Source organism: Balaenoptera musculus, chromosome 10 (assembly GCF_009873245.2).
Source record: "Balaenoptera musculus isolate JJ_BM4_2016_0621 chromosome 10, mBalMus1.pri.v3, whole genome shotgun sequence".
Taxonomy (NCBI): domain Eukaryota; kingdom Metazoa; phylum Chordata; class Mammalia; order Artiodactyla; family Balaenopteridae; genus Balaenoptera; species Balaenoptera musculus.
The window spans coordinates 7,076,886-7,139,445 of record NC_045794.1 but is presented as its reverse complement, the minus strand read 5'-3'; the positions used below and the strand labels follow the sequence as shown (position 1 = coordinate 7,139,445).

Below are 62,560 nucleotides of genomic sequence, written 5' to 3'. Positions count from 1 at the left end.
TCTTTCTTTCAGCACTTTGAATATATCATTCTATTATCTCCTGGCCTGCAAGGTCTCTGCTGACAAATTTGCTTATAGCCTTATGGGGGTTTCTCTGTATGAAAGAAATATTTTTTCTCTTGTTGCTTTTGAAATTCTCTCTTTGTCTTTGATTTTCGGCAGTTTTACTATAATGTGTCTTGGAGAAGATTGTTTTAGATTGAGATTTTGTGGTGACCTTTTGCCTCATGAATTTGGATGTCTAATCTCTTCCCAGGTTTGGGATATCTTTAGCCATTATTTCTTTAAATAGCTTCCTGTCCCTTTCTCTCTTTCTTCTCCTTCTGGTACTCTAATAATAGGTAGAATGTTTGTCTTAATGGTTTCCCATAAGTACTGCAGGCTTCTTTTCTTCCTTTTCATTCTTTTTTTTTTTCTTTTTGCTCCTCTGATTGGATACTTTCAATTGATCTGTTGTCTACATCACTGATTCTTTATTCTGCTTGGTTAAGTCTGAAGCTGAAGCTCTCCATTGAATTCTCCAGTTCAGTCATTATATTCTTCATCTCCAAAATATCTGTTTGGTTCTTTTTTATGTTCTTGCTCTTTGTTGAACATCTCATGTTTTTCTTGTTGTTTTTCTGATATCATCAAACTGTTCATCTGTGTTCTCTTATAGCTTTCTGAGCCATTTTCTTTTCTTTTCTTTTATTGCTTGTACCATATGGCATGTGGAATCTTAGTTCCCTGACCAGGGATCAAACCCATGCCCCCTGAAGTGGAAGCATGGAGTTTTAACCACTGGACCACCAGGGAAGTCCCTGAGTCTCTCTAGAACAATTATTTTGAATTCTCTGTCAGGTAATTCCTGGAACTCCATTTCTCTGGGGCAAGTTACCGGAGGTTTACTGTGTTCCTTTACATGTTTCCCTGGTTCTTCGTTATCCTTGTAGCCTAGCATAGTTGTCTGAGTATCTGAGGAAGCAGTCACTTCTTCCAGACTTATGGAGCAACTTTGGTAAGGGAAGACTTTCACCTGTGGGTGGGGGCATGCTGAAGCATGCTGTAACCCCAGGTCTAGTGATGCAAGGTGCCAGGTGCTGGGGTGTGTAGTTGCGCTGGGTCAGGGTCAGGGTGGGAGCATGATGTGTTTTCTGTTCAGGCTGTTGTAGTCCACAGCATCAACAACTGTGTGGTCCTTAGTGAGCACTGCAGGGGGTTCATAGAGGCTGTAAAAGATTTTGGGGTCCTCAGTGGTACCCCCAGGTCCAGTGGCTGGGGACCAGGAAAGGCTGTGGTGGAGGGTGGAGCTGGTGGTGTGCACACACTTAGCTGTGGGGACCAGCTGCAGGTGCCTGTGAAGTGGCTGGGGTCAGTTGCAGACACACACGTAGTGGTGGGGGCCAGGGCAGGCAGCAAGGGTCAAAGCCAACTCTGGGCTCACTGGCAGCTCTGGGGGCCCCAGCTGTCAGCATGCTCTCCTCTGGTTGCATAGTCTTTCCCTTGGGGTGTGTGCACTGCTGTGGAAGCTGGTGATGGGCGTCAGGCTGGCAGTGTGCAAGCGCACAGCTGGAGAGGGAGGCTAGGTTAGAGTATGCACAAGGTGTTTGGGGTCAGCTGCTGAGATCTGTGCTGGCATCTTGTATTTTGCAGCTTCAGAGGCCTGGACTGGCTGCCAGTGTGGTTCAAGGGCTCCAGTGAGGGTGGGGTGAGGGCGTTGGAGGGAGTGGGGAGAGACTCAAGCGGCTGGCAAATGTGATTTTGCAAATGTGAGTATGAAATGTGGATATAAAAGCTAATGAAATCTGCAGGGGGTTCACTGCAGCTCTGTTAGTTTCTGCAGTGGTGAAATCTGCTGGGTTTGTCTGTAGAGCAAGTCACTGAACTGTGAGCTCTCCAGTTGTGTGGCTGCTATTGGTAGATCCTACTTTTCTTCCTTGTTTCTAACGGTTTCTATGCATCTCAGCTTTGCTGGTCTGGGTAGGGTGAAACTGAAGTGGGACCTTCTTGCATTGTCCTGAAAGTTTAGGGAAGTGGATCTCTCACTCCACTCTTCCTTTTTTGATAAGGGGAACTCTTTCTATCTGGGAAGTTCCCTCTTGGTACTAAACGATGTTGGTTTGGGGGGTGGGCTGATGTAGGCAGAATGAAGCTGTCTTCCATCTCCATAACCTGATTATTCTCAGGTTTTCTGTTCCACTGTGTTGCTGAAATTTCTAAAGCAGACTCCAGAGCTCCCCCAGAGCTGTTTTTGTTAATGGATAGCTGTCTAATGTTGATCTTTTCTGGGGGGGGGACAGAGGCTGGGGTCTCCTATGTTTCCATTTTGGTGATGTTGAAAAATAATTGATCCAGTTCCTTGATATATGATAGAACAAGATATTCCAGATTCACCTTGTACTTTCGTACTGGTTTTTGTTTTTAAATCTAAAGCCCAGGGAGAGGTATTACCGATGGGTGGTCTCTTTCTAGTTTTCCTTTCATTTAATTTAAAGTTTTGCATTGATTCTGAATTAGGCAGAGGTCTTAGTTCTAAATTCTTGTTTCATCCCCTTCGTGTGCTTTTAAATCCACACCTTTAGCCATTACTGGACCTGATGATCTCCACGCAGACTTGATGACTGTCAGTTCATGAAGGTTAACTCTGGTTACATTTTCACCTCTTGTCCCGTGTTTGTGTGTTCTGAATCTGTGAGGACCCAGTAATAAGCTAAGAGCATTTCTCAAGAATAGAATGGTTACTTGCTGAAAGGGCATGACTTGCTCTAATGAATACTAGAGGCCTCCTCTGAATTGTCCTATTAGGGTTTGCCTGTAGAATCAAACTTAGCCTTTGGTTTTTGGCTTCTTCAGCCTGCAGCTATAAACAATAAAGGATTCTTTTTTTTTTTTTTTTTAATAAATTTATTTATTTTATTTTATTTATGGCTGTGTTGGGTCTTCGTTTCTGTGCGAGGGCTTTCTCTAGTTGCGGCAAGCGGGGGCCACTCTTCATCGCAGTGCGCGGGCCTCTCACTATCGCGGACTCTCTTGTTGCGGAGCACAGGCTCCAGACGCGCAGGCTCAGCAATTGTGGCTCATGGGCCTAGTCGCTCCGTGGCATGTGGGATCTTCCCAGACCAGGGCTCGAACCCATGTCCCCTGCATTGGCAGGCAGACTCTCAACCACTGCGCCACCAGGGAAGCCCAATAAAGGATTCTTTTAACATAGTCTTAGAAATTCTGGTTTTCAGGTCTTACAGTAAGCCAAGAATTTAGGGCTTTGAGCTTGTTACTCTCTTCCTTTAGGTTGTCCAGGGCCATAAGAAGCAACTATGCTCTATAATTCTTACATTCTCTTTCCCTTGCAGTCATTTGGTCTCCTAAAGTCTTGTCTTCCTTGGGTACTCGTTTTTTTTTTTTTTTTTTGAACTTTAAAAAAAGTTTTATTGGCGTATGGTTGATTTACAATGTTGTGTTAGTTTCAGGTGTACAGCAAAGTGATTCAGTTATTCGTATAAATATATTCATTCTTTTTAGATTCTTTTCTCATATAGGTTATCACAGAATATTGAGTAGACTTCCCTGACAACACTTTAAAAAAATTTATTTTATAAAAGTATAGTTGATTTACAGTGTTGTGTTAATTTCTGCTGTACAGCAAAGTGATTCAGTTATACATATATATTTATAGTCTTTTTCATATTCTTTTCCATAATGGTTTATCACAGGATATTGAATATAGTTCCCTGTGCTAGGTGACAACATGTTTTAATTTGTGTTTTAGTCTATTCAGGCTGCTATGAAAACAAATACCAGGAATTAGGTGGCTTATAGCAACAAACATTTATTTCTTATAATTCTGGAGGCTGGGAAGTCCAAGTTCCTGGCATCGGCAAGTTCTGTGTCTGGTGAGGGCCCATTTCCTCATGGACGACTGTCTTTTCGCTATAACCTCACCTGGTGGAAAGGGTAAAGGAGCTTTCTTAGGCTTCTTTTATAAGGACAGGAAGTCCATTCACGAGGGCTCTGCCGTTATGACCTAATCACCTCTCAAAGGTCCCACCTCCTAATACTATCACCTGGGAGGTTAGAATTTCAGCATAAGAATTTTGAGAGGACACAAACATTCAGTCCATCACAATTTGCTAAGTTATTTTGCCATTATATGACAAGGACTGCCAGGTCCCATTTGTTATTACTAGTTAGGTTTTCTCTTCTCTCAACTTCAACCAGATTAGGTAATAAATCTCCAATTTCCCCCATTTTACTGGGAGTCTATTGCCTTCAAGTATTTGTGGTACTGATTCTGAAAGCAATGTTTGTATTTTCAGCTTCTGTGGTATGTGAAGAGCTCTGTTTCATGAAGTGGGCATGTTCTTCAAACATAGGAAGTTAGATGCTGGACAGCCCATCTGAACGACAGTGCTTGCTACACTTGCCTTACTGTGATACACGTTTCTCTTTATATGCTATTGTATTTTATTTGATATTATTAAGGATTTTTAAAAAACTATGTTCATATGTGTTATTGGCCTAGAGTTGTGCTTTGTAGTTATCTGATTTGTTTATTGGAGTGATCTTAAACTTAAAGAATGAGAAGGTTTCAATCATTTTTCTGTGTGCTAAAGAGTTCATATAGAAATAGAATTAATCAGTTTTTTTGAGGGTGTAATAGAATTTGCCCATGAAGTTGTTGGCATCTGGTCCCCACCTCCCTGCCTTTAACCGCCACTTTTTTTTTTTTTTGCCTATAGAGAGTCTGTAAAGCTCTTCATTATATTTTTAACCATTACTTTCTAAAGCTTATCAAAGTAATTTAAAAATCAAATAATCCTGGGACTTCCTTGGCGGTCCAGTGGCTAAGACTCCTCGCTTCCACTGCAGGGGGGATGGGTTCGATCCTTGGTGTGGGAACTAAGATCCCCGCATGCCACGCGGTGTGGCCAAAAATATCAAATAACCCTGGAAGGTTTACAATGGAAAATTATAGGAGTCTTGATTATTATTCTTGGTGTGGGTTTGATCATAAACCAGCAATGAAAAAACATGGAAGAGTTTTATTTTTCCAATATTGGTGGCAACTTATCCCTCTTTTTAAAGCTGGGTCAGAAGAAGAAAAACACGGCAGTCCATGTTTTCTTAGTTCTTTTCAATAAACACCAGTCCTTTCCAATAATTGATTATCCAATCTAGCAATTAGAATGTTGATCAGAGGGCCTACCAGCTGCTCAGCATATACGGAGCTGTTGATGCTGTGTCATTTGTTTGTCTGCCATACTTCATGGCTCCGCTTCTTAGGGGAGCTTGGTGTAGGTATTATGTGCTCTCTGCGTGTACTGCCCCTGACCCTGCTCCAAGTTATGATGGCCCTGCAGACAGGGCCTCCTCGTCCCCATTCAGTGATTCTATCTCACTCTTTTGGGGTATGTTTCTTCATGTTTAACTGAGGTGTCTCTCATAGGCTAGGCCACTGACATCTGTTTTGGACCATCTCAACGTCCTTAGTACCATGTATCAAGGAGTATTTCTAAGTCTCTTTTTTTGCTCTCCTGGAACAGGGGATGGTCTAGGTCTCGGGATCTACCACTATTCCCATCTAAGCACAGGGCACTTCTACAAGCATCAAAGCCAGGAGAAATCCCACTGAGAATGGGTACTACACCTTGCATTCCAGATTTACTCAACTCTCAAAGAGTGATTGATTGTAGTAATAACCCTAATTTATCCACACCTTCTTGTAAAATTTGCCTTGTAGCTTCTGCACTGACTCTGGGCTTGACCATGTGGAATGCTTTGGCCAATGAAAGACTACGTAGTGTGATGCAAGAAGAGATTTGAAACGTACGTGTGCATTGGACTTGCCCTCTTGCTGCTCTTGGAATCCTGCTGGTTTAGTCTTCTGGAGAATGAGAGACCACATGAGGCAGACACAAGCTGTCCCACTTGGGGTCATCTTAGGTAAGTCTCTATCATTCTGGTTTCTGACCAGAGATACATGAACAGGCTGAGCTGAAATCAGCCACACTTGACTCAAACCAGAACTATCCAGCTGAGCACAGCCCAAATTGCCATAATCACAGTTTGAGCTAAATAAATTCTACAAATGGAGCTACCAAGATTTAAGATGGTTGGTTAGCAAAAGGTAGTTGATTCTATAATGTATATTAATTCTATTATGTATATTCTCACAAGTATTTCTATTATATATATTATAATAAAAAGAAATGGAAATAAAAATGATGTGGTAAAGGCAAAGTAAATAATACTCAAAAAAAATTAATGTTGCTTTGTGTGTGTGTGGCCGTGCCGTGCAGCGTGCAGGATCTTAATTCCCCAACCAGGGATGGAACCTGTGCCCCCTGTGTTGGGAGCACGGAGTCTTAACCACTGGATCACCAGGGAAGTCCCTAATGTTACTTATTAACAGAACAAAATATCTGTCTAGTTATGAGTTTGGTTTATTTCAATCCTTGCTTTTAATAGCTGTCAGTTGTAAAACAAACCTCACAATGTTATATGGCTCAAAATGGGAAGTATATCATTAGCTGTACTTAACAAGATATGATTCTCATTTTTTAATTCTCTCCATAAATCTTTTTGTTGAGACTAGCTAGTAAATATCTTCTTTCATGGTATTAATCAAGTTGTTCTTACAAATTAGTGAGAGGGTGTTACATTTTAAACTCATTAATAAATGAGTCCAAAACTCACTGAAACCCTCCATTTTGAAGATTTCTAAAAGGAAGATATATAAGCCACATCTTTACATAATTTCTGGCAAAAGAAAAAAAATCACAACATGGTGGAACTATTTCTTTTCTAAGCATCAGTTTTCCAAATGCTCTTTCCATATGTTTGTTTGTCTTCTCACTTATTGTCTATCTTGAACTAATAGGTTAATTGTGTGTGTATGTATGTGTGTACTTTATTTTATTTATTTGTTTATTTATTTATTTTTGGCTGCGTTGGGTCTTTGTTGCTGCGCGCAGGCTTTCTCTAGTTGCGGTGAGCAGGGGCTACTCTTCGTTGCCATGCGTGGGCTTCTCAATGTGGTGGCTTCTCTTGTTGTGGAGCACGGGCTCTAGGTGCATGGGCTTCAGTAGTTGCGGTGCGTGGGCTCAGTAGTTCGTGGCATGTGGGATCTTCCCGGACCAGGGATCTAACCCGTGTCCGCAGCATTGGCAGAAGGATTCTTAACCACTGCGCCACCAGGGAAGTCCTGCGCTCATGTGCATTAATATCTGCTAATTGGCATACCATTGGAAGCTATTTCACAACACTGAAAACGTGAACAAAATTGGAACACCTGTCCTTTTTTTTTTTAAGCATAGCAACATTTAGTAAGTTTCCCAATTCTTTTAAGTAATTTGCCAAAGTGAACAAGAAGGTCACATCCCATCTTGTTCAAAAATATCATAAATATTCTAACAAACATCTTGTTTTTATGAAATTAACCATATTGAGATAGTATAATGATTTATGACACCAATTGCCTGGAGTTAGGCCAAATTTTGCAGGTTAAAGCCATGGTCCTCTACAAGACTGCCCTCATTTCAGACACCAGTCACAAGTTTGAGGGTCTTCAAGTTTACTCTCACTTCTGATCAACTGATGACAAATTGGGGGTTCCAATGACTCTGTCAGGTTTGATAATTCACTAGAACAACTCACTAAACTTAGAAAAATGCCAGCCATATTTTTGATTGCAGTTTTGTTATAGCAAAGGGATACAAATCAGAGACAGCCAATGAGAGAGACGCATGGGGTAAGGTCTGGAAGGGTCCCAAAAGTCACTTTCCTGGCACATCAATGTATAACAATACACAGAGTATTGCCAACCAGGGAGCTCACCTGAGCTTTGGTGCCCAGAATTTTTATTGGGGTTCATTACATAAGCAGGCTTGATTGAGTCATTTGCCATATGGTCAAACTCAATCTCCAGCATCCCTCCTCTGTCTAGGCTGATATCTCATGACTCAAAGCCCCAAACCTTTAATCCCATGGTTGGTGTCTCTGGTGTGGCCAGTCCCCATATTGAATTGTCTTGTTAGCACAGTAATTCATATAGGCCCACTCTGAGCACTTCATTAGCAGAAAGTATCCGGGCACACCGCAAATAACAGACACTCCTATAACTCAGGAAATTCCAAGGATTTAGAGGCTACGTCCCAGGAACTGGGTACAAATCCCAGTCAAATTCTTGATTACACAGATATTTAAATGACAATATGATGCAACACGCAGAGAAAGAATGAACCATCAGCTTCTCAGAGTTGAGGAACCTCCGCTCTTTCCTCAGGATAGATCCCATACCACTCATGACATGCAACCAACACTGAATCCTTGTCATATTAGTAAAGTTTGTTTTCAAAAAACATTTGAAATACATACAAACAGAAGTTCTAGTATTTTATTTCTGTGCCCCGGAGAACCCTCTTTTATACCACCTGGGGTACTTGTGCCCCAATTTGGAGATCACTGCCCTAGAGATTCCTTGGCTAAATGATTTGAAGAGTGCTATGGACTGAATATTTGCACCCCCTCAAAATTCATATGTTGAAATCCTAACCCCCAGTGTGATGGTATTAGGAGGTGGGGCCTTTGGGAATTGATTAGGTCATGAATGTGGTTAGTCTTCTTAGAAAAGAGACCCTAGAAAGCTCCTTCACCCCTTCTGCCATGTGAGGATGCAGTGAGAAGACTGCCATCTGTGAACTAGAAAACAGGAATCTCACCAGACATCAAATCTGCTGCCACCTTGATCTTGAACTTCCCAGCCTCCAGAACTGTGAGAAATAAATTGTTGTATAAGCCACCAAGTCTAAGCTATTTTGCTGCCCTTGACATGTCTCCCTGCTGGTAGAGTGAACTTCACTGCCCCTTTCACAGCAAGTCCGGGTGGAATCGGAGAGGATATAATGTACACCTTCTCTGAACAGAGGATTTGAATGTTACTACATGTTTCAGCTTACAAGAAGCTGCTCTGTGATCCTAGGTTCCAGAATGAGAAAATACTTAGAGAATAGCCAAGCAGAGTTACAGTCTATACAGTCTATCTCATGCAGACCCTAAGCCCTCATGTCATGTGAGTGAGAAATAAATGTTGTAAGCCCCACAGATTTGGGGGATGTTTGTGGTACAGTGTAATCCAGGTATAATGTGACTTACCCCAGGGAAAGAGAGGTACCTTTAGGAATGTATTTTGCTTTCTCCTTACAAGCTTACATTGTTAAGGTCCAGTAGCACTTGTTAGGTCCAGTAGTTATTTGCTGGAAAAATTTGTAAAAATTAGCTCTTTTTCTTCTCTTACTGTTTTTCATACCCCTTTCCCTTTCCTTACTAAACAATTCAGTCTTAAATAAAGCATTAGGCGGGGCAGAGCAAGGTAGGTGTCTGTTGAAGGGTGGGGTGGGAGAGGAGCAGTGGTCTGGTGCAGGCAGTCAGAATTTAGGCAGGACGAGCTGGGTGACTAGTCAGGGGGCTGGCTTGACAGTGGTGTTGGAGCCCGAGACGAACATCTCTGCAGGGGTGGGAAAGCGTTCTGGCCTCAGAGCCTGTGCACGCTGAGTAGAGTGTCCACACGTGGCAGTGGCCTGGCGTGGGGTGTCAGTGCCTGAGAGGTGAAGAGAGCACCTATGTGGTGGGGTGGTTGAGTGCAGGGAGCTCGTGCAGTGACCGAGGGCATCCTTGCTGGGAGGTGTCAGGGCCCCAGCAGGGGGAGGAAAGCATCCATGCAGAGGGGAGACCACGTGTGGGTTTCAGAGGCTGTCCACATGGTGGGGGAGTCCAGGAGGGGTGAGGAGGGCTTCCACACAAGACGGTGACCTTGTATAGGGTGTTAGAGCCTGAGTGGGGTAAGGATGGATCCCACATGGGGGTCAGGGGACCGGCTTCAGGAATCAGAGTTCAGGCAGAGTGAGGAGGGCTTTGCTATGGAAGGTGGCCTGGCGTAGGGCGGCAGACCTGGGCAGGGTGAGGAGAATATCCTTGGGGATCGGCTGCCTCAGTGCAGGAACACCCGCGCAGAATGGAGAGGACGTCAACAGGCGTGGGGCCTGGATTGAGAAGCAAGCCCAGTAGGGGTGAGAAGGGCATCTTAGTTAAGGAGGGAGGAGCAGCAAAGGTAGAAGATCAGTTAAATCCAGGGGCTTGATCAAATAAGTAAATAAATTAAAGAGAATGGAAGCAGGCTTCTTACTGTCACAGAAGGGAGTTAGAGATGTGGAAGGGGAAAAAACTGGAATGAACTCATTGGTGTAGGATTGAGATTAGAGGTGTTAGTGTGAACTCATGGTTTGCAATATATTTAGACATAGAAATAAATATAGAGGTAAATGTGTGCACACGTGTGTGTGTGTGTGTGTTATGCAGGAGAGCGAGGAGATTAAAAGGAGGATGGGGGAATTCCCTGGTGGTCCAGCGGTTAGGACCCCATGCTTCAACGGTCGGAGTCTGGGTTCAATCCCTCATCAGGGAACTAAGATCCCACAAGCCTGCAGTGTGGCCAAAAAATGAAAAAAAAAACAAAAACAAAAACAAAGAAAGAGGATCATTTGGGGAGAACTGAATCTGGGGCGTGAGCTGGGAGCATGTCTGTAGAAAGATTCCACATGAAGGATTTAATTTTGGGGGTGCTTTCCTCTTGGCTTTTGGATAAATTCATATGTAGCGCTCAATTTCTCTCTTAAACTGTGATTCCATTAAGTTATCCTAATTTGTTAAAGGGTCATATATACCTGTACAGCCTTTTGTTGTGGTGTCATGGAGATGAAAGGGCTCGAGAAGGGCAGCCTCCTCTTCCAGTAGAGAGAGCTTCTCTCAGGAGCGGCTGGAGGGGCTAGAGCAGGATGAATGGGGGGCACAATGGATTTAGTCAAGAACAGGGAAAAGCAGAGAACACGGCGAGCAGCTTCTGAAGGCACATAATCTAAACTTTGACTCCTCACTGCATTAGGGGACGCTGACTCTTGAAGGTGGGGAGTCTGACACATGAGTTATTTTGTCAGTTGGAATGTGGTCCCCAAAGTTGCCTGATGAGCCACAAATGATGAGGAGAATGCAAATGTGAATGAGTATATACTGAGGTTGGTTGGTCTACAAATGATTATGTTTGCATGTAAATGCTCATAAGTACTTTAATTTCTTTCCTTCTGGTAAGTTCACAGTTCTCAGGGAGAATTTCCCTAATTGGTTTGTTCCTCTTTTCTTTTCCTTCCTGTTTCCCTACATTTTGAACTTCCTGCTTTTATTGCTATTTGCTGGCATAACGTTTAAAGGCTGTGATAGACACTGTGCCGGTCCTGGGGATTGGGCCCCTGAGGTTTTTAGTTTTCATGAGACTCCTCTCAAGGTTATTTGTCTTTCTGGGGCCTCTGTTCTCATCAGGTTGCGTGATAGGATGTATGACAAGTTACAACCATGCTTGGGTTTCATTTCAAGCTGTTTTAAGGAAGAGATGAACAGGATTCTTTGAAGAGAACAGAAGATCTCAATATGACTTCAGAGGTCACTTATGCTGAAGTGAGGTTTAAAAATGAACCCCAGTCCTTAGGCACCAAATCAGAGCCTCCTGCAGGTAAGACACGTTTTCTGGTGGTTAGAGTTAATGATGGAATGAAGGATGAAGAGAGAATACTATAAACGGAGCCTAGGTAATGTTGGTTAATGGTTCTCTGGCCACAGTTGGGAAACACAGCATTCTCAGAAGACTGAGTCTCCTGAAGATAAGCATTAAGGGATTGTACAGCGGTGCCATAACACAACTGAGGTGTGAGAAATCCACTACAGGCCTGAGCTAAAGAGAGTGCTAATGAAGCTGGGAAGTTGTCCTTCTGTGCCTTCTGTGCAGTCTAGAGAATGGGTACAGGTCTGGAAGCCATCAGCCCAGATGCAAGGACTAATGATGAATTAGTGGGTTTTGTTTCCTGATCTTGATAGGGGAAGAGTTTGGGTGGAGAGTGTTTGCGTGTATTGGTTAGTACCAGACTAAAGTGGAATGAAAGACCATTGCAGATGAAAGACTAGAAAGTCGTATAAAGAAAGTCCCTTATGTTTCGAGGGAAATTGCTCTGCAATCAGAAAATCCAATGCATACTGCATCTCTGAGATGGATTCAACGAAGTTTGGAAGTAGATAAAGGGTAATTTGGGTAACATGTATGATATCTCAGATATAGAACAAAAGGGAGAAAAAAAAAAAACATGGAGACTATGAGAAGCTGTGAGAGGGTAGTCATGATTGCTCATGTTTTCCAGAATTCTTCTGTGGAAATATGGAGAATGCTCAGGAAACTGTTTCTTTTCCCCTTAAAAAATTTATAGGGACTTTCCTGGTGGTCCAGTGGTTAAGACTGTGCTCCCACTGCAGGGGGCACAAGTTCGATCACTGGTCAGGGAACTAAGATCCCACTACCGCCCGGCATGGCCAAAAATAAATAAGTAAGGAAGTAAGGAAATAAGGAAGTAAACACATGGTAACCTTTAAAAATAAATAAAAATTTAAAAATTTATCTAATTTCTTTATTGTATGTTGCAATGTTCATTATAGAAAAAAATAAAAAACTAGAGGTATACACAAATTTAAATTACTGTATTTATTCTTACCATCTAGAGATAACTATAATTTCCATTTTAGTGTATATCCTTCCAGATATAAATATACATAAATGTGTATATGTATTTTTTCTAAACATGAGATCATATTATACATTATTGAAGGTTTTACCACCACTTGGCAATATATTATAACTTTGAGAAAATAATTCTTTTTTTTAAATTGAGGTATGATTGACAGACAAAATTATATTAGTTTCAGGTGTACAACATAATGATTTGATTCTTATGTATATTGTGAAATGATCACCACAATGTCTAGTTAACATCTGTCACCGTACATAGTTTCACAGTTTTTTTCCTGTGATGAAGACTTTTAAGATTTACTCTTAACAACTTTCAAATATGCAGTATTTTATATAAATATATCTATATATATATTATAACCTATAATATTATTAACTACAGTTGCCATGCTGTACATTATATCCTATGACTTATTTATTTTGTAACTGGAAGTTTGTACCTTTGACCCCCTTCACCCATCGCACTCACCCCATCACTCCCCACCTCTGGCAACCACCATTCTGTTCTCTGTATCTATGAGTTATTATTATTATCTTTTAAAGATTCCACAGATAAGTGAGATCATATGGTATTTGTCTTTCTTTTTCTCACTTATTTTTCTTACCATAATGCCCTTAAAGTCCATCCTCAAGGCAAGATTTCATTATTTTTTATGACTGAATAATATCCATTGCATATAATTATCACATTTTCTTTATCCATTCACCAATGGACACTTGAGAAGATAATTCTTAACCATGAAATGGTGACTAAAAAGGTCTGATTTTTTAACACAACATTGTAATTCAACTATACTTCTATAAAAAATAAATTTTTTAAAAAAGGTCTGCTATTATTTTAAGGATGTGATGAGGGATGATTATAAAGATTTATCTGCTATGGCATTATTTACATTAAAAAATTTTTTTTAATTTTTTATTTTATTTTATTAATTTTTTTATATGGCAGGTTCTTTTTATTTTTATTAGTTCAACATTTTTATTAATATTTACTTTCAATATCTACATTCTCCTCAAATTCAATTCCAAACCACAAAATCTAAAAATATTTCTTTTTTTTTTTTTGGTTGTAGTCTTTTTTTTTATAACATCTTTATTGGAGTATAATTGCTCTACAATGGTGTGTTAGTTTCTGCTTTATAACAAAGTGAATCAGTTATACATATACATATGTTCCCATATCTCTTCCCTCTTGCATCTCCCTCCCTCCCACCCTCCCTATCCCACCCCTCTAGGTGGTCACAAAGCACCGAGCTGATCTCCCTGTGCTATGCGGTTGCTACCACTAGCTATCTATTTTACGTTTGGTAGTGTATATATGTCCATGCCACTCTCTCACTTTGTCCCAGCTTACCCTTCCCCCTCCCCATATCCTCAATCCATTCTCTAGTAGGTCTGTGTCTTTATTCCCGTCTTGCCACTAGGTTCTTCATGACCTTTTTTTTTTTAGATTCCATATATATGTGTTAGCATATGGTATTTGTTTTTCTCTTTCTGACTTACTTCACTCTGTATGACAGACTCTAGGTCCATCCACCTCACTACAAATAACTCAATTTCATTTCTTTTTATGGCTGAGTAATATTCCATTGTATATATGTGCCACATCTTATCCATTCATCCGATGATGGACACTTAGGTTGCTTCCATATCCTGGCTATTGTAAATAGAGCTGCAATGAACATTTTGGTACATGACTCTTTTTGAATTATGGTTTTCTCAGGGTATATGCCCAGTAGTGGGATTGCTGGATCATGTGGTAATTCTATTTTTAGTTTTTTTTTTTTTTTTTTTTTTTTTTTTTTTTTTAACATATCAACTCTTTATTTATTTATTTATTTAATTGAAGTATAGTTGATTTACAAGAGTGTGTTAGTTTTAGGTGTACAGCAAAGTGATTCAGTCATGCATACGTCTATATATATCCAGATTCTTTTCCATTACAGACTATTACAAGACATTGAGTATAGTTCCCTGTGCTGTACAGTAAATTCTTGTTGTTTATTTTATATATAGAGGTGTATATCTGTTAATCCCATACCCCTAATTTGTCCCTACCTGTCTTTCTTTCCCTTTGGTAACCGTTAGTTTGTTTTCTATGTCTGTGAGTCTGTTTCTGTTTGTTTGTTTGTTTGTTTTAAATTTTATTTATTTATTTATTTATTTATTTATTTATTTATTTTTTTTTTTAAACATCTTTATTGAAGTATAATTGCCTTACAATAGTGTGTTAGCTTCTGCTTTATAACAAAGTGAATCAGTTATACATATACAATATGTTCCCATTTCTCTTCCCTCTTGCATCTCCCTCCCTCCCACCCTCCCCATCCCACCCCTCTAGGTGGTCACAAAGCACCGAGCTGATCTCCCTGTGCTATGTGGCTGCTTCCCACTAGCTATCTATTTTACATTTGGTAGTGTATGTATGTCCATGACACTCTCTTACCCTGTCCCATCTCACCCCCCCCCCCCCCCCATATCCTCAAGTCCATCTCTAGTAGGTCTGTGTCTTTATTCCCGTCTTGCCACTAGGTTCTTCATGGCCTTTTTTTTTTTTTCCTTAGATTCCGTATATATGTGTTAGCATACTGTATTTGTTTTTCTCTTTCTGACTTACTTCACTCTGTATGACAGACTCTAACTCCATCCACCTCATTACAAATACCTCCATTTCATTTCTTTTTATGGCTGAGTAATATTCCATTGTATATATGTGCCACATCTTCTTTATCCATTCATCTGTCGATGGACATTTAGGTTGCTTCCAGGTCCTGGCTATTGTAAATAGAGCTGCAATGAACATTGTGGTACATGACACTTTTTGACCTATGGTTTTCTCAGGGTATATACCCAGTAGTGGGATTGCTGGGTCGTATGGTAGTTCTATTTGTAGCTTTTTAAGGAACCTCCATACTGTTCTCCATAGTGGCTGTATCAATTTACATTCCCACCAACAGTGCAAGAGTGTTCCCTTTCCTCCACACCCTCTCCAGCATTTATTGTTTCTAGATTTTTTGATGATGGCCATTCTGACCGGTGTGAGATGATATCTCATTGTAGTTTTGATTTGCATTTCTCTAATGATTAATGATGTTGAGCATTCTTTCATGTGTCTGTAGGCCATCTGTATATCTTCTTTGGAGAAATGTCTATTTAGGTCTTCTGCCCATTTTTGGATTGGGTTGTTCGTTTTTTTGTTATTGAGCTGCATGAGCTGCTTGTAAATCTTGGAGATTAATCCTTTGTCAGTTGCTTCATTTGCAAATATTTTCTCCCATTCTGATGGTTGTCTTTTGGTCTTGTTTATGGTTTCCTTTGCTGTGCAAAAGCTTTTAAGTTTCATTAGGTCCCATTTGTTTATTTGTGTTCTTATTTCCATTTCTCTGGGAGCTGGGTCAAAAAGAATCTTGCTGTGATGTATGTCATAGAGTGTTCTGCCTATGTTTTCCTCTAAGAGTTTGATAGTGTCTGGCCTTACACTTAGGTCTTTAATCCATTTGGAGTTTATTTTTGTGCATGGTGTCAGGGAGTGTTCTAATTTCATACTTTTACATGTAGCTGTCCAATTTTCCCAGCACCACTTATTGAAGAGGCTGTCTTTTCTCCACTGTATATGCTTGCCTCCTTTATCAAAGATAAGGTGACCATATGTGTGTGTGTTTATCTCTGGGCTTTCTATCCTGTTCCATTGATCTATATTTCTGTTTTGTGCCAGTACCAAACTGTCTTGATTACTGAAGCTTTGTAGTATAGTCTGAAGTCAGGGAGCCTGATTCCCCCAGCTCCATTTTTCGTTCTCAAGATTGCTTTGGCTATTCGGGGTCTTTTGTGTTTCCATACAAATTGTGAAATTTTTTGTTCTAGTTCTGTGAAAAATGCCAGTGGTAGTTTGATAGGGATTGCATTGAATCTGTAGATTGCTTTGGGTAGTAGAGTCATTTTCACAATGTTGATTCTTCCAATCCAGGAACATGGTATATCTCTCCATCTATTTGTATCGTCTTTAATTTCTTTCATCAGTGTCTTATAATTTTCTGCATACAGGTCTTTTGTCTCCTTAGGTAGGTTTATTCCTAGATATCTTATTCTTTTTGTTGCAATGGTAAACGGGAGTGTTTTCTTAATTTCACTTTCAGATTTTTCGTCATTAGTGTATAGAAATGCAAGCGATTTCTGTGCATTAATTTTGTATCCTGCTACTTTACCAAATTCATTGATTAGCTCTAATAGTTTTCTGGTGACATTTTTAGGATTCTCTATGTATAGTATCATGTCATCTGCAAACAGTGACAGTTTTACTTCTTTTTTTCCAATTTGTATTCCTTTTATTTCTTTTTCTTCTCTGATTGCCGTGGCTAGGACTTCCAGAACTATGTTGAATAATAGTGGAGAGAGTGGGCATCCTTGTCTTGTTCTTGATCTTAGAGGAAATGCTTTCAGTTTTTCAGCATTGAGAATGATGTTTGCTGTGGGTTTGTCATATATGGCCTTTATTATGTTGAGGTAGGTTCCCTCTATGCCCACTTTCTGGGGAGTTTTTATCATAAATGGGTGTTGAATTTTGTCAAAAGCTTTTTCTGCATCTACTGAGATGATCATATGGTTTTTCTTCTTCAGTTTGTTAATATGGTGTATCACATTGATTGATTTGCGTATATTGAAGAATCCTTGCATCCCTGGGATAAATCTCACTTGATCATGGTGTATGATCCTTTTAATGTGTTGTTGGATTCCTTTTGCTAGTATTTTGTTGAAGATTTTTGCATCTATATTCATCAGTGATCTTGGTCTGTAATTTTCTTTTTTTGTAGTATCTTTGTCTGGTTTTGGTTTCAGGGTGATGGTGGCCTCATAGAATGAGTTTAGGAGTGTTCCTTCCTCTGCAAATTTTTGGAAGAGTTTGAGAAGGATGGGTGTTAGCCCCTCTCTAAATGTTTGATAGAATTCACCTGTGAAGCCATCTGGTCCTGGACTTTTGTTTGTTGGAAGATTTTTAACCACAGTTTCAATTTCATTACTTGTGATTGGTCTGTTCATATTTTCTGTTTCTTCCTGGTTCAGTCTTGGAAGGTTATACCTTTCTAAGAATTTGTCCATTTCTTCCAGGTTGTCCATTTTCTTGGCATAGAGTTGCTTGTAGTAGTCTCTTAGGATGCTTTGTATTTCTGCGGTGTCTGTTGTAACTTCTCCTTTTTCATTTCTAATTTTATTGATTTGAGTCCTCTCCCTCTTTTTCTGGATGAGTCTGGCTAATGGTTTATGAATTTTGTTTATCTTTTCAAAGAACCAGCTTTTAGTTTTATTGATCTTTGATATTGTTTTCTTTGTTTCTATTTCATTTATTTCGGCTCTGGTCTTTATGATTTCTTTCCTTCTGCTAACTTTGGGTTTTGTTTGTTCTTCTTTCTCTAGTTCCTTTAAGTGTAAGGTTAGATTGTTTACTTGAGATGTTTCTTGTTTCTTGAGGTAGGCTTGTATAGCTATAAAGTTCCCTCTTAGAACTGCTTTTGCTGCATCCCATAGGTTTTGGATCGTCGTGTTTTCATTGTCATTTGTCTCTAGGTATTTTTTGATTTCCTCTTTGATTTCTTCAGTGATCTCTTGGTTATTTAGTAACGTATTGTTTAGCCTCCATGTGTTTGTGTTTTTTACGTTTTCTTCTCTGTAATTCATTTCTAATCTCATAGCGTTGTGGTCAGAAAAGATGTTTGATACGATTTCAATTTTCTTAAATTTACTGAGGCTTGATTTGTGACCCAAGATGTGATCTAGCCTGGAGAATGTTCCGTGCGCACTTGAGAAGAAAGTGTAATCTGCTGTTTTTGGATGGAACGTCCTATAAATATCAATTAAATCTATCTGGTCTATTGTGTCATTTATAGCTTCTGCTTCCTTATTTATTTTCATTTTGGATGATCTGTCCATTGGTGTAAGTGAGGTGTTAAAGTCCCCCACTATTATTGTGTTACTGTCGATTTCCTCTTTTATAGCTGTTAGCAGTTGCCTTATGTATTGAGGTGCTCCTATGTTGGGTGCGTATATATTTATAATTGTTATATCTTCTTCTTGGATTGATCCCTTGATCATTATGTAGTGTCCTTCCTTGTCTCTTGTAACATTCTTTATTTTAAAGTCTATTTTATCTGATATGAGTATTGCTACTCCAGCTTTCTTTTGTTTTTCCATCCCCTCACTTTCAGTGTGTATGTGTCCCTAGGTGTGAAGTGGGTCTCTTGTAGACAGCATATATATGGGTCTTGTTTTTGTATCCATTCAGCAAGCCTGTGTCTTTTGGTTGGAGCATTTAATCCATTCACATTTAAGGTAATTATCGATATGTATGTTCCTATGACCAATTTCTTATTGTTTTGGGTTTGTTTTTGTAGGTCCTTTTCTTCTCTTGTGTTTCCCACTTAGAGAAGTTCATTTGTTGTAGAGCTGGTTTGGTGGTGCTGAATTCTCTTAGCTTTTTCTTGTCTGTAAAGCTTTTGATTTCTCCATCGAATCTGAATGAGATCCTTGCTGGGTAGAGTAATCTTGGTTGTAGGTTCTTCCCTTTCATCACTTTAAGTATGTCATGCCACTCCCTTCTGGCTTGTAGAGTTTCTCCTGAGAAATCAGCTGTTAACCTTATGGGAGTTTCCTTGTATGTTATTTGCCGTTTTTCCCTTGCTGCTTTCAATAATTTTTCTTTGTCTTTAATTTTGCCAATTTGATTACTATGTATCTCGGCGTGTTTCTCCTTGGGTTTATCCTGTATGGGACTTGCTGCGCTTCCTGGACTTGGGTGGCTATTTCCTTTCCCATGTTAGGGAAGCTTTCGACTATAATCGCTTCAAATATTTTCTCTGGTGCTTTCTCTCTCTCTTCTCCTTCTGGGACCCCTATAATGTGAATGTTGTTGCATTTAATGTTTTCCCAGAGGTCTCTTAGGCTGTCTTCATTTCTTTTCATTCTTTTTTCTTTATTCTGTTCTGCAGCAGTGAATTCCACCATTCTGTCTTCCAGGTCACTTATTCGTTCTTCTGCCTCAGTTATTCTGCTATTGATTCCTTCTAGTGTAGTTTTCATTTCAGTTATTGTATTGTTCATCTCTGTTTGTTTGTTCTTTAATTTTTCTAGGTCTTTGTTAAACATTTCTTGCATATTCTTGATCTTTGCCTCCATTGTTTTTCTGAGGTTCTGGATCATCTTCACTATCATTATTCTGAATTCTTTTTCTGGAAGGTTGCCTATCTCCACTTCATTTAGTTGTTTTTCTGGGATTTTATCTTGTTCCTTCATCTGGTACATAGCCCTCTGCCTTTTCATCTTGTCTATCTTTCTGTGAATGTGGTTTTTGTTCCAGAGGCTGCAGGATTGTAGTTGTTCTTGCTTCTCTGGCATTATTTAAAATAGTTAAAGTTGGAAATAATCTGAAAGATTATTTAAATATATAATGAAATACTATGCAACCACAATACAGTGTGCTAAAGAAGAAAATATGGTGGCATGAAAAATGTTGATGATACAGCATATAAGAAAATAGTAGGTCAGAAACCAGTATACATGGTGTGTTAATCATGTGGCAAAAGGTGCATGTATAGATATATACAGTTAAAAAATTGCTGGAAGGATGTATGCCAAAATATTTACAACAGTTATCCTCAGTGGTAGGAATTTGTGCTCTTATGTATTTTCTAAAGTTTCTACAATGAACATTATTATTTCCTTCATAGTTTCATATTATTTCAAATGTCATGTTGTTAGTATAGTGTATCATCCAAGAAAAGGAAGATGAGGAAGAGAAGGTGAAAGAGGAAATCAGGGTCAGAATTTATTATTGATGAAGTTAATATGATTTCTCCTTCAGCTCCCAAAGAGAAGACCAACCTTCACAAAAGTCACCCTAGTTTTCCCAAGCTACTTCTTGCCTCATTGCTGATACTTCTGCTACTATTGGCAATCTCATTTTTGATCGCTTTTATCTGTAAGTATCCAGCTGAATCTATAGGGAATGTCTGCCTTACGTGAAGAGATGGCATCCAATAAACCAGAACAATGGGTTTTTTCAGAAATCTGGAAAAGAAGTCATCTCTGGGGGAAGACATAATTAGTGGGACTCCACTGGGAATTTTGTTCTTTATTTGAATTTAGTTACTCTTCTATAGAAATAATGGCATTCACTCCCTTTAGAGAAATTGAAGAGTATATATGTATACATGTTTCTGTGTTGTAGAGTGAAATCTATAGGGCACCATTTGTACACTAGACAGTTGTGTAAGTGAGGTCAAATCTATAGTTCCTTAGTAGTGTTTATAAGGCTATTACTTTTTGAGTGCACAGACACATAGTTTGGGATGAGCAGGTGGACAAGAAGGAAATGGGAAGAAATCTCCCAGGAAAAATTTTTAATTAAAATTTCACCTTTATTATTTCTGTCCTTCTCAAGACTGCATGAGATCTTAAAGTCAATTTGGCAGATAGGTGGATTTCTGCCTATCTTTGGCTTTAAGAATTTATCAAATTTTTAAAAATCATAAAACTAGTATATATTTGGGTAGATATTTTATTCATTCATTTGGTCATTCAATAAGCTACGATGGCCATCTACTCTATGTCAGGCACTGTGCCAGACAGCATCAACAGAGTCATAGCCCTTGGTCTCAAGAAGTTCGGAGAATGATGGTAACTGGTTGAATGAACCAGTGGTTATAACAGCGTATGGTAAATGTTCTGCAGGTTAGAAGCACAGGACGCTGAGACAGGCTTCCTGGAGGAGGTGACAGCTACACCTGTGTGGACCAAGAATGACAGAGATGTGAGAGAGCTTGGAAACATTTGGGGAAATGTGTATAAATGACTGTGACATATAGTGCTAAGTGAACTGTGAGAAATGAAGTTGCAGGTGGGAGAAACAAGCAGAGCTCACATCATGAAGAGTGTTGTATATAATGCTAAAGAGTGTGGATTTTTCCCCCTGAAGGTTATTGTATCCATTATCTTCTGCTGCTTAATAAACCAATCTAAAGCTTAGTGGATTAAAACAACAACTATTTTTAGCTCATGATTCTGTGGTTTGGCAATTTGGACTGGGCTCAGCTGGGAGGTTCTGTTGGTCCTGGCTAAAGCCAGTTGTGCATATGCAGTCAAGTTCCAGTTACAGGCAACCCGGTTTCTGAGGAAGAGGATGTAAGCTGGAACGACATGGACAAATTGGTCCCACTTCTTTCGTAATTCATCGGGCTAGCCCGAGCTTGTTCAGATGGGAACGTGTAGGCTTGTAGAGTGAGAGCGATAGTGAGCAAAGCCTCCTGAAGCCTTAGCTTGGAAGTAACCAGAGTTGCGTCTGCACATTCTGTTGGCCAAAGGAAGTCTTAAAGCCAGCCCAGATTCAAGTGGTGGAGAAATAGACCCCACTTGTTGATTGGAAAAGTTAATAAGTTATATTGCAAAGGGGTGTGGATACAGGGAGAGTTGAAAATTGTGGCCATTTTTGGAATGTGTCACAGTCAGGGAGAGCCATTGAAAAATTTTAACCAGGGAAGTGATCATAACTAAATTTGATTTATAGAAATATGCTTTTGGTGTAGATGTGTAAAATGGATATATGAGGACAGAACTGGAAGTAAAGAGAATAGTTGGAAAGCCAATTCATTATGCAATTGAGAAATAGTGAGAACCTGATCTAAGGCTAGGGGTAGTGAAGGAGAAAGGGGGTAGCTTTGAATGATAATGAGGCGGTATAATCAAGGAGGTTGAGGCTTGATGAATATTTAGATCTGGGAAATAAAGGACCAAGAGAAGTAAAGTGTGGCTCCAATATTCCTACTTGGTGAACTCAGAAATCACGAAGTTATTCAAAGAGGTAGACAATAAATGATGAGTAGAAGGTTTGAGATGGAAGATGGTGATTTAAGTTTTGGGCATGTTAAATGTTGTATGACTCTTGGAACCTCAAATGGACATGTCTAGTGGGAGACATATTTGTCTGGATTTTAGGAGACAGGTCTGAGCTTTGGAAGTCATTTACATTTAGGTACCAGTTGAAACCATGAGGACACATGATATCAGTCAAGGAGAAGATTTAGTATAGGAAAGAAGGGTAAGGATGGAACTCTAGGGAATGTCACATTTTAAAAGAGATGGATAGGGAATTCCCTGGTGGTCCAGTGGTTAGGACTCTGTGCTTTCACTGCCGAGGGTGCAGGTTCAATCCCTGGTGGGAGAACTAAGATCCCTCAAGCTGAGCAGCCATAAATAAATAAACAAATAAATAAATAAGAAAGATGGATTGAGAAAGAGGATCTTACAAAGGAGTATAAGAAGCAACAGCAGGGCTTCCCTGGTGGCGCAGTGGTTGAGAGTCTGCCTGCCAATGCAGGGGACACGGGTTCGAGCCCTGGTCTGGGAGGATCCCACATGCCGCGGAGCGGCTGCGCCCATGAGCCACAATTGCTGAGCCTGCGCGTCTGGAGCCTGTGCTCCGCGATAAGAGAGGCCGCGATAGTGAGAGGCCCGCGCACCGCGATGAAGAGTGGCTCCCGCTTGCCACAACTGGAGAAAGCCCTTGCACAGAAACGAAGACCCAACACAGCCATAAATAAATAAATAAATAAATAAATTAATTAATTAATTTAAAAAAAAAAAAAAGAAGCAACAGCAGGAAAGCTGAGGCAAACACAGGAAAGAGTAGTGTCCCAACAGTTAAGGGGGAAGAGAACTAGGGTCAAGTATGGCAGGAAGTCAAAGGGGAAGAAAATTAAGAAGTGGCCCTAGGAAATTACTGATAACCCATTGCAAGGGTGATTTTCATGGAGTGGTGGAAGCAGAATCCAGCATGCAGTGGTTAAAGAACTAAATAGAGGTAAGGAGGAGAGAAAGAGAGAAAATTTACTTTTTAGAGGGAGAGGTAGGTTAGTCTTGAGCTGTGAGAGACTTGAGTGTGTTGGCCTGCTGAGGAATAAGAGCCAGGTGGGATGGATAAAGTAAAGGAAAGAAGATGAAGAGGATAATGTCTTCCTCTCCAGATCATTGTTGGAGTTGTTTTGATTCCCAATTCTACAAGTAACCCAGAACTCATCAGAATTAGCTAAATTTCTCCCCGAAGACTCATGCTGTGTACATCCTCAGGTAGAAGTATTTAATCATTTTCTCTCCATTCCTTGTCCTTCAAGGATTAGCCTTTGCATGCATTTAGTGTGGATATTTGAAGGAGAATATGGACAAATCCCTTTAGACCTGTTATAATGGAAGCGTCATGTCCTCTTTCAACTACTGATTTTTTCAGCTATTCCTGCAGAAATCTGTAGTTTCAAAATCAGTGGGATTAGGATTACATTGAATGTGGGGTGATAGGAAATCTTTTCCACAGTCAGGATTCTATTAAAGTAATTGGGCAATTGTAGGTTTTGTTCCTATAAAGAATGTAAGTAACATTAAGGAGTGACGTTATAACGCTACCAGGAAAATGAATGGTCTTATTCTCTTTTTCAGTTTTTTTCCAAAAATGTTCTTATATTCCTAAAGAAAAAAAGACTACAAAAGAAGTCCCTCACACAGTATTGGAATGTATGAAAGAAAATTCGACCACAGAAGGTAAAAATTAAATGTGCCTATAACTCAGTTGTTGTCTCTACTGTGTGCCAGATCTATATTTCCAATAAGGTTCACAGGCAGGTCATACTAAGAAGTTGAGTCTTATGATCATTTTAAACTTTAAGTATACAAATATTTAGGACCTAAAATTCTTTTATACATATCTTTAGTATATCTGTGTAAGGAAATAGTTTTAATTGTGAAAAAGATTACATTGCTTTTGGGTTTCTTCAGCCTTTGCTTCTTTCTGAGCTTTCTGTGCATACTTGCCCTTTTTGTTACATATCAGGTAAAACTCACTCGTTCAAGAAAAATTTAATTCATTTGGGTTTTAAGAAAACATATGTGCATAAAACATTTCTGGGAGAATGCATAAAATACACTTAAACAGGGTTTTACCTCTTCAGACTAGAGTTGAAGGTTTTGGAAGAGGAAGAAAGTTTTAGTTTTGTTTGATGAAGAGGATGTAAATTTTATATAGATGTGATTATTTAAATTAAAAATAGACTATTTTTAGAGAACAGTTTTATTTTTACAGCAAAACTGAGTAAATAATAGACTTCCCATATCACTCCCCTCCCCCGTGTACACAATTTTTCCAACATCTTACATTATTAGTATGGTACATTTATTGCAACTATTGAACCAATATTGATATATTATCATTAATTAAAGTTCATAGTTTGTTCAGATTTCCTTAGTTTTTTTCCTTAATGAACATTTTTTTTCTTAATGAGAAACTTTTTCTTAGTTTTTTCTTTCTTTTTTTAATTTTGATTCTTTTTAAAAAATTAATTAATTAATTTATTTTTGGCTGCATTGGGTCTTCATTGCTGCATGCGGGCTTTCTCTAGTTGCGGCGAGTGGGGGCTACTCTTCGTTGCGGTGCGTGGGCTTATTGTGGTGGCTTCTCTTATTGTGGAGCATGGGTTCTAGGCGCATGGGCTTCAGTAGTCGTGGCACGTGGGCTCAGTAGTTGTGGCTCACGGGCTCTAGAGCACAGGCTCAGTAGCTGTGGTGCATGGGCTTAGTTGCTCCATGGCATGTGGGATCTTCCCAGACCAGGGCTCGAACCCATGTCCCCTGCATTGTCAGTCGGATTCTCAACCACTGCGCCACCAGGGAAGACCCAAACTTGTTTTATAATAGCAATTTCTGGAAATTATTTTTATCTCAACTGACAAGTAACTCAGAAAAAAATCAGTTTATTTATTTATGTAATTAAAAATTTTAAGTTGTATTTGACATACAACATTGTATAAGTTCAAGGTGTGCAGATAATTGATTTTATGTTGTAATATAATAGCTATATTAGCATTAGCTAATATCTCTAACATGTCACATACTTACCATTTCTTTTAGTGTTGGGAACACTTAAAATCTACTCTCTTAGCAACTTTAATGTTCACAATATAGTTTTGTTGTCTATAATCACTGTACTGTGTATTAGATCTTCAGGACTTATTTACATACTAGTTGTAAGTATATACCCTTAAACAACATCTCTTCCATTCCCACACCTCCCAGCCCCTGGTAACCACCAATTTATCCTCTGTTTTTAAATTTTCATTTTTTAAAATATAGGAGATATCATGGAGTATTTGTCTTTCTCTGTCTGACTTATCTCACTTAGCATAATGTCCTCAATGTCCATCCATGTTGTTTCAAATGGCAGAATTTCCTTTTTTCTCATGGCTGAATAGTATTCCAGTACATATACCACATCTTCTTCACCTGTTCATCTGTTGATGGACACTTGGGTTGCTTCCATATCTTGGCTTTTGTAAATAATGCTTCAATGAACATAGGGGTGCATATATCTTTTCTACTTGGTGTTTTTATTTTCTTCTGATAAATAACCAGAGTGGAATTGCTGGATCTTTTTGTTTTGTATTGATATATGCCCTAACTACTTATTGTGGACATAGATGATTTTATTACTTTTGTGTTTTAACCTTCCTACCAGCTTTAAAGTGGTTGATCTACTACTCATACTGTATATTTGCCTTTACCGATGAGATTTTTCCTTTTATAATTTTTATATTTCCGTCTGTGGTCTTTTCTGTTCACTTAGAGGAGTCTCTTTAATATTTTTTGTAAAGCTGATTTAGTGGCACTAAACTCTTTTAGCTCTTGCTTGTCTGTGAAACTCTTTATCTCTCTTTCAAATCTGAATGAGTGCCTTGCCAGGTAGAGTATTCTTGTAGTTTTTTCTCCTTTCATCACTTTAAATAATTGTGCCGCTCCTTTCTGACCTGCAGAGTTTCCTCTGAAAAGTCAGCTGGTAGTCTTATGGGAGTTCCCTTGTACATTACTAATTGCTTTTCCCTTGCTGATTTTACGATCTCTCTTTAACTCTTGCCATTTTAATTACAATGTGTCTCAGTGTGGACTACTTTGGGTTGATCTTGTTTGGGACTCTGTGCTTGTCTGTTTCCTTTTCCAGGTTAAGGAAATTTTCAGCTATCATGTCTTCAAATATATTCCCTGTCCCTTTCTCTCTCTCTTCTGGGATCCCAATAATGTGAGTGTTAGTATGTTTGATGTTGTCCCAGGAGTCTCTTAAACTGTCCTCATTAAAAAAATTCTTTTTTTCTGCTCAACTTGGGTGATTTTCATTACTCTTCCTGTTGGCTGATCCATTCCTCTGTGTCATCTTATCTAATGTTGACTCCTTGTAGTGTATTTTTAATTTCAGTTATTGTATTCTTCAGCTGTGTTTTGTTATTCTTTATATTTTCCAGCTCTTTCTTAGATGTCCCACTGTGTTCATCTTTTCTTCTCCTGAGCTTGTGGGGCATCTTTATGATCATTACCTTGAACTGTTCAATGGGGAGATTGCTTATCTTTGCTTAGCTCTTTTTCTGGGGTTTTATTTATTTATTTTGTTCATTTGTTTGTTTTTTGTGTTTGTTTGTTTTGAAAATATTCCTCTGTTGCCTTATTTTGCCTGATTCTCTGTTCTTATTTCTATGTATTAGGTAGGTCAGTTACATTCCCTGATCTGGGAGAAGTGGCCTTATGTAGGAGATGTCCTATGTGGTCCAGGAGCACACTCCCTTTTGTTCACTAGAGCTATATGCTCTAGGGGTGTCCCTTGTGTGGGCTGTGTGGGCCTTTCTATTGTGGCAGGGCCAACTACTGTGGGTGCACTAATAGGTTGGCCTGGCTCCCAGGCTGGTGGCTTCCAGGCCCTGCCTAGTGCAGAGACTGCTGGCCTGGTGGTTGGGAGGGCCATGTCCTGATGTGGCAGGCTGAAGGTCCCAAAGGTCCTGAGGCTAGTGCTGACCCATCACTGGGCAGAGCCAGGTCCCAGATGTCTGGGCCTTGAGGGCTGGGGTGTTCTACAGCTGATACTGGCTGCAGGTGGGCAGGGCCATTTCCTATCATGACTGGGTGGGGTCCCTGGGGGTCCTGTGGCTGGTGGTGGCCCCCTGGTGAGTGGAGCTGGTTCCTGGGGTGGCTGTCTGTGGGGCCTGATGGTTTTGGAGCTGGTATTGGCTCACATGTGGGCAAGGCCAGACCTGGCATTCCCAGGGCAGATGTTGGCTTGCTGGTGGGAGGGGCTGGATTTTGACATTGCTGGCTGAGGCCCCAGGGGTCCCAGGGCTAGTTCTGGCCTGCTGGTGGGTGGAGCCAGGTTCTGGGGTGGAGCTGGTGTCAGACTACTGGTGGGTGGAGCCAGGGCTGGGGTCTTGGGGCTGTTGCCCACCCGCTGGTGGTTGAGTCTGGCTCTAGGGGTTAGTGCTGGCCTGCTGGTGAGTGAGTGGGGATAAATCCTCGGCCCTCTGGTGGGCAGGGCCAGCATCCGGGGCAACTGGGGGGCTCCACTGGGACTATGGCTGCTGACAACGTGCTGGTGGGTGTCGCTGTTGCCCCACACAACTGGCTACTTGGTCTGGGGGGTGGGGTCCCAGGACTGGTGCCAACCAGCTGGTGGTTGGGACTGGGTCCCAGCTGCTAATAAGCTAGAGGAAGAACTCAAAAAATGGCACTCGTCAGCACCAGTGTCCTTGTGGTAGAACGAGCTCCCCAGACTGGCTGGTGCCATTGTCTGTGTCCCCAGGGTGGGTCTCTGGGAGGCTCTCCCAGATTAGCAAGCGACTCTGACCCAGGCTCCTTTCAAGTTACTGCTTATTCCCTGTGTCTGAGGGCGTGAGGTTTTGTGTGAGCCATTTAAGTGCAGAGTTTCTGTTTCCTTCTGGCTCTCCCAAACACAAGCCCCACTGGCCTTCAGTGCCAGACATTCTGGGGGATCATCTTCCCAGTGCGGGGCCCCTGGACTGGGGAGCCCCATGTGGGGCTCGACCCCTCGCTTCTTGCAGAGAACCTTTGAAATTGTGATTATCCTCGAGTTTGTGGATCACCTAGCTGGGTGTGGGTCTTGACTATGCTGCGTCTCTGCCCTTCCTCCCCCATCTCGTTGTGGTTCCTTCTTTATATCTTTACTTGCAGAAGATCTTTTCTGCTTGTCTTCTTGTCATTCTCATTGATAGTTACTCTGTAAATAGCTGTAATTTTGTGCCTGTGAGGGGTGAGCTCAGGGTCTTCCTACTCTGCCATCTTGGCCACACTCCTCTATAATTTTTTTTATACATTGTTGGATTCAATTTTCCAATATTTTTGAGGATTTTTGAATCTATGTTCATGAGGGAAATTGGTCTGTAGGCTTTTTTTCCCTTACAATGTCTTTGTTTGGTTTTGGTATGAGGGTAATGCTGGCCTCAGGAAATGAGTTTGGTATTCCTTCTGCTTCTATATATATGTATTTTTTTTTTTTAGTATTTATTTATTTATTTATTTATTTTGGCTGTGCCGGGTCTTAGTTGCAGCATGTGAACTCTTAGTTGTGGCATACATGTGGGATCTAGTTCCCCAACCAGGGATCGAACCCAGGACCCCTGCAATGGGAGCATGGAGTCTTACCCACTGGACCACCAGGGAAGTCCCTGCTTCTATCTTTGAAGGACATTGAGGTAACTGGTATAATTTCTTTCTTAAATGTTTAGTAAAATTTATCAGTGAACACATCTGGGCCTAGTGCTTTCTTTTTTTTTGGATGATTATTAATTATGGATTTAGTTTCTTTAATAAATATAGGCCTATTCGGATTGTATATTTCTTCTAGTGTGAGTTTTTGCAGATAGTGAGCTTCAAGGAATTGGTTCATTTCATCTAGGTTATCAAATTTATGGGCATAGAGGTGTTCATAATAATTCTTTACTATCTTTAATGTCCACTAGATCTATTGTGATGACTTATTTTCATTTCTAATATTAATAATTTGAGTCCTTTCTGTTTTTTTCTTAGCCTGACTAGAGGCTTGTCAATGTAATTGATCTTTTCAAAGAACTAGCTTTTGGCTTTTATCAATTTTCTCTATTGATTTATTGTTTTCAGTTTCACTGATTTCGGCTCTGACTTTTATTGTTTATTTTCTTCTGCTTACTTTGGATTTAATTTGCTCTTTGTTTTCTAGTTTTCTATAATGGAGACATAGATTATTGATTTTAGATATTTCTTATATCTATTATATGCACTCAATGCTGTAAATTTCCTTCTAAGCCCTACTTTGGCTGTATCACAGAAATTTTGATGTCTGTTTTTATTTTCATTTTGTTAAAAATATTAAAAAATTTTTTCTTGAGATTTCTTCCTTGACTCGTGTTATTTAGAAGTATTTTATTCAGTCTCCAAGTATTTGGGGATTTTTTCAGCTATCTTTCTGTTACTGATTTCTTGTTTAATACCACGTGATCTGAGAGCAGACATTGTATGATTTCTATTCTTTTTAATTTTTTAAGGTGTGTTTTATTGCTCAGTTGTAGTCTATCTTGGTAAATGTTCTATGTGAGTATTGGGGTCCAGGGCAGTTCTCCCCAAAATGAACCTCAATGGCAGATTGATTATTTTGTGTTAAAGTTACTTAAGAAAGAGCTGATATAAGAGGGACACTTTGACCCTCCTCTCTGTCTCACTGAAAGCAGGAAATAAATGAAAGTTAACACTCCCTGTATCTGGAGGGAGAAGAACACACATCACCAGAGATTGGGAAATCAGGGACAAGAAGCCTGTGTAAACAAATCTTGTTGCTTCCTTAAGTTATTACCCCAAACCTAAACTCTGTTTCTATCTTTCACTAATTAAGCATACATTTCCTCAAAATTTTATTGTTTCTTTGTCTAAAAATTATGAACGCTGCCTGCTTTGACTACTTCTTAGGTCTCATTTCTAGGAGACCTCAGTGCACACAAATTAGAGTTGGTTTCTTTTCCCCCTGTTTCTTTTTTGTCTTGTGTCAATTTTATGGTTAGTCCAGCCATAAGAACTCAAGAGACCTAGAGGGGTGGGATAGGGAGGGTGGGAGGGAGACGCAAGAGGGAAGAGATATGGGGATATATGTATATGTATAGCTGATTCACTTTGTTATAAAGCAGAAACTAACACACCATTGTAAAGCAATTACACTCCAATAAAGATGTTAAAAAAAAAAAAGAGGGTTGGGGGGGAAATTTCCCCCTCCCCAACATAAGCTTTAAAAAAATGTGTATTCTGCTGTTTTCAGATGAAATATTCAATAGATGTCTGTTATATATGGTTGATTGATGATGTTTTTGAGTTCAACTATGTCCTTACAGGTTTTCTGCCTTCTGGCCCTGTCCATTTCTTGTCAGAATGTTTAAATCTCTATAATAATGGATATGTCTATTTCTCCTGGCAGTTCTATCAGTTTTTGCTTCACTTTTTGATGCTCTGTTGTTAGGTGCATACACTAAGGATCGTTATGGCTTCTTGGAGAATTGAACAAGAAAAAATTCCCTTTATCATTATGTAATGTCCATCATTATCTCTGACAGCTTTCCTTGCTCTGAAGTCTGCTGAAATATATATAGCTACTCCTGCTTTCTTTTGTTTAGTGTTAGCATGGTATACCTTTCTCTATCTACTTTCTTATAAAGATGAAAAACTAGTACGTTTATTGATTATTTTTTCATTTGAGATACCTTTCCACTTATCAAGTTATTTCTGATTGAAAAACAAATTCTACCTGGCGATGGGGAGGGGATGGAGCTGGCTGATGTCCTGATGGACCACAGAGATACAGTGCATCTGGGGTTTGCGTTCATAACAAGCTCCTGGCAGATGCTGCTGCTCTCTGGAAATTATGAATGGAAGCAACAAATCATGATAGTGTGTGTCTCACCAACAGAAATCACAGCCGTTTACAGATTACATTGCAGTCGTTGCAGACATCATGAAATACTGTTTATGTTGATCATTTCTTTGAAATTACCTCATTTATTAGGCCTACTGCTGTATCTTGTTATTTACTGTATAGTAAGTACATATTACTATTTGGTTGAACCATGTGGAATTAGTAATGGTGGATAGACCTTTTTTTTTTTTAACATCTTTATTGGCGTATAATTGCTTTACAATGGTGTGTTACTTTCTGCTTTATAACAAAGTGAATCAGTTTTACATATACATATATCCCCATATCTCTTCCCTCTTGTGTCTCCCTCCCTCCCATCCTCCCTATCCCACCCCTCTAGGTGGTCACAAACCACTGAGCTGATCTCCCTGTGTTATGCGGCTGCTTCCCACTAGCTATCGGTTTTACATTTGGTACCGTATATATGTCCATGCCACTCTCTCACTTTCTCCCACCTTACCCTTCCTCCTCCCCGTATCCTCAAGTCCATTCTCTAGTAGGTCTGCATCTTTATTCCTGTCTTCCCCCTAGGTTCTTCATGACAATTTTTTTTTTTTTTTTTTTTAAAGGAATTCCTTTTATTTTTATTTTTATTTATTTATTTATTTATTTATTTATTTTTGGCTGTGTTGGGTCTTCGTTTCTGTGCGAGGGCTTTCTCTAGTTGCGGCAAGCGGGGGCCACTCTTCATCGCGGTGCGCGGGCCTCTCATTATCGCGGCCTCTCTTGTTGCGGAGCACAGGCTCCAGACGCGCAGGCTCAGTAATTGCAGCTCACGGGCCAGCTGCTCCGTGGCATGTGGGATCTTCCCAGACCAGGGCTCGAACCCGTGTCCCCTGCATTGGCAGGCAGATTCTCAACCACTGCGCCACCAGGGAAGCCCTCTTCATGACAATTTTTTTGTTGATTTTTAGATTCCATATATATGTGTTAGCATACGGTATTTGTTTTTCTCTTTCTGACTTATTTCACTCTGTATGACAGACTCTAGGTCCATCCACCTCACTACAAATAACTCAATTTCGTTTCTTTTTATGGCTGAGTAATATTCCATTGTATATATGTGCCACATCTTCTTTATCCATTCATCTATCAATGGACACTTAGGTTGCTTCCATGTCCTAGCTACTGTAAATAGAGCTGCAATGAACACTGTGGTACATGACTCTTTTTGAATTATGGTTTTCTCAGGGTATATGCCCAGTAGTGGGATTGCTGAGTCATATGGTAGTTCTATTTTTAGTTTTTTAAGGAACCTCCATACTGTTCTCCATAGTGGCTGTATCAGTTTACATTCCCACCAACAGTGCAGAGGGTCCCCTTTTCTCCACACCCTCTCCAGCATTTATTGTTTGTAGATTTTTTGATGATGGCCATTCTGACCAGTGTGAGATGATATCTCATTGTAGTTTTGATTTGCATTTCTCTAACGATTAATGATGTGGAGCATTCTTTCATGTGTTTGTTGGCAATCTGTATATCTTCTTTGGAGAAATGTCTGTTTAGGTCTTCTGCCCATTTTTGGATTGGGTTGTTTGTTTTTTTCATATTGAGCTGCATGAGCTGCTTGTAAATTTTGGAGATTAATCCTTTGTCAGTTGCTTCATTTGCAAATATTTTCTCCCATTCTGAGGGCTGTCTTTTCGTCTTGTTTCCTTTACAGTGCAAAAGCTTTTAAGTTTCATTAGGTCCCATTCGTTTATTTTTGTTTTTATTTCCATTTCTCTAGGAGGTGTGTCAAAAAGGATCTTGCTGTGATGTATGTCATAGAGTGTTCTGCCTATGTTTTCCTCTAAGAGTTTGATAGTGTCTGGCCTTACATTTAGGACTTTAATGCATTTTGAGTTTATTTTTGTGTATGGTGTGAGTGAGGGAGTATTCTAATTTCATTCTTTTACATGTAGCTGTCCAGTTTTCACAGCACCACTTATTGAAGAGGCTGTTTTTTCTCCACTGTATATTCTTGCCTTCTTTCTCAAAGATAAGGTGACCGTATGTGTGTGGGTTTATCTCTGGGCTTTCTATTCTGTTCCATTGATCTATATTTCTGTTTTTGTGCCAGTACCATACTGTCTTGATTACTGTAGCTTTGTAGTATAGTCTGAAGTCTGGGAGCCTGATTCCTCCAGCTCCGATTTTCTTTCTCAAGATTCCTTTGGCTATTCGGGGTCTTTTTTGTTTCCATACAAATTGTGAAATTTTTTGTTCTACTTCTGTGAAAAATGCCATTGGTAGTTTGATAGGGATTGCATTGAATCTGTAGATTGCTTTGGGTAGTATAGTCATTTTCACAATGTTGATTCTTCCAATCCAAGAACATGGTATATCTCTCCATCTATTTGTATCATCTTTAATTTCTTTCATCAGTGTCTTATAATTTTCTGCATACAGGTCTTTTGTCTCCTTAGGTAGGTTTATTCCTAGATATTTTATTCTTTTTGTTGCAATGGTAAATGGGAGTGTTTTCTTAATTTCACTTTCAGATTTTTCATCTTTAGTGTATAGGAATGCAAGAGATTTCTGTGCATTAATTTTGTATCCTGCAACTTTACCAAATTCATTGATTAGCTCTAGTAGTATTCTGGTAGCATCTTTAGGATTCTCTATGTATAGTATCATGTCATCTGCGAACAGTGGCAGTTTTACTTCTTCTTTTCCGTTTTGGATTCCTTTTATTTATTTTTCTTCTCTGATTGCTGTGGCTAAAACTTCCAAAACTATGTTGAATAATAGTGGTGAGAGTGGGAAACCTTGTCTTGTTCCTGATCTTAGTGGAAATGGTTTCAGTTTTTCACCATTGAGGACAATGTTGGCTGTGGGTTTGTCATATATGGCCTTTATTATGTTGAGGTAAGTTCCCTCTATGCCTACTTTCTGGAGGGTTTTTATCATAAATCAGTGTTGAATTTTGTCAAAAGCTTTCTCTGCATCTATTGAGGTGATCATTTGGTTTTTCTTCTTCAATTTGGTAATATGGTGTGTCACATTGATTGATTTGTGTATATTGAAGAATCCTTGCATTCCTGGGATAAACCCCATTTGATCATGGTGTATGATCCTTTTAATGTGCTGTTGGATTCTGTTTGCTAGTATTTTGTTGAGGATTTTTGCATCTATGTTCATCAGTGATATTGGCCTGTAGTTTTCTTTCTTTGTGACATCTTTGTCTGGTTTTGGTATCAGGGTGATGGTGGCCTCGTAGAATGAGTTTGGGAGTGTTTCTCCCTCTTCTATATTTTGGAAGAGTTTGAGAAGGATAGGTGTTAGCTCTTCACTGAATGTTTGATAGAATTCGCCTGTGAAGCCATCTGGTCCTGGGCTTTTGTTTGTTGGAAGATTTTTAATCACAGTTTCAATTTCAGTGCTTGTGATTGGTCTGTTTATATTTTCTATTTCTTCCTGGTTCAGTCTCAGAAGGTTGTGCATTTCTAAGAATTTGTCCATTTCTTCCAGGTTGTCCATTTTATTGGCATATAGTTGCTTGTAGTTATCTCTCATGACCCTTTGTATTTCTGCAGTGTCAGTTGTTACTTGTCCTTTTTCATCTGCAATTCTGTTGATTTGACTCTTCTCCCTTTTTTTCTTGATGAGTGTGGTTAATGGTTTATAAATTTTGTTTATCTTCTCAAGAACCAGCTTTTAGTTTTATTGATCTTTGCTATTGTTTCCTTCATTTCTTTTTCATTTATTTCTGATCTGATCTTTATGATTTCTTTCCTTCTGCTAACTTTTGGGTTTTTTCTTCTTCTTTCTCTAATTGCTTTAGGTGTAAGTTTAGGTTGTTTATTTGAGATGTTTCTTGTTTCTTGAGGTAGGACTGTATTGCTATAAACTTCCCTCTTAGAAGTGCTTTTGCTGCATCCCATAGGTTTTGATCATTGTGTTTCCATTGTCATTTGTTTCTAGGTATTTTTTTGCTTTCCTCTTTGATTTCTTCAGTGATCTCTTGGTTATTTAGTATGTATTGTTTAGCCTCCATGTATTTGTATTTTTTACAGATTTTTTCCTGTAATTGATATCTAGTCTCATAGCATTGTGGTCGGAAGAGATACTTGATACAATTTCAATTTTCTTAAATTTACCAAGGCTTGATTTGTGACCCAAGGTATGATCTATCCTGGAGAATGTTCCATGAGCTCTTGAGAAGAAAGTATATTCTGTTGTCTTTGGATGGAATGTCCTATAAATATCAGTTAAGTCCATCTTGTTTAATGTATCATTTAAAGCTTTTGTTTCCTTATTTATTTTCATTTTGGATGATCTGTCCATTGGTGAAAGTGGGGTGTTAAAGTCACCTACTGTGATTGTGTTACTGTCGATTTCCCCTTTTATGGCTGTTAGTATTTGCCTTATGTACTGAGGTGCTCCTATGTTGGGTGCATAAATATTTACAATTGTTATATCTTCTTCTTGGCTTGATCTCTTGATCATTATGTAGTGTCCTTCTTTGTCTCTTGTAATAGTCTTTGTTTTAAAGTCTATTTTGTCTGATATGAGAATTGCTACTCCAGCTTTCTTTTGATTTCCATTTGCATGGAATGTCTTTTTCCATCCCCTCACTTTCAGTCTGTATGTGTCCCTAGGTCTGAAGTGGGTCTCTTGTAGGCAGCATATATACGGGTCTTATTTTTGTATCCATTCAACCAGTCTATGTCTTTTGGTGGGAGCATTTAATCCATTTACATTTAAGGTGATTATCGACATGTATGTTTCTATTACCATTTTCTTAATTGTTGTGGGTTTGTTATTGTAGGTCTTTTCCTTCTCTTGTGTTTCTTGCCTAGAGAAGTTCCTTTAGAATTTGTTGTAAAGCTGGCTTGGTGGTGCTGAATTCTCTTAGCTTTTGCTTGTCTGTAAAGGTTTTAATTTCTCCGTCAAATCTGAGTGAGATCCTTGCTGGCTAGAGTAATCTTGGTTGTAGGTTTTTCCCCTTCATCAGTTTAAATATGTCCTGCCACTCCCTTCTGGCTTGCAGAGTTTCTGCTGAAAGATCAGCTGTTAACCTTATGGGGATTCCCTTGTATGTTATTTGTTGTTTTTCCCTTGCTGCTTTTAATATTTTTTCTTTGTATTTAATTTTTGGTAGTTTGATTAATATGTGTGTTAGACAATTTTTGACATAGAAAAATGGCCCATTGAAATAAAAATTTTTAAATTTTTGATAACCATGCACTTACTTTTAATATATATGTCTTTATAAAATCCTCTTGGAGTTTTAAAGTGGATTTTTTAGGACAACATATAGTTGAGTCTTGTTTTTTGATTCACTCTGACAATCTCTTCTTTTTAATTGGTGCATTTAGATGACTGACATTGAAAGTGATTATTAATAGAGTTGTATTGATATCTACCATTTGTATTTTTTTTTATATCTTGCCCTTTTTTTAATCTTTTTCTACTATTTTCTTCTTTTCCTATTTGTGGTTTTAACTGAGCATTTTACATGATCCCATTTTTGTTCTATTCTTAGCGTGTCAGTTATACTTCTTTTTTTTTAGTGGTTGCCCTAAAGTTTGCAATATACATTTACAAGTAATCCAAGTCCACTTTCAAATAACTGTATACAGCTTCATGTGTAGTGAGAGTATTTTAAAACAACAAGATGATCCAAATTCCTTCCTCCTATCCCTTGTATCATTGCTATAATTTATTTCACTTACACATCACATATTTGAATACATAGTTGCTATTATTATTATGAACAAATTATCTAATAGATCAATTAAGACTATGGAAAATACAAGTTTTTATTTTACTTTCACTTATTCCTCCTTTGATTTTCTTCCTTTCTTCATGTAGAACCATGTTTCTGACTTATATTACTTTTCTTTTCTCTAAAAAGTGTCTTTTAACATTTCTTGCAAGGCAGGTTTACTGGCAACACATTCCCTCAGTTTTTGTTTGTCTGAAGAAGTTTTTATTTTTAATTCACCTTTGAAAGTTAATTTTGCATGTTACAGAAATAGGATAGTAGCTTTTTTCTTTCAACACTTTAAATATTTCACTCCACTCTCTTCTTGCTTCTGTGGTTTCTGCAAAGTCTGATGTAATTCTTATCTTTGCTCTTCTATAGGAGGTGTTTTTTCCCCCTCTGGCTTCTTTAAGGATTTTTCTTTGTCTTTGATATTCTGCAGCTTGAATATGGTGTCTAGGTGTAGTTTTCTTCAGCATTTATCCTGCTTGGTATCTGTAATTAATTTGGAGAAATTCTCAAACATTATTGTTTCAATACTTCTTCTGTTCTTTTTCTCTCTTTACTCTCCTGATATTCTCATTACACATATGTTACAAGTTTTTTTTCTGCCTTACATTTCTTGGAGATTCTCTTCTCTTTTTTTTTTTTTTCAGTCTTTTTTCTCCTTGCTTTTTAGTTTTGGAGTCTTCTATTGAGATATCTTCATGCACAGAGATTTTTTTTTTTCTCTCAGCTGTGTCCACTCTATTAATCAGCTCACTAAAGGTATTCTTCATTTCTGTTACAGTATTTTCCATCTCTAGCATTTTGTTTTGTTTTTTTCTTAGAATTTCCATCTCTCTGCTTACATTGCTCACCTGTTCTTGCATGCTGTCTACTTTGTCCATTAGAACCTTTAACATGTTTGGTTTTGTAAAATAAATTTATTTATTTATCTATATATTTTTATTTTTGGCTGCGTTGGGTCTTTGTTGCTGTGCACGGGCTTTCTCTAGTTGCAGCGAGCGGGGGCTACTCTTCGTTGCGGTGTGCAGGCTTCTCATTGTGGTGGCTTCTTTTGTTGCGGAACATGGGCTCTAGGTGTGCAGGCTTCTGTAGTTGTGGCGCACAGGCTTAGTTGCTCCACGGCATGTGGGATCTTCCTGGATCTGTGCTCAAACCAGTGTCCCCTGTATTGGCAGGCGATTCTTTAACCACTGTGCCACCAGGGAAGTCCCTAGAGCCTTTAACATGTTAATCACAGTTGTTTTAAATTCCTGGTCTGCAAAAGACAGCCCTCAGAATGGGAGAAAATATTTGCAAATGAAGCAACTGACAAAGGATTAATCTCCAAGATTTACAAGCAGTTCATGCAGCTCAATAACAAAAAAACAAACAACCCAATCCAAAAATGGGCAGAAGACCTAAATAGACATTTCTCCAAAGAAGATATACAGATTGCCAACAAACACATGAAAGAATGCTCAATGTCATTAATCCTTAGAGAAATGCAAATCAAAACTACAATGAGATATCATCTCACACTGGTCAGAATAGCCATCATCAAAAAATCTAGAAACAATAAATGCTGGAGAGGGTGTGGAGAAAAGGGAACCCTCTTGCACTGTTGGTGGGAATGTAAATTGATACAGCCACTATGGAGAACAGTATGGAGGTTCCTTAAAAAACTAAAAATAGAACTACCATACGACCCAGCAATCTCACTACTGGGCATATACCCTGAGAAAACCATAATTCAAAAAGAGTCATGTACCACAGTGTTCATTGCAGCTCTATTTACAGTAGCTAGGACATGGAAGCAACCTAAGTGTCCATTGATAGATGAATGGATAAAGAAGATGTGGCACATATATACAATGGAATATTACTCAGCCATAAAAAGAAATGAAATGGAGGTATTTGTATTGAGGTGGATGGAGTTAGAGTCTGTCATACAGAATGAAGTAAGTCAGAAAGAGAAAAACAAATACAGTATGCTAACACATATATATGGAATCTAAGGAAAAAAAAAAAAAAGGTCATGAAGAACCTAGTGGTAAGACGGGAATAAAGACACAGACCTACTAGAGAATGGACTTGAGGATATGGGGAGGGGGAGGAGTAAGATGTGACAGGGTGAGAGAGTGGCATGGACATATATACACTACCAAATGTAAAATAGCTAGTGGGAAGCAGCCGCATAGCACAGGGAGATCATCTCGGTGCTTTGTGACCACCTAGAGGGGTGGGATAGGGAGGGTGGGAGGGAGGGAGATGCAAGAGGGAAGAGATATGGGAACATATGTATATGTAAAACTGATTCACTTTGTTATAAAGCAGAAACTAACACACCATTGTAAAGCAATTATACTCCAATAAAGATGTTAAAAAAAAAAAATTCCTGGTCTGATCATTCCAATATCTTTGCCCCATCAAGCATCTGCGTCTGATGCTTGCTCTGTCTATTCAAACTGTGTATTGTTTGTTTTAATATGCCTTGTGTTTTTTTCTCATTAGCTGGACATGATGTACTGAGTAAAAGGAACTGCTGTAAAAAGGCCTTAAAAATGTGGTGGTGAGGTGTGGGGGGAGGGGAGACATTCTATAATCCTATGATTTTGTTCATTCTTTTAGTGAGTCTTTGCCTTTGTGCTTTGAGCTTACAAGTTCTTCTTCTCAGTTGTTTTTATTAACCCCTTTAGAGTGGGACAGGTGGCTACAGTGGGCTTTACTTGGGTATTTTCCTTTCCCTAGTCAGTTAGGGTCTGACAAATCCCCAGCATCTTAGGCTCTGGTCAGATAATTTCTCCTGTGCGTAGATCTTCTCAAAAAGAAAAGAATCCTCTGGTGTATTTCAAAATGGTACCTTTTGCCCTGCTTTTGCCAGAAGCACAGGAGAATTTTTCTCAGATATTTACTGTGAGCACCTGGTGGAACTCCAGGATGTAAAACTCACAGAAGTGTTGGGGCCTCTACGTTGACTGGGTCACCCTGGACTTTTTATCTCTCAGAGTTGTCTACACTGAGCTTCCAGCAGTTCCACAATTTCAGTTCAGGTTGCCATGCCCTGGGACTGGTTCCCAAAGAAGTTTCTGCTCCAGTACAAAATTGTGATTCTCTGTATTTGCTTTTGTGTCTCTACAACTTTGGGTGCAGTGGTTTGCTCTGTGAAGAGTTGCTGATTTTCAGTTTGTTCAGCTTTTTACTTGTTAGAATGGAGTGGTGACTTCCAAGCTTCTTACCAGACTGGAAACTGGAAGTCTATTTATTTGTTGTTGTTGTTTTACTCTATTTTGTCTCTGTTGTTCAGCTGAGTAATTTCTGTTATTCTATCTTTTAGTTCACTGATTTCTCTGTCCTCTTTATTCTGCTGTTGAGCCCATCCACTGAGCTTTTAATTTTGGTTATTACATTTTTCAACTATAAAATTCCATTTGATTCTCCTTTTTATCTTTAATTTTTTTGCTGAGATCCTCTATTTCTTTGCTGAGGCTTTCTATTTTTTCATTTGGTTCAAACGTTTGTACTTTCTTGTTGAAGCATCTTTCCATGGCTTCTTTTAAATCTTTGGCACATAATTCTAGTATTTCTCTTATCTTGGTATTGGCATATATTTTTTCTTTTTTTTTTTAAATTGACTTTTGAGAACTTTGTGGTTCTTGGTATGATAAGTAATTTTCCATTGAGACCTGGACATTTTTGTATTATGTTCTGAGAGTTTGGATCTTATTTAAACTTCTGTTTTAGCTGGTTTTTCCTGACACCACTCTGGCAAAGGAAAGCATCCCTACCCTGTTACTGCCTGATGTAGGTAGACTTGACCTCCTTGACGCCTGATGGGCAGGGGCTCCTTGTTACTCCTGGGTCAAGATGGGAGTTCTGCTTTCCATGCAGTCTCCTCTGGTCCTTAATACACACACTTAAAAAATTACTTTTCATATATTGCACTGTTATGGCCTTCTTCTCAATACAGGGAAAGACTGGAGTTGCTGCCCAAAGAATTGGACGTCATTTAGTTCTAACTGCTATTTTATTTCTACTGAACAAAATATTTGGGATGAGAGTGAGAAGAGATGTTCAAGAATGGAAGCTCACCTGCTGGTGATCAACACCAAGGATGAGCAGGTACTTTCTAATTGATAATGGAATCAGGAGTGTTGCCTGGCTTTTTAACATCTTTCTTGGCTAAGAAGGAGATTTTTATTGTCTTGGGATATTGGTGCTGTGGCAGAAGGCTTAAGAAAATAGTTAGAAAAGGCTACCTGAGGTTTTACATTCCACGCCTTCTTCCTGCTTCTATAAAACTAACCTCCCCCCAAATAAATTGGGGCATTGAAAATATAATAAGTAGGGGTTGAGTGGAAGGCTGAAAATATTTCAGCCTGAAATATCAGTTTATTATTTCAACACGTAAATGTTTTATAAATTATTAACTAACAGAGAAGGGGTATCAAGTCCAATTAGGAAATGAAGTTCCATCATGAAGAGTCACAATCACCAATCAGAAATGATTGTTAACAATCTGAAGTTGTTAAAAGGAAAATTATTTAATCTGCAAAATATTTCTCATCTACGACTTTGAAGAACACCCTCTCTTAGGGAAGGATTTAAGGGAAGAGAGTCTGAGATGAGAATTCGTTATGATCATGAATAGAATTTGCCTCCATATGTATCAAACATTGGTATGTTCTGAACATTTGTGTCCTGCCACCCCAATTCATATGTTGAAATCCTAACCTCCAAAGATGATAGTATTAGGAAGTAGGGCTTTTGGGAGCTGCATAGGCCATGAGGATGAAGCCTTCATTGATGGGATTAATGTTTTTAAAAAAGAGATTCTACAGAGCAACGTCGCCCCTTCTACCACGTGAGCACACAGTGAGAAAGCACTGGTTAGGAACCAGGAGGAAGGCCCTCATCCTACCATGTTGGTTCCCTGACCTGGGATTTCTAGCCTCCAGAACTGTGAGAAACAAACTTCTGTTATTTATAAGCAACTCAGTCTGTGGTATTTTGTTACAGCAGCCTGAACAGACTAAGACCAACATCATGCTCACAAGTGATATCTTTGATCCTGCTCTGCTTAGCCAGAAAAAACCTAGGCTCCTCTGCAGGGCCCCCATGTGGCTCTTCCTGGATCCTCTCCTTTTCTTCTCTTCTCCCTAAAGCCAGGAACTCAGTTCAACCTGACTGTTCTAAAGGCTATACCTCCTTCCTTTTCTTCCCTTAGGATATCATCACCCGGAAACTGAAACTAACTTCTGTTTATTATGTGGGGCTGTCAGACCCAGAGGGGAAAAGACATTGGCAATGGGTCGATCAGACACCATACAATGAAAGTGCCACGTGAGTATAGAATTAAATAAAGGAACCCTGGGTCCTGCAGCATACAGGGGTTTTAGGGTGTTCCAATGATCAGTTATTAAAATAAAATAGCTCATGCTGTATACCTGAAACTAACACAACATTGTAAATCAACTATACTTCAATAAAAGAAAAAAGCTCACTCTTCTTTTAACTCTTGGGCACTAGGTTAAATAATTTTCCTTATTATCTCACTCAATCATCATAATAACTCTATGAGGCACACATTATTATTTTTCTACTATAGAGATGAAGAAACTGAGTTTAAAGAGTTTAGATAACTCAGTGGTTATCCAGCAGTGGTAACAGTGGTCCTCAAACCCAGGTCTGTTTGATATCAAAGTTGGGGCTTTCAACCACTACACTATCTCTCTAAATGTAACAACAATTTATGTCAATTAAGATCATAACCAATTATTGAGATTTAATATCTCTCATACAGCAAATAAGTTAAATTCTGATAGTCTTATGATATCTCATATTTATGAAGTTATTTTAAAACTCTTAAGTACTTTAGTACATTATAGTACATTACCACCTTTGATCCTAATATCACTGTGTGAAATATATAGGGATATTAATCTAGTCTCTGCGAATCTGTGAAATTAAATTACTTGTCCATGGTAACAGGCATAGTAGCAGATTCGGAGATTTTAACTAGTTCTTCAGACTCCAAAAGCAGTGCATAATAAAAGAAACAAACTATATTGATACTTGAGACCAGTGTGAAGTCTTTTACATCATTTAAGGGAGACTGTGGACTGACAGTTTCCTGGGAACAGGATATAAAATGGACAAACAGAAGGGAGACTGGAACATCTGCTGGGAGAATTTTTAATGCAATAAGATGACACAATACTGGGTGATGTAAGGACAATTTTCAAGGGAAATACCAGAGACATAGATGGAGGGAAAACTCCATGAGAAGTGGGAAGGAATGATTTGGGCATATCTGACTTTGACTTCCACACAGTTCAATCCCAGCCGCCTCTCTTACTGTCTCTTTTCAAAGCACTGTTTAAAGAAACATTCTCATTCTTTTTTTCCCTTTCTGGCACTCAGATTCTGGCACAGGGGTGAACCCAATAATCCTTATGAGCGTTGCGTTGTGCTAAATGTTCGTTCAGGAGAATGGGGCTGGAATGATGTTCCTTGTAATGACCGTCACAAGTCTATTTGCAAGATGATGAAGATCTACTTATGAATGGAACATTCTCCATGACCGTGAGGTTGAATTGGTATCCACCATCACAGAGATAGCTAATATGTTCTTTTTTTAAAAAATTTAATTTTATTTACTTTTTATACAGCAGGTTCTTATTAGTTATCTATTTTATACATATTAGTGTATATATGTCAATCCCAATCTCCCCCTTCCTCCCCCCCCCCCCCCCCCCCAGCACTTCCCCCCTTGGTGTCCATACGTTTGTTCTCTACATCTGTGTCTCTATTTCTGCCCAGCAAACCGGTTCATCTGTACCATTTTTCTAGGTTTCACATATATGTGTTAATATACGATATTTGTTTTTCTCTTAGAGATAGCTAATATGTTCTTGTTATTCATGTGTAAGTCTTTTATAAGGGATCTTCATAGAATTTTTCAGTAGGCTGTCACCTATTCCATTTACGACAGAGCCAGCGCACACATTCATTCATTTGTTCATTCATGAAATTTTAGGGGAGCAAAAGTTGCCACCCCAAAATGTCTTTTTGGGAAGTGCATAGTTTCAAGCTGAAAACAATCAAGGCCCAAAAGGCTCAAGAAAAAACTTTCACCTTCCCCCTAGCTGCCTAAAGAATGGAGATATAGGATCAGTTCTAGGAAGTGATCACCATAGATCACTATAGTATGAACTAGGTATATAGACAGGGAGGAGCCTGGCAAAGTCTGTTTGTTAAAATTCCTCTCTGTGTCCCATTGTCTCTGCAGGGTCCAGCAAACATTTGTTTATCAAGCTTTTGCTTTTCCATCTCCATGTCAGGTGCCTTCTTCTCCTTTGAGGTCCTAAACCACTACTTCCAACATTCTCTTTTGTCTTTAGCTGCATAAGGTATTTAAGGTGAGGACTTTGGCCATTCGGGTGAGTTACTCAGTTTTCCTGGGTCTCTCCCATGTATACATGTTATTAAACTTTGTTTGATTTTTTTTCCTGTTAGTCTGGCTCATGTCAATTTTACTTCTTAGGCCAGCCAGAAGAATCTAGAAAGGGTAGAGGAGAATTTCTTTCTACCAGACAAAATGAACATATATTGACCATTTTCCATGTGCAGAGACTATATTGGACAGCCCCTTTGCAGACAAATGGAGGGGGCATGAGCCTCATCTCCTAATTTTTGTCTGATTGCTAAGGGGTTAGATACGGATATAGTTATATGTTGTGGTTCCTCCATCTGTCTGGATTTTTCTCTGTATGGGTTGGTCAACAGCAAAATAATCCTAACCATTACTTTTTATTTCTCTCAGACAGATTTATTACCTTTAACTAAAAGCATATTTTGTAAAGGTGGAATGTAATACACGTCAGTGAACGATAAATTCCAGCTTTGGTCCAGTAGATGCTTTGGGCTTCTTAACATTCTCTGTTTAGTCTTGGGCTGTCATTTAACACCAGGGTACAAGCAAAGGGAAATCAGAGGTTGAGCACTGGAGGTTTAGAATTAGAGAATCAGAACTGGAAGTTGTTACTGGTGAGTTGACATAGACATATTCATCAGGTATTTTGATAATTTTTTCCTTTGGTTAAATTTTACAGTTTCTAGGTATGTATTTCCACTCAAAATGACCCCTGATATATTTATATTCCTCTCTTTACTATAGTTATGATAGATCATTTTTTTCTACTACAATATAGCATATTTACACTAAAGTCTGTTATTCATTGCATTAGTATGGTAATTATAATCGATCATGATAAAGCCGACTCTAGCCATGGCTACCCCAGTGTGACCTCCTGAGATGATGCCTTGATTATCTTGATGCAAATGAGTAATTATATTTGCCACTTATTTCCTGATTATATCTACAGATGAGTTATTTTTATACAGGTCTGATCTTATCCATTGTATGTAGAATATACCAGTTTACCTCCCAATTAATAATGCCCATATCCATTCCAAGTATCAGCTTTATTACCGGTCAACTTGGCTCTCAGAACATGGCTCAGGATGATGTTACCATGCCTTTTCCAGATTCCTGGGCAGCAATACCATAGAAATGAATGTCGCTTCCACAAGACTCTTAGGCAAGCAAAGCTTTTTATTAAAAGAGAGAGCTTGTGCACAAGGGAGAAGATGGAAAAAAAAAAAAAAGTGCCAGCTCCCCGAGTAGTAGGGGGTGAGTTGCTTTCATAACAAAAGGGAGGGTTTGTCCCATGATCACTGATAATTTACAGAAATTGTCAAACTTCTTTAATCAGCAGCAGGTGGCTCCATGGTGGCTGTCAGGCATAGGGAGAGCTTCTGGAGGGGAAAGGAATGCATGAGAATTTTCTGCAAGAAGGCACAGGTACAGATAAGGTTAAAATTTATAGTTGAAATTCTTGTCTTGTGGCAACTAGGTATACTTGTTAGTGTAACAGAGGTGAAGTCAATCTTTTATTCGTGCAAGCCTGTTTTTGTTTTGTTTTGTTTTGTTTTTTTCTCTGGGACTCAGGCCCTCAGGGCTTTTGTTCTTTAGCTTCCAAGGACTGTTTTGCCCAAGGCTGTTACCCGGTCCTTTTCCAAAATGGCTGTACTGTTGTCTTCCTGTTTCAAGGAGACTGCCCCTACTCTAAAGTATAGTCCTGGTAACTTAGTATGTGGAAAGTTGGGTGAGTTGAATTCAGAATCATGGTCTGACTCACACTATGTCTTGTGAAAAAGGCCCAACGAAGGCAAAGTGCATGTTTGTAGTGGTCTTTATGGCTTTACTCCTTCCAAGTAAAGAAATCCAAATAGATGTCAGGCTCTTGCTATTTCAAGAACTAAATATTTCCTCCTCTGCTTTTATGAAGAAACTTATGAGAGGTAAAAAGAGAGCAGAAGTTTCTTTGTATTTCTATGAGATGTTGGAATTTTCCCTTTTTTGGTATTTGGCAGGAATATGGTGCATGGGGGGTGGTGAGGAATAATTTACTCTCCCTGACCTATGGTTTTCTTGTCACACTGGGGTTTATTTTTTTTGTCAAACAGCTGTGGAGCTGGCCCTTCTGGGAGGAAAACATAATTCTATCAGGATTGTCTTCCTCCTGACTTGGAGGCATTCCAACAGCAACTACTGGAGTTTTAAAGGATACCTTCCTGGAAGCCTTTGCCTTCAGAATGCTCTGAAATGAACAAAACAGATGGATGTTAATTAAATTAACTCCACATCCATCTGGCATAAGAGACTGAAAATTTACTCCCTAAATATATCCAACTTAATATTATGGTACTTGGGCTGTTCAATACAACTAATTTAAATTACAGATAAGCTTACAGGATAAAATTATGTTGTATAATACCATGTCAGCAAATAAAAATGCTCAATTTTTATTTTTTAAATCTTATTTTTATTTAAAAATTTTTTTATGGGATAGAGTTGTTTTACAACATTGTGTTAGTTTCTACTGTACAGCGAGGTGGAGTTCCCTGTGCTATACAGCAGGTTCTCATTAGTTATCTATTTTACACACACACATATATATATATATATATACACAAAAATGCTCAATTTTTAAACGATATCCTTTCAAACTATTATGACAATGAAAATGAAAAATAAAAGTTCAAACACAAAATTCCCATTTTGATTGAAGTTAAAAAATAACTGTATCTTCTCCATTTTTTCCCCACCCAGTCCCAGTGTTGAGCTATTCAGATGCAGGGGTGAAGTCAGAGTTTCTTCAGTACGCTTGTGCTCTGCCTAGACCTGTTGTCTTCAAACTGTTTTGTTTGCCAAGCCCCTGAAAGGATTTTGAAATGAGGTTATTACATCTAGAGGGGTAGAAAGGGGTTTGTGATTAAGATGAGGCACATATAAGGCACCTGGGGTAGCTGGCAAAATTCTATATCTTGACCTAAGTGGGAGTTACAAGGATGTTCAACTTTCAATAATTCGTTAATGTATACATGGTTTTTATACAGTTTTCTGTCTGTAATATGTTGGGCATAAAAAGATTTAAAATAAAAAATAAATTTGTAAATGCAAAAAAAAGTTATGTACCCCCTTATACAATTTAATTGGATGTCTATATTTTTGCATCATGTTATAGAAGCAAAGGCTTTAATTTCTGGAACATTGTTAATATTAACATTAAAAAAACCTACTACATCTTTAAAAAATATATATCTACTAGTGTCTAAATGGCATTACACAGTGTTACCCCCACTCCCATCATGCATTAAAAAAAAAAGTAACATATATTATTTAAGTCAGATGTTTTACATCATTCTTTTTCCCCCTTGAACAAATAGTTAATCACACTTCCCCCATCTGCCAAAATATGTAGATAAGTATACATTAACATTTTTATTTTTTACTTTGTTCAGAAGTCTATTCAAAATTATTAATTATTTAGAAAATCACATCACCAATGACAATTGTAGTATGTGGTATCAGTCTGTATTTATAGTTGTCATATTCATGGTGATCCACGTATAGGTCCAAACATTTTGACTGCTTCAAGTAGTCATGCCCCAGTTACATTAATATTTTTATATCCTGTGGAACACTAGGCTTTAAGTGTTATGAATTTCTTCTTTTCAAAAACATCACAAATGTACTATAAATCTTGATAAATTACTACTAATAAAGTAAAATCCCATTGGAAGCCCATCTCTTAGATGAATGGGACTTAAATGTGCAATCAGATGTATCTACTATTGATAACATCATTACTAGAATGAGATGGAATTCAACATCAATTGTATTCCCATTTTTCACTTTAACGACACAGACTGATAAGTCTTACTAATCTAGATAAGTATATAGGCATAGAATGTGCTTTGTTAGAATCTCAATTTTTTGAAAATTTTCAGTTATTTGCCAAAAATCCTACCGTGTTCTAGTATCAAAAAATTATTTGTAATGGTCTGCTAACTGACCATTTGATTAGGTTATTTTTCAATGTTGTTGGATGTAAAGAATAATAAATGGAATAATTTGCAAAGCCTTGCTATTTCTCAGTCAGTAGTCATTTGCTTTCTCAGTTTCTGGGTAGTACACCAAAAAGGCTTTAAGAAGTCTTATCAAATGACTATTAATTACACCTGTTTTTCAATACTTACAAAGCATTTTAATCAGCCCATTATTCTCAGAACAATTGGGAAAATAAAATATTATTAAAATCAATATACCTTTTTGACAGTTCTTCCACTCATCACAGCTTTCAATATTTTTGTCAATCTTGGAGCTGGAGATTTAGCATATTCAACATATGAAAAATGTATGCTGTGTGTAACTTAATTGGCAAAGCCAATCCCTACCATCAAAACAGTCAGTCAAATTAGACTTTTTAAATTAAAAGAATATGTTGGGCTTCCCTGGTGGCGCAGTGGTTGAGAATCTGCCTGTCAATGCAGGGGACACGGGTTCGAGCCCTGGTCTGGGAAGATCCCACATGCCGCGGAGCAGCTGGGCCCGTGAGCCACAACTACTGAGCCTGCGCGTCTGGAGCCTGTGCTCCGCAACAAGAGAGGCCGCGATAGTGAGAGGCCCGCGCATCGCGATGAAGAATGGCCCCCGCTTGCCACAACTAGAGAAAGCCCTCGCACAGAAACGAAGACCCAACACAGCCATAAATAAATAAAATAAATATTAAAAAAAAATGAAGAATTTCTTAAAAAAAAAAAAGAATATGTTAATACACACTGTGAGAAGTATTATGAAAAGCAATTTTTAATAGTGAACAGAATGTATAATTGAGATAGATTTCTAAAAGTAGCCAATATTAAAATGACATAGATATGGTTTATCTTATTCATTTTATAATATTATAAAATGAAGAATAAGTCTGTAAATGTTTTCTCATTACTTAATATGTAATAATCTGACCACACTAAAAAAAAAAAAAACGAATAAAATAGAGCTACATATAACAACAGGGATGAATCTTAGCATTATGGAATGAAAAATTAAGCCCAATAAGACCACATATAATACCTTTAAGAAAATTCAGAACCCAACAAAGTTATATTATTTAGGTATACATATATATGTGCTAAAATTTTATATGTAATCAAAACATGTCAGTGGATTTGTATACAGTTAGCTGCAGAATTTTTTAATCCTAGGAGAGTGGCAAACTGGTGCTTCTAAGGGGAAAGGAGAGAGAACTATTTGTTTATACTCAAGTGCTCGATATTGTGTAAAAATTAGTAGTAGGTAACATTTATGAGCAATTATTCCACGTTAAGCATCCTTTACAGTGCTTTGTACGTATTATGAGATTGTCTCACTTTGAGTTTGATATTGTTATTTCCATTTTAAAGATTAAATAATGAATTGCAAGGAGGTTATGTAATTTTTCCAAGGACATGTGTAATAAACGGCAGAGCCAGAATTCTAATGAGGCATGATTCTAATTCCCACAACCGCCCTGAGAATAATTATCATTGTTAAACATGTTAAAAATTTGAGGCTCTGTGTCATGCCCAAGATTATTAAGCAGAACTGGCATTCCAGATTCACTTAGGTTAATCATTTGAAACTCTGAAAGAATTTGGTGCTTCTAATATATAAAGGGTATGAAGAACAGGAAAAAAAATATTGAGAGTGACTTTTTTTGGAAAAAAAAATCCAGAAAAATTCTGCAGGCAAGCCTCAGTAAATATTGAGGACTTAATGTTAAAGAATGTTTATTTAAAAGCAATCTATGGCCCCAAATTGTATAACTAAGGGAATAGAAAATACATGAATTAAGAAACCCATGTTTATAAAACAACTGCAGATCCTCACAATTTTATGTGTATAGAACATACGTCTTTAATCTTATCTGTCTCATCTTGGACTCACCCTTTCCTTTCATGCAACACAGAAAAAGTCTGGAGACGTTGCCCAAGTACTTGGAAGTCATTTGGTTCTAGCTGCTCCCTCATTTCTACTGAAGAGAATTTTTGGGCTAAGAATGAGCAGAACTGTGTTTTTTTTGTTGTTGTTGTTGTGGACCAATATACTTTATGGACACCTTACCAAAGAAAATAGACACTTTGCATATAAGTATACAGAAGACTAATCCAGATTACATGTTGCCATGAAAAAGCAAATTAAAAATACAATTACATACCACTATATAACACTTAGAATGGCTAAAATGTGAACAACGACAAGAACAAATTCTGTAGGGGATGTGGAACAATAGGAAACCTCATTTGTTATTGGTGGAAATGAAAAATAATACAGCTACTTTGGTAGTCTGATTGACACTTGCTATAATATTGAACATTCCCTTACTGTACAATCCAGCAAGTGTGCAGAACTGTGTTTTGATGGGAGCTCATTTGGTGGTGATCAACAAAGAAACAGAGCAGGTACTTTTGTTTTCTTTATTTTTCATTAAATTAAAAAATTGTAGAAGCAAAATAAAATTTACCACCTTAACTCTTTCTAAGTGTACAGTTCAGTAGTGTTAACTATATTCACATTATTGTAAAAAGATCTCTATAACTTTTTTCATCTTGCCAAACTGGAACTCTATACCCATTGGACAATGACAACCCATTTTGCCCTCCCTCCAGCCCCTGGAAACCACCCTTCTACTTTCTGTTTCTATGAGTTTGACTACTTTAGGTACCTCATATAAGTGGAATAATACAGTATTTGTATTTTTATGACTGCCTTATTTCACTTAGTATAATGTCCTCAAAGTTCATCCATTTTGTAGCATGTGACAGGATTTTCCTCCTTTTTAAGTCTGAATAATATTCCACTTTATGTATATACCATGTATTATTTATTCATTCATGTGTTTATGGACATCTGTGATGCTTTCACTGCTTGGCTATCGTGAACAATGCTGCAATGAACACAGGTGATCTTTGAGATTTTGCTTTCAATTATTTTACATATATACTCAGAAGTGGGATTGCTGGATCATATAGTAATTCCAATTTTAATTTTTTGAGGAACTGCCATAATGTTTTACACAGTGGCTGTACTATTTTACAGTTCCACAAAGAGTGCACGAGTGTTCCCATTTCTCCACATTTTTGACAACACTTGTTATCTTCTTTGTCTTTATTCTGACAGTGGCCATCCTAATGGGTGTGAAATTAAATTTTATTGTGGTTTGATTTCCTTTTTTTTAATGATTAGCAATATCAAGCATCTTTTCATATATTTGTTGATCACTTGCATGTCTTCTATGGAGAAATGTCTATTCAAATTCTTTCCCTATTCTAAAAATTGGGATATTTGGGGTGTTTTTTGTTGTTGTTGTTATTGAGTTATAGGAGTTTTTATATAATCTAGATTTCAATCCCTTATCAGATATATGATTTGCAAACATTTTCTCCCATTCCACAGGTTACCTTTTCACTCTGTTGATTATTTCCTTTGATGCACAGAAGTTTTAAAGATTGATGTACTTAAGTTAGTCTATTTTTTCTTTGCTGCCTATGGTTTTGGTGTCATATCCAAAAAATTATTGCTTAATCCAATGACATAGAACATTTCCCTTGTGTTTTTTTCCACAGGTTTTATAGTTACAGGTCTTACATTTAGTTTTTTCTTCCATTTTGAGGGTTAAAAATTTTTTGTGTGTGTGTATGGTGTAAGGTAAGTGTGTCCAAATTCATTTTTCGCATATGCAGTGTTCCCAGCACCATTTGTTGAAGAGATTATCCTCTTACCATTGAGTAGTTTTGGAATCTTCTTGGAGATCATTTGATCATATATATGCGAGATATATAAGGGCTTATTTCTGGACTCTCTATTCTGTTCCATTGGTGGATATGTTTGTTGTTATGCCAGTACCATACTGCTTGGAGAGCTATAGTTTTGCAATATGTTTTGAAATCAGGATGTGTGAAGCCTCCAGATTTGTTCTTTTTTTTTTTTTTTCAAAATTGCTTTGGCTATTCTGAGTCCCTTGAGATTACATATGGATTTTAGGATTTTTTTCTATTTTATTTCTGCAAAAAAATTGGGATTCTGACAGAGAAGGCGTTGAAACTGTAGGTTGCTTCAGGTAGTATGGACCATTTAACAATATTAAGTTTTCCCATCCATGAACATGGGATGTCTTTCCATTTATTTGTGTTTTCTTTGGTTCTTTCAAAAATTTGTAGTTTTCAGATCGCGAGTTTTTTGTTTCCTTGGTTAAGTTTATTACTACGTGTTTTATTCTTCTGATGGTATTATAAATGGGGGTGATTTCTTAATTTCCTTTTTAGATCATTTATTGTTAGGGTATAGAAGTGCAACTAATTTTTGTATGTTGATTTTGTACCCTACAACTTTGCTGAATATGTTTATTAGTTCTAACAGTTTTTCCTGCTTTAAAGAGATATAATTGACATATAATATTGTATAAATTTAAGGTGCACAATGTAAATTTATTCCTAAGTATTTTATTGTTAGTATTATTTATAGTATTTTTATTTATTATGCTATTGTAAAGAGATTGTTTTATCATTTCTTTTTCAGATAGTTTGCTGTTAGAAACACAACTGATATATAGAAACAATAGGTTTTTGTATGTTGATTTTGTATCCTGTAACTTTACTGAATTCATTTATTAGTTATAACAGTGTTTTGGTGGAACCTTTAGAAATTTCTATGTGTAAGATTATGATACCTGCAAACAGAGACCATTTTACTTCTTCCTTTCCAGTTGGATGCTTTTTCTTTTTCTTTTTTCTTTCCTTTTTGCCTAATTGCTCTGGCTAGGTCATCCAGTACTGTGTTGAATACAAGTGGTGAGAGTGGGCATCCTGTCCTGTTCCTGATCTTAGAGGAAAAGCTTCAACTTTTCACTGTTGAGTATGATGCTAGATGTGGGCTTGTCATACATGACCTTTATTATGTTGAGGTATGTTTCTTATATACTCAATTTATTGAGAGGTTTTATCATGACAGGATGTTGAAATTTGTCAGATGATTTTTGACCTCTATTGAGATGATCATGATTTTCATCTTTCATTCTGTTAATGTGGTATATCACATTTATTGATTTGCATAGGTTAAATCATCCCTGCATTCCAGGGATAAACCCCACTCAGTCATGGTGTATGATTCTTTTAATGTGCTGTTGTATTTGCTTTGCTAGTATTTTGTAGAGAATTTATATTGGTCTGTAATGTTCTTTTCTTGTAGTGTATTTTTCTGGCCTCATAAAATAAGTTTGGGAGTGTTCCCTCCCTTGTATTTTTTGGAAGAGTTTGAGAAGGATTGGTATTAGTTCTTTCAAGGTTTGTAAAAATTCACCAGTAAAACCATCTGGTCCTGGGCTTTTCTACATTGGAATTTTTTGATTACTGATTCAATTTCCTTACTCACTTTTGGCATGCCCTGAATTTCTGTTTCTTCATGATTCAGTCTTGGTAGGTTATGTGTTTCCAAAAATTTATCCATTTTTTTCTATGTAATCTAATTTTTTGGCATTTTTTTCCTATGTAATCATATTTTTTGGCTGCATCCTTGAAATGGTTCCAGTGCAGGAACAGTGGGCAGAACTTACATTCCAAGGACAGGGGAGGGGGTGAGGAGCCTCCAATTGCCCAGGTCTAGTTGGTGGATCAACTGACAGTCACATCCTCTCAATGACCTCCTTCGATGCTGCTCCCTACTCCTAAAGTTTCCTTTGTTTTAGAGATCTCTAGTTGACTTAGATAACTGACCATTTGGACACTTGTTTTCCCTTTCCTGTGCTTCAGTTCCCACTCTTATGTTTATATTCACCAATAACCCTAGGCCCCAACCCTTAACCCAATAAAAGCAGAACCCAGGGCTTGCCCTCTCTCTCTTTTGCTACCTGTGATCTAGCTGTGTGGCCACAGGCATGCCATGTACCCTCCAGTAGTTATGAGTAATAAACGTTGATTGCCATTTTTGTTTTCAAGTTTTTTTGATGGTTATTGCTGAGGGTGTCTTACAATTATAAGGATCCCAAGGGCCAGTCCAGCCACAACATTGGTTCTGAAAGGGGAGAAGTGTGTAGGGGCTTTCCATGGGCCCAGGTGAATGCCACCAGGCATTTCTAACCAATAACATTACTATCAATTGGCAGAGACCAGCAAAAAACAGTAAATAAAGTGAGGAAAGTTGTTGAGAATGATTCTTTGATTTATAATTTGAGCACCTGTTTATATGTTGAAGCCATTTACTGAAAAGGGGACACTAGAAAACGCAATTTTTTAGTAAAATCTAGGGTATTCAACATAAGTTTCAAATGCTTATTTAAGATCTCCAAGTGAGGGAACTTTACCCAATATTCTGTAATAACCTAAATATATGGGAAAAGAATCTAAAAAAGAGTGGATATACGTATATGTATAAATGAATCACATTGCTGTACACCTGAAACTAACACAACATTGTAAATCAACTATACTCCAATATACTGAAAAAATAAAAATTAAATTTAAAATAAATTAGGGACTTCCCTGGTGGTCCAGTGGCTAAAGCTCCATGCTCCCAATGCCAGGGGCCCGGGTTCGATCCCTGGTCAGGGAACTAGATCACAGATGCTGTAACTAAGAGTTCGCATGCCACAACTAAGACCTGGTGCAGCCAAATAAATAAATAAATATTTTAAAGAAACAAGTTGTTCAAATTATAATATGAAAAATAAACAATTGATTTTAAAAAATAAAATAAATTTTAAAAAAAAGATCTCCAAGTGAAACAGCAGGATCTACTCATTTGGAACCCAGAATGGAGATTAAATTGAATAGAAATTTGAACATTAGAACAGGTAGTTTGATTATTCATGGCAAAGTGATATATTTCAGTAGGATTGCATTTCACAAGCAAGTCATATAAAAATTTTCCATTATGTAGAGTTTTGATGAGTCACTGGGAAAGAGGAAGGGGAGTCGTTCTTTTACAGTACATTATGTCTTTGTCTGGCTAGAGAGCTTCATGTTCTTACAAACTACCAGAACACAACAACTCCCTCAAAGATCAGTTTACTCCTGTTCTCCCACATTTATTCTCTCTCATGTGTCTTGAGACTAAAATTTGCCATTATGATTCTAACCATTTAATACTAACTCCTTCCAACCCTCCTAAATATGCTCACACTTTTCTGCCCTCAACTTCAAGAAAAAACTTTGCTATCTCAGAGCTTGCTTATATTTATTTTATTTATTTATAGATTTACACATTTTTTCAATGTCCATTCCATTAAAATGTAAGAGCTACAGTTTAGAACAGGGACTGTTAGAGGCCCCACTTTTTCCCTAACTCCAGGAAAATAGTACTCAATAAAAATGTGTTGACTCACTGACTGCCTACTTCTCTGTATTTTATTATTCCTAAAGAAAACTCATGGACCTTTTGAGAGTTTCTGAAGTTTCCTACTACTAGTAACTACAAAGAAACATAAGAGATAAAATAACAGACAAGGGAAATTTTTAATGCTTTGAGATATCTTAAATGTCTTACAATAAAAACTATCTCTTTGTTCTTTGGAAAGAACATGCACAGATCTCTCAGTTCCTCACTTCATTTCTTCCCTTCTTTCATTCATTTTCTTCTGATTTGTGGATATTCAACTCAGTCTGGTTTCTCTGTATTTCTCTTAGTCAAATATGGGTTTTCTAATCCACTTCCCCTTGATTAATGAAATACCTATTCTTAAACCGATTTCTCTCTAGCACTTGACCTTGAAAACTAAAATGGAGCTAAATTTAGTGATGATGCTGTTTCTTTGGATTACACTAAAATCTGAGGGTTTTTTTTTTTAACATTCAAGAAAAGTTCAGGTTGTCTAAATCAACATGTTCCTAATTCACATAAGAAGACAGGTTGGGTTGCTCTCCCACACTCTTATCATCTGCTTTTTTATCATCACATCAGAAAACAGATATTTTAAAACATAAGAGAAATAACAAAGCAAGGTGATGAGAAATCCTTAATGTCTCTCAAAATAGTAAATCTTAGATGCCATCTTGAGTAAAGCTATGTTTTTCTTATCTTCTTAATTGCTTACAAATCTGAGTTATTTTTCTAATTTCACCTTTTCATAGCCTATTATTGCGTTCTAATTTCTATTTTAGTACTAAAATCATCTAACTTCACAATTCTTTCACTCGTTTGCTTGCTTACTTTATGGAACATCACTCTTGGAATTAACATCAATTCCTCATTTTCCATTCTTGGTTTTATTTCAACTCTCCTATCTGAAACTAAAAAGAAAATAAGATCTCACTTCCACTTTGAGGTTATTCTTCTAGAAACACTACCTGTGCACCCTTGTAGTGAGGCATGTGGAACCCCTTGTGTCTATTTCCCTGAAGTTGTTGTTTTTTTCTTTAAGATTTAATTTTATTTATTTTTGGCTGCAATGGGTCTTTGTTGCTGTGCACAGGTTTCCTCTAGTTGCAGCAAGCAGGGGCTGCTCTTCATGGGAGTGCGCTGGTTTCTCATTGTGGTGACTTCTCTTGCTGTGGAGCACGGGCTCTAGGCACACGGGCTCCAGTAGTTGTGGCACGTGGGCTCAGTAGTTGTGGCACGTGGGCTCTAGAGTGCAGGCCAGTAGTTGTGGCACACGGGCTTAGTTGCTCCGTGACATGTGGGATCTTCCCGGACCAGGGCTCGAACCTGTGTCCCCTGCATTGGCAGGCAGACTCCCAACCACTGCACCACGAGGGAAGTCCCTCCCTGAAGTTTTTAACCAGGAAATCTGGATTTATTCAGAATGGTTAGACCTTAGTCATTTTACTCTGAAAGTCTAGGAAACTTTAGATGTAAAATTAATCTCAAAGGAAGGAGTATTGTTAAGGGCTAATTTCTATCCAAAGGGAGAAAAAAATTCCCAGAATCTGCATATATATCATAACAAAAATTATTCAAATTTTTAAAAAATCCAGATGAAATGTACCACACTAATTTCCCAGTCCTTTCCCTAGCTGTTTAGCCCTTTGTAGGCTGTTGCTTCCTTCTTCCAGAGACCCTGAGCCCAAGTCAGTCCAGGCTCAGTTTAGATGGGTTTTTTTTTCTTACATTACAGTATTTTCACCAAGAAAAATAACATAATTCCTAATTCTGCAACATTTGCTATGAATGTACCCATTAAAAAATTTAATAAAGTATTAAATAATTAGATAATATGTTTTAAAGTGTTATATAATGCAAAACTTCTTTGTGGGTTGTGATATAATAAGTTATAATAAGAAGTATGTAATAAGATATATATTTGGTCTTCAAACTTCATTCCTGACTTACAGCACCCCAAACCCTTATAGTTTCCTAAGTGATTAGAGCAATAGGAACAACTTTTGTAATATATGGTTTTTGACCTTGGTTCCTAATATAGCTTCAGAGCAATAAAGGTAAAATGGGTGTCTTTTTATTAAAAGAAAAAAAAAAAACCCTTTTCAACCACACCTGAGTTTATCTTAATGAGATAAGTTTTGAAAAGTCCCTATATAACCTAAGGATGGAGGCTGATTAGCAGGGAGACTAACCATGTGATTAAAGTGCTGGAACTTTCAGCCCCACCCCACATCCTCCAGGAAAGGGAGAAGGATTGGAGGTTGAATTAATCACCAATGGCTGATAATTTAATCAATCATTCTACATAATGAAGCCTCCATAAAACCCCAAAAGGACAGGGTTCAGAGAACTTCCACGTTGGTGAACAAGAACAATTCCATGTGCCAGAGTGGTAAGGCACCCCAAACTTCATGAGGACAGAAGTCCCTGTGCTCAGGAAACTTCCACACTTCATTCTATGCATCTCTTCATCTGGCTGTTACTTCATCTCCTTTAATATCCTTTGTAATAAACCAGTAATCTAGTTACTGGTTTATTACAGTAACTAGATTACTAGTTGAGCTGTGAGCTGCTTTAGCAAATTAATCAAACTGACAAATTAAAAATTAATATGAGGGACTTCCCTGGTGGCACAATGGTTGAGAATCCGCCTGCCAATGCAAGGGACATGGGTTCGAGCCCTGGTCCAGGAAGAGCCCACATGCCACAGATCAACTATGCCCACGAGCCACAACTACTGAAGCTGCGTGCCACAAGTACTGAAGCCCGTGAGCCTAGAGCCCATGCTTCACAACAAGAGAAGCCACCAAAATGAGAAGCCCGTACATCACAATGAAGAGTAGCCCTCGCTCGCTGCAACTAGAGAAAGCCCACGTACAGCAATGAAGACCGAACACAGCCAAATATTAATTAATTAATTAATTAAAAAATTAATATGAAATAGATGGTTTTCTAGAAAATAAAATTATTGGAAATGACTAAGAAGAGTTAGAAATCCCAAGCCTCAAAATCATAGAGAAAAAGGGAAATGTGGTCAAAGAAATAGTCTTAAACAGGCAGCAAGTCCTGAGAACTTTACAGGTAAATTTAACCAAATTTCTAAGCAGCGTATATATACCTACATGCTGTGGTCTGAATACTTGTGTCCCCACAAAATTCATATGTTGAAATCCTAATGCCCAAACATGATAGTATTAGGTGGTGGGGCCTTTGGGAGGTGCTTAGATCATGAGGGTAGAGCCCTCAAGAATGGGACTAGTGCCTTATAAAAGAAGCTCCAGAGAACCCCTAGACTTTCCTTCCACCATGTGAAAACACAGCAAGAAGGTGCTAGCTATGAACTAGGAAGAGGGTCCTCACCAAAATGTGATCATGCTGGTGCCTTGATTTGGAATTCCCAGCTCCAGAACTGTGAGAAATAAATTTCTGTTCTTTATAAGCTACCAAGTGTCCAGTATTTTGTTATAGCATTCCAAACAGACTACAACATACAGGTAAACTTAATGAAATGGTTCAGAAAACAGAAAAAGAAGAAAAGCATTCTGACTCATTCTACAAAGTTAACATAAACTGATTTCAATCTTGTAGAGCACACACACACAAACTGTGGGTCATCTCACTTATGGATAGAGACGCTTAGAGCAAATCCTACGATGTATTTAAAGAATGCCATATCACAACAGTGCCAGGTCTAGTCAATCAGCACTCAGCATCCATTCCCACCTCCTTCATTGTGCCTATCGGTGCTTCAGAGACTGGAACTCTATGTACTACATTTTCCAGACTATCTTCTCACTATTCTCTTGATGCAAATTTGTAACCACCAATTAAATTCAATAGTGTGAGACTTGGACCTAAAAATGAAACAGGAGCTAACTTTCTGCTGATAATCAAGGTCATAAATCGTGAATTTCCAGATGCAATTGTTGTAGCTAGACTGGGTATTCCTGTGTCCAGCCACCAGCCCCTTATGGGTGAAAAGAAAATTGTGATGATGGTGGCATGGAGGCAACACCCTCTGGATCCTGTAGATCCTGGGATCACTGCTACTGCAGTATGATCTTGAACTCAAAGGTATCAGTCAAGAATCCCCAACTGTCATTAACTTAGTCTCCAATCAATTATTTTCCATATTTGAACTTTGGGTGTACGAAACTTTTTAATTATAATTTGAGATTCATAATACACTAACCTCTTGACATTCTTGTTTTCTTTTGTTTGATGTTTATTATATGAACATCACTGCCCAATATAAAAGCTAGAACTTTATCTAGAACATGTCTATGTGCTCCTCCCAGTCCTGCCTCCTGCTTACCATACAAATGTCACCATTATATTGAACTTTGATGATCAAATCCCTGATTTGTTTTCACTTTTACCATATATGTGCCTAAATAATACAAGCATACTGTATAGTTATCCATACTGGTTAAAGTTATCCCCACAGAACAATTCTTCATTTTAATAACCATACTGGTTATTAAAACATACTGGTTAAAGTTATCCCCACAAAACAACTCTTCATTTTAATAACCACATTTCATAGACCCTAGATCTCTCTTAATACAGCATTTATTGGATGATGTTTATATACGAAAAATGTAGATTTATGTACTTCCTAATGTGGTTGTACCAGTATAAACTCAAATCAGCAACGTATAAGAGATCTCATTTATCTACATCGCCAATTCTTGGTATTACCTGTTTATTAGTTTTTGCCATTAAAAAGGATATGAAATGGTATATTAATGTGATCTTGACTTGCAGGTCTCAAATAATGAGTGAAGCTGAGCATCTCTATAAAAATATGTTTATTAGATTATGTATTTCCTCTTCCATGAAGTGCTTTTCAATTATTTTGCCCAATTTTTGTCTTTCTAATTGTTTCACGACAGTTGTTTACATGTTTTTTGTATTAATACTGTGCTGGTTATAAGTGATTGAAATATCTTCTCCCAGTTCAGTTTTCAAAAATTTAAACTTTAAAAACTCTATAAAGTGTTTTGATAAACACAAGTTCATAATTTTAGTGAAAAAAATTTTTAATTATTTTCCTTCTTGGTCATGTATTTTGAATCTTTTCAAAGATATCCTGCCATGATATCCAGCCTCCAAAATGGCCCTCAATGAGTCCCACCTTCTGGTATTCATAACTTTGGGTAGTCCCCTTTTTATCATATCAGGTTTGGTCTATGTGACAAATAAAATGCAGCAGAAGTTATAGTGTTTGACTTTTGAGGCTTGATCATAAAAGACATTGCTGCTTTTACTTGCTCTCTTGGATTACACACTCTGGGGGAAGCCAGCCACCATATTGTGAGGACATTCAAGGAACCCTGTGGTGACAAACTGAGGTCTCCTACCAATAGGCCTCCTACCAAGTTGACAGCCATGTGAGTGAGTCATCTAGAAAGTAGATCCTTCAGCTCTTGCCAGGCCTTCAGATGACTGCAGACCCAGTCACCATCTTGACCAAAGAGTTTTCTCTATGTAATTTTGAGGAAGGAAAATGATAATTTTCACAAGTTACCTCCTTGTAAGTCTTTTAATAGGCAAAATAGTACAATATCTGGCACAAGGAATATGGAAAAGAAGTATTAAAAAGGAAAAAAAGAATGAATAACAAATTGAAGAAAAAACATGAAGTAAAACTCATCCTAAGATTAGTGGAAAAGATGATACTAGAAGAGGGATAATTGAGGAGAGAAAAGGCATCTGAATATCCCCATGAACCTCTATGATAAGGATTATACATAAATTATAAGAGGAAATTATCATTTTACGATGGGTCTAAATTTTAAAGGTATCAGTGAATAAAGTTCCACTCAAAGGTAAATCTTCTTCATTTCACATATTGAATTCCATTTAGAATCACAGAAAACATTCCAGCCCCATCCTCTCTTTTCCCAAAAAACGATTGAAGTACATTCCTCTGCAGAAAAGTTGAGCTCATTTTGGTGCCAAAATCTAAGGAGAAACAAAGGTTAAAATCACCTCAGTGAATGCATAGTGATTGATTAGAATATATGTAGGGTTAGGGTTGAAAAGAATGGGGTTCAACATTCAATGCTCAATCATTGAAAGAACACCCTAATGATTGCTTTCCTCTTTTCATACTGCCCTCCTCAAAAAACTCATGTGCAGACACATACTTTCACATTTGCTAATCTAAAATTCTCCTAGAAAAATTTTTTGTGAAATAGAGTAAGTTTGAACTTTTCCCCTAAAGTCTGATCTTCGCTTCCTCTTCTATACAGAGCACTTATCCTGACCTCTTTCACTTGTGTGCTCTTATCATCTTCCTAAATCTCTCTGTTTTTATGGAGCTACATAAAATGAATGTCAGAATGCTTGAGTCTGGAATACAATCTGTGGTAGGGTTGGGTGGGGAGTGGTAGGACATTATTTTTGAAATTAAAAGACCTGGTATTGCTGCTGACTCATTTTGACCTTAAGGAAGTAATTTAATCTCCCCAGATATTAAATTCTTCATCTACAAAAATAAGAATCACAATAAGGTCCCGAAATAGTTCACAAGGTTGTATAAGAATCAAATGAAATAATGTATAATTAAATTCTGTGGTTTTTTTTTAAGCCACAAATAAATAGTATTATTATACAATTATCCTATTAGAATTGAACATAGTACTGATTCAGATATTTTAAATCTTATTAATTGGAGAAATATTTAATTGAAGTGTTTAGGGGCAGCAAATGTAATGGTTAAGAGCACCA

General features: G+C 37.9%; 1 protein-coding gene across 4 annotated transcripts; it reads left to right on the top strand.

Moving 5' to 3' along the window:
* The first annotated feature begins 4,878 nt into the window (after nucleotides 1-4,878).
* On the top strand, nucleotides 4,879-43,736 carry LOC118902672 (C-type lectin domain family 4 member A-like). 4 transcript variants are annotated; one of them, XM_036867283.1, is made up of 7 exons: nucleotides 4,879-5,919; nucleotides 11,347-11,536; nucleotides 20,451-20,567; nucleotides 24,074-24,175; nucleotides 41,039-41,190; nucleotides 42,296-42,411; nucleotides 43,492-43,736. In XM_036867283.1, the coding sequence occupies exons 2-7, from the start codon at nucleotides 11,455-11,457 to the stop codon at nucleotides 43,631-43,633; spliced, it is 711 nt and encodes a 236-aa protein (XP_036723178.1). In that variant the 5' UTR covers nucleotides 4,879-5,919; nucleotides 11,347-11,454; the 3' UTR covers nucleotides 43,634-43,736. The 4 variants fall into 4 exon arrangements, with proteins under 4 accessions (XP_036723178.1, XP_036723179.1, XP_036723177.1 ...); XM_036867284.1 differs by lacking the exon at nucleotides 11,347-11,536; XM_036867282.1 differs by lacking the exon at nucleotides 4,879-5,919 and having other exon boundaries at nucleotides 11,252-11,536.
* Nucleotides 43,737-62,560: the final 18,824 nt, after the last annotated feature.

What these genes read in the sequence shown, in the direction of transcription:
- LOC118902672 (XM_036867283.1), top strand. Translation starts at nt 11,455, where the DNA reads ATGACTTCAGAGGTCACTTATGCTGAAGTGAGGTTTAAAAATGAACCC. An exon ending in CAAATCAGAGCCTCCTGCAG is followed by an intron (nt 11,537 to 20,450) that starts GTAAGACACGTT and finishes TTTCTCCTTCAG; the next exon opens with CTCCCAAAGAGAAGACCAAC. An exon ending in ATTTTTGATCGCTTTTATCT is followed by an intron (nt 20,568 to 24,073) that starts GTAAGTATCCAG and finishes TCTCTTTTTCAG; the next exon opens with TTTTTTTCCAAAAATGTTCT.